This window comes from Amphiura filiformis, chromosome 13 (assembly GCF_039555335.1).
Source record: "Amphiura filiformis chromosome 13, Afil_fr2py, whole genome shotgun sequence".
In the NCBI taxonomy this organism is placed as follows: Eukaryota; Metazoa; Echinodermata; class Ophiuroidea; order Amphilepidida; family Amphiuridae; genus Amphiura; species Amphiura filiformis.
Window position 1 is genome coordinate 36156772 of NC_092640.1, and position 55000 is coordinate 36211771.

Below are 55000 nucleotides of genomic sequence, written 5' to 3' on the forward strand. Positions count from 1 at the left end.
GTATGTTCATACCTAAATAAACCTCACTACCAGTCTCCCCTCCTTTTCGGTGAAATTGAAAAAGACATCGTATCCGGCATATCCTACATTTAGTCCAAATTCGAGAAATCTGAAACGGACTTTTCAAAAAATTCATTTGAATTTTTCCAAAAGGTTTATTCTTTTTTTTATATCTATCAAGAGATGGATATAAAGGTATATTTATACCACAGTAAACCTGAATACCTACCCCCCCTCTTTTTCTGAGAAATTGAAAAAGACTTCTCCATTGGCTCATTTTTTTCCTAGTCCAACTTCGAGAAATTGAAAATGGACCTTTCCCTTTTATAGGGATTTTTTTCATCTCTTTTTCTGAGAAATTGAAAAGATAACTCAATAGGCCTTCCCATCATTTTGTCCAAATTCGAGAAATCGGAAATGGAATTTTCCCTTTTATAGGAACTTTATTCATCTTGTTGAAAATGAACTTCTTTTCATTCTTTGTAAGGGAAACTCTCTTTACATTTCCTAAGACAGAATAAAGTTTTAAAATGTTTTTATTCCAGGACGGAATAAAATGGATTCCACTGTGGAATAAAGTTGGTACTAAAGGTGGAGTGTACCCTATCTATTTTTCCTACACCAGAATATATTTCACGGAATAAATGCATTTTTATTCCCCAAAAGAAAAAGCATTTTGTATAAAGGCAGCCGATAGGCCTACCTTTAAACCCCCCTAGAAGGTATGAAAATACCAAAAAGACTTTTCCCTCTGGATCTTTTAGCAGGTTCTGTTCATTCCCGTCCTTTCTTTTCAAAAAATATCATAGAGTTTAGGTGTAAATGGCAATAAGGAGTGACCATGGAAACGATGATTTGTTAATATTGTTAATATTTCGCAAAACTCCCAAAAGAATATGGCATCCGTGTACGCAATATTCGTTTTAATAAATTTAATTAAAACTTAAATAAATTGCACGAACCGTCTTCTTGTCATTGACTCCAAAGTGATATTATCATGTATATGTGTGTATTTTAATAATATTGGTAAGATAATTGAGGGTCCATTGGCAAGATTCAGGAATTTGAGAAAAGATAATTTCTTGCCACCCCGCTTCTGAAAGGCTTGCGGGACGCAGGGGTGTATAAAGGGGTATGCCCTCTGATAATTTTGGGAAACAACATCAAGGTACAATTACGGGATACTCTCCGCACTGAGAACCATAAGGGTGTGATACCTCAGTGTAACTAAGATATGAATCGTTCACACGGGGTACGTTATGTAGGCTATAATGTAATCATCCCAAAATCAAAGATAAAGGCCCATTTAAAACCATTTCTTGCTCAAACAAAAAGTGCACGGGTAACCAAAATATAAGCCCAATCGGTCACTTCTTTATCCATACGCAGGGAGTGTCTAAGAGGGCCTGTCTTACTTTGACTATGGCTGATGGCCATTTCGTCTTTCACGAAAACCAAAGAATAAATCACATTTCTGTCCAAATTCATGTTAATAAATAATTTTTATACTTAAAGATGATGATGTTTGAGTTATCGGACATATAAAATTAAAGAAAACAAACAAACAATTAAACCAATGTTGATATCGAGAACGTTTTTGTACATTACACGTATAGAATGTTGAAAAGTTGTTGAAAAACTTTTTCTGAAAGCATCGTTTTTGGAAAATGTGATTATTTTTGACCAAAAAAAAATACTTTGAGAAAAGATATCTTTGAAATGATTAGACAAATGCTTCCTCTAATGCTTTCAAATCAACAAATGTATGTCAAGTTATACGAAGGAATGTTTTTTAATTTTAGGGGTAAGTTACTTTTTGGAACCCTTTATAATCTCAAAGGACTGGCATCTAAATATTGTACCTTAGTCATGTAAATATAGTGTGTTTATTTAAGATGGGGTAACCGGGAAAGGTTTTCAAAACGGGCCTTTTTTGGTGAATGGAGTGGATCTGGATTACGGTGTTCTTTTAAAGTTGACTAAAAAGACTTTGGAAGCAAAAATATTATGCGACAGTTTATCAGAAATCATTTCATGGTATTATGGTTGTTGATAAACAAAGTAATTGAAGTAACAGAGTACATTGTTTTACATTATTTTCGATCAAAATGCGCGTCACAAAACCTCGAAAGGAATAGTATGTATAAAGCACTATTCAATACATTATGCATCAGTATTTGAAACGTCTTCATAATAAATAATGCCCAGTTGTTGCTTACACGTTGAGAAATGACAACATCCACGCTTAATGTGAATTTGGTAAATATAATAATAATTGAAAATTCATTCCCCCATAAATAATGGTATCATTTGAAAAATACGATATTTATTATCTACTCACCTAATTTGGAATCACACGACGGCTATTTTCATCTCAAGTTAGTAGATACGGCATCAACTGGAATAATGGCGGATAACACCCATGCGCTGCTTCTTCAATAGCATATCATGACATTCAGTATTGCCAACGTCACGACTTAGCCACCGAATTAGACTACTTCTAACGATCTCTGCCACGCACCGTCAGATTGTGTATCTATTGGTAGCCAATGGGTGAGGTTCAAATGTAAATACTGCATCATCATCCATCATATCAAATGCTGCTATTTCTTGATTTATACCACATCAATAATTATTGTGAACAGTGGAGAGAACATTCATCAAAAAATTGTCAGTTTGTTAGTGTGCTGTTAACTCATCAGTACTGTCACTCCTTCCTCCTTCTATTCGCTATGGAAGTAGTTACGTAACAGGAGTAATTAGCATAACAATGGGGTTAAAATGTCTTTCAATATATCGCCCTGCACTTGTGTATATGTACAATGATATATTGACTACGATACCGCTCTTTTCAAAGACACTAAACTTACAGGTGCGGGCGATCAGCATGATGTCAAAATTCTATAGAATTATGATCCAGGTTTTTATCAGTGTACGGCGTCGTCTAGCGCAGAGCAATACCTTCAAAAGTAGTGAAAACCCAGCGATTATCATGCCGCTGATGAATTCCCGTATTTTTATCTGCATGAGGAACAAAACCAGTCTCGCTATTTTATCTTTTAGCCAATGGTCAATGAGGGCTCAAATCTCAATATTGTCCGATTCATGCAAAATGGTTGGTTTCATATTATGGTTCTTGAATTAAAACTGGATAGTTTGGTATACAATCAGACTTGTATATAGTAGTGGGACCCGTAATAAGTACGGCTACGGGTACGGCTATGGGTATGGGTCCCAAGCCATGAGTATAATAGTACGGGTCCAAGGCCATGAGTCACGGTGATGGGTACTGATCAGAAATAGGTCACAAGTACGGGTATGGTTACGGGTCCCTGGCCCTTTGTACGTGAACACGAACAGGCACGTGATTCACGCCATAAGTACGGGTACGGGTCCCGTGAGTTAAGGGTACACAAGGTGTATCATGCACTGGTACTCTTCTCCCTTGCTTCACATGTAGGAACAGGAATGTGAAAAATATCGTTCGAATTGGTTAGTATCCGGCCAGATGTACTGTTTTTTTTAACATTTATGTGCGGTGGCTTCTCTGGGTGATTAAAATGCGTTCATCCTAGCAACCCATAGAATTAAGTATGATAATTTTTAAAATTCTGGCTTTGGACAAAAGTACAGGGCACAACAATTATTTTACCAGAACACCCTGAAATACGTCACATTCCAACGTCGACGCTATTATAAGTTACATTTCGAGTTCTTGGCAATGCTTTATGAAATGGGAATACGATATTAAACATGATCAATTTCAACTTTTTTGAACATAAATTCTCTGATTGTCCCTTTAAGTATGGATATTCAAGATATTATCAACTCATCTTGCTGAAGACCTCAATACATGAACACACAATCAACACTTCGTTTTGTACTGCAATTTACTAGATTTATTGTGATACTTTGCTACAACACAATGTCATTCTGATGGTGTCTGAACCTTAAAACCATTAAAGATTTCTGACAGTAAACCCCCCTCAATTTAATTTTGTTTTTGAAATCAAATATTATACAAATATTGACTGCTACGGAGGGAAATGGTGCAAAATACCTACCCGAAGGGACTGGGGACAGTGGACCTACAATCGTCCCGAGAACAAAGGGAAAATAGTAGGCTCGTGGTTTCCAGTCAACGAGAATAGGTGTTCATGGTATTTTGCATCTTTTCACGACTAAAGAGCAGCTGGTATTTGTTTTATACAACACATGAAATATTTCGTTTCCTTACAGTCTAGGCTAGGCCACAACCGATCGTGTCCAAGAATAATGCTTTTAAAAAACGTTGCACTTTTCAACATCTAATACATGTAAACGTTCTCAATATCAATATAATTCTTTCATTAGGTTTCACTGCCTGGACAGAATTGATCATGTTCTCCTTTTTCAACCAAATCGGCGGTAATCTTATAGTGATTGATCAACATTTAACAACAAATTGCCTCAGGCAATCAGGCAAAACTCACTTCCTGGGAACTAAATACGACACAAGGTCATATTATGTAACTCATTGACCCATTTGTGTTATATACTGCTTTTAGCTACATGTATAATGACAGCCTGGTGATTTGGTCAAATCATTACCAGATACCACCCACAGGAGGGAATTCAATTTTTGATCAATTCTCTTCAGGTAGTGAAACCTAATGTTTTCCTTCATCTTTCTGTCTCGGATTCCTCAGTCACCCATGGAAACAGAATTTAATGAAAAACAATGATTTGTTGAACTAAATTTTGACGTAAATGAGGGTTTCTTTGAAGTTTTTAATCAGCAGTTGATTCAAAATGATAAACACTAGTGAGTAGAAATGAGTTATCCACGCATACATTTGACCAAAGTGGGTGAACATCTATCGGTATAATGGTAAGGTTGATTTAAGCATCTTGCATATTAATCTAAATTTCTATTCCTATAGTGATTTTGCCATTTAGGAAACACCAGCTGAATAACAACTTCAAAGAAAACTTTTAAAGGGGAGGGGGTATTTTAACAGAGGAGGGGATATTTTAACAGTTTATTTCAATTAAATATTTACATACGTGTATTTTTAAGGTCATTGAAGTATGTTGATTGACATATGGGCTGTAATCAGCTATTATAGTCAGGCAACATTTGTATTCTACTTCACAAATTTTGCCTAATTTGATTATTCACTTTTATATGTTCAGTGACATCACAATGAACAACTTTCAACATGATGTCAAATTTTCAATGACCCTTTTTTTCAAAATGGTCGCCAAAATCATTTAAAAGTTGTGCATTTATCATTATATGACACCATTCAAAGCGAAAACATGCTTTTAATGAATTGGAAGTCCTTTTATAAAACAGGAATCCTATAATGTTCATAACTGTATATACCAGGAACATACACATTGATTGTTTAGGCTTTAAAGTCTTGGAAGGGATCATAATTATTCCTTTATTTGAATGTGTTATGTAAAGTTAAAATAGTTAGTTAAACACATGAAAAGGCAAGGAATATAATAAAGTCTGCACAAAAAGAAATTCAGCTGTTATAAACACGCCTATAGCTTCAGAACTAATAATTGTTTTCACATTATTTCAACATAAAAAGAAGGATGGTTTATTTACGCGCATTTTGATACCCAATTTGTCCAATTTTGTTCAATATTAACAATACAGCAGTGTTTTGGAAGAAAAATAGCCGAATTTAAAAGTTGCAGCTATTTGTATTGATTTGAAGCAAGCGTGAAGATAATGGCGGGCTTTACGTGCTACCCTGCTGGCATAATAACCATTGATCGCTGTAAACTGCAACTTTTAAATTCGGGTATTTTTCTTTAAAAACACTACTGTGTTGTTAATATTGAACAACATTTGACAAATGTGGTATCAAAATGCGTGTAAATAATTAATCCTTCCCTCTATGTTGAAATATTGTGAAAACAATTATTAGTTCTGAAGCTATAGTCGTGTTTATAACAGCTGAGTTTCTTTTTGTGCAGACTTTAGTTTGTGATCTTAGTACACTTCTTTCACATCATTTTCTCACCATTAGCATCTAGCAATATAGGATAATCCTTTGCAAAAAAAGAGTCCTAAACTAGCAACTCGTATGCAGGATGTGGAAGAATATTATTCTTAATTGTTACACCTACAACTCATTGACAAGCATTGGATCTGATCACCGTGTTATTACGGTAATAATAAAAATACGTCTCAGCTTAGAATCGAACGACGGTAAGACACCCCACGGAAAATCAGGTACAACTGAAAGGTTTTGGCACAGGACACGCAAGGCATTTATGCAGCTAAAGTACGGAATAGATTCAGTGCCCTACAGCATACGACGTACAAGTGAATACGACGAAGATGCTACATCCACTGTGACATACAGAAGAGGTAATACCAAGACAACCCAGACGTCACAAGGGGATAATCTGGAGTGATTCCAGAATTTAGAGTGCCCGGAACTAAGTGCATGAAGCATAAGTGAGGGATATCCACAAATGCACTAATGTATCAAGATAAGAACTGCAAACAAGGAAGAATCGCCTCAATGTGACACATGAAAATTTAAGTAAATCAAGAAATTCTGGAACAAAAGATGGGACATGCTTAACGAGATCAGTGGAAGGAAAACTGTCATGAAAGGCCAGATCAAAAGGCAGCAGCTACCTGAGAATCCACCAGTCATCACCAATGAGGATATGTTGATACAGCAGGTGCAAAGGTGAAAGTTAACAATGGAGGAAAAAAGAGCAGGTGACGATGAAATTCTCAAAATATGCAACAATGATGATATTATACTCCATTTTTGTAACGAGGCTTTGCTTCATGGTAGGAAGCCCGAGCAGTTGTTAATTCTCAATCTCATCTCAATCACAAAAAGCGATGACGTCAGAGATAGGGAGTATCTATAGAGACATCTGCTAGACTTCTACACAGCAGTCTGTCTCTGGATTATGTATTAAGAATGAACCAAACTAGCTTCCGCCCTGGTAGGTCAACAGTGTCACAAATAATGACCTTGAGTGGAGTTTTTGAAGAGATAAACAACAACAATCTGCAAGCAGCCCGTTCGTCATCAATTTTAAAAAAGACAATGACACCATCCATCAGTGGAAATGCTGGAGCATATGGAGAACCAGAGGAATTCGTGGCGGCTATTTGAAGTACTTATGAGAACACTGTTACCCAGTTACCATACCAAAAACTATACCATACCGGATGAGCAGAAACATCGCTGAAGTTCCAAGAAAAGTACATAATTTCGGTATTAATCGTCCATCTGCTGGTTTCCAGGAGTACCCTGTGGGTGCTGCAATATGGAGACATCATGTATTGCTATATGCTAATGATTATCGATGTGTAAGAAGTATGAACATAATAGGATTCTTATTTGACTTACAAAAACAAATTGAAAAATTGGCCACCATTTTGTAAAACAGCGCCCTAAATGATAACATGCATTATTATTCATATGTTGTGAGACCTCCAATCCTGTTAAAACATGATTTTGACTGACATTTTGAAAAAGTGACCTCTAGAGGTGAAAATCGTAACTAAGAATTTGAAACCAAGTTGAAAGTTGATAAACAAGTTGAAAGTTGTTTCTTGTGATGTCATACATGAAAGTAAAAAAAAAATCAAATTTGGCCAAATTTCTGAAGTGCTGCCTGACTATTATCACTTAAATCTAAGATGACGATTTAAGACAGGAAAAGCTAAGCTAAAACCACCATTAAATATTACAATGAGAAATATTGCAGTTACTTTTTTCTTCACAATACACATGCAACAAGATGGGTATACAGGGTGTCTCAAACTTAGTATAGAAATTACTTATAACAACTATGGGCATCACAATATCAGTTAGATTTTGAATGATTGTATTATTTTTTTCTGGTTTACAGTGAAAGTGTATTTCAAACCGTTCTGATTAAATTATTTAACAGATATTTATTTTTGCCTAAATCATTTCCATCAATGGTTAGTTCAAAAACAATGGAAATTGTCTAACGGCTCACTGATAGGAACTAATTACATTCGGACACCCTGTAAACACATTTATTTTAAATTTACTACAATGACTAAATATTAGAACTAAATAACACCATACTAGAAATTGTTATAATTGTCTTCCATTTGCACTGATAATACCTATCATGATAATTAGGCAGACGAGTATCAATTAGCTCGGGCCATTGGCACTTCTTAAAGGAGGATTTCGTGATCCTAGCATCCTCTTTTTATGACATTTTCAGTAGATATCCACGAAAAAAGCTTACTCCCAAAATTTCAGTTGATTCCGATTTTGAGTTTGTGAGTTGAGTTATGCAGGATTATGTGTATTACACTGCCCCATATGCCACTGTTGTAATTTCGTTATGGTATACCATAACGAAGTTCAAATTTGGCGATATTTTTGCTAAATGAATTAATTTGCAAGAGATATTTGGTATACACATTATACAGCCAGAGGAATCTAGTGGTTTAAAAATCTCAACTTTTTTTGAGAAAAGTGGGGTGGATCACGAAATGCCCTTTTAAGCAATGTATGGCACATTGTTTATATTATGTGTTAGTATGTGACCGTTATCAACAAATGGGCAGTTATGTCGGCCTTTTTACTTTTGAGATATTAAAATAAGATCCGCAATAAATAATTGTATGTACCTACCTGCTGTTTGTTTGCAAGGTAGTTAAAAATCAGTATATGTAAAGATGTTGTGAAATCCTTTGTTTTCTATTGTTTTTGAAAAGTTTAATGGACCATATCTGAAAACAAGTGCTGCCGATATTACAGGTCATTAGTGGTGGATGGTCAAATATCTATTTTCAATATGAATACAATAAATACCAACAATATTTGCAAAGTCACAACCTTTTATGTTTCATGTAAAAATTATTAACACTTGAGTGCATAAATAACGGTTTCTTCATAGAGATCCATGCTAATTGTTAAATTAGAAATCACACTTTTTTCTATAGAGTTGAACTTGTTACCCCTACGGCCAAAGTTACCCCTTCATGCCAAAAGTGGCCGCTTTTACTCATCTTGATTTGTAGTCACCTAAAATCTTTTGAATCTAAGATGACGGTCATATACACGAAACTAAGCTAAAACCACCATTGGATAGTGTAATGAGTAATGTTACAGTTTTTTTCACAATACACATGCAACAATATTGGTATACAGGGTGTCCCAAACTGACCGGAATTACTTATAACAACCACTGACATCACAAACCTTCAATAAGTCTATGATCGATTCGTTTTTGTTTACAGCAAATGTAGACTGTGCTGATAAAATTAGTGAAGATATATTATTACCTTCACTTCAGCAGTGGTCAGATGAATTCCAAAATTATTGGAAATTGTCTGACGGCTTAGGAATTGGAATCAACTCTTCTTGGACACCATGTAGTCATATTTACTTACATTTACTAAAACTACTAATACAGGGTGAGTCAAAAAAACTGCAATAGAGCAAAGAATCGATATTTATGAAAGAACCAAATCGAACTTTCACAATATTGAAAGATTCTATAAATGCTACACTCAATGGCCACCTTCTGTGAAAATTTGAAGTGAATCGCAACTACCGTTTAATTTTGATGAGTCCTTTTGTTGCGATACCCAATTTCGTTATTTGTCCACGAGGTACCATGAATTTTGAATGAGAGCACACAGTGCGCGGTAAAGGCACCATATCTAAAACTGACTTTAACCTAAATAAGGTTGATTTTTGCGTTAATTTAATTTCTTTTTTTCTGTTCAAACAAACTTTCTAATATTACTTTAAGTCCTTCATACCTCACTCGACTCCAACTCCAGTTTTTTAATCCCAATATGTCCAACTTACTGGATATTTTGTAATTCACTCCATTTCAATTTGCTATTTGAAAAACCCGCCTGCAAATTTGTATGTTTTTGATAGAGAATAAACATCTTTAAAGTAAAGGTAAAATGAAAATAACAACAAATAATGTTTCTTCTCCTTAAACAAGACCAAGGGCAATATCACTCTGGATGCTCCATTTTATTTTAATGCCAATGAGGTTAAGAAAATGGCAGTTGTTCCAAATCTACCTTACACAGAGTGGGCTGACATTCAAATTTTAGATGTCTCTTGGACAAACATTAAAATTGGGTAGCGCTATAAAATGTGTCATAAAAACAAAACGGTAAATGCTAATTCCTTAATTTTTTTCACACAAGGTCACTGATGAATATACCATATATAAAATGTTTTCAAACCTAAAAAGTTCAACTCGGTTCTTAAGTAAAAATGGACTGTTTTCTCTATTGCACTTTTTTTGACTCACCCTGTATTAGAACCCAATCACATCGTTACTTTTAATTGTTCAAAGTGGCTCCTATTTTCCCTGACATATTAACGATCACAATTATTAGGCGCAAGAGTATCAATTACCCACTTGCATTCTGTAAGCAATGTATGACAAATAAATGTTGGCGAATCAAATTTACCCATTTATGCCAAAAGTGACCGCTTTTACTAATCTATATTTCAACTAACACTGCATAAATGTATCTGAGCTCACTGACGTATTTGCTGAAGTCACAAAAATCACTAGAATCTAAGATGACGGTTATAAACGAAACTAAGCTAAAACCACTTTTAGATATTATAATGAGAAATGTTACAGTTATTTTTTTTTCACAATACACATGCAACAAGATTGGTATACAGGGTGTTCCGAACTGAGCGGAATTACTTATAACAACCACTGATATCACAAACCTTCAATAATAATTGCAAGATCGATTCGGGTTTTTTTTTCACAAGAAAGGTATATCTTAAACTGTGCTGATAAAATTAGTGAAAAGATATTATTACCTTCACTTCAGCAGTGGTCGGATGAATTCCAAAATTATTGGAAATTGTCTGACGGCTAACGAATTGGAATCAACCCTTCTTGGACACCCTGTAGTCATACATACTTACATTTACTAAAACTACTAATATTAGAACCCAATCACATCGTTACTTGTAATTGTTCAAAGTGGCTCCTATTTCCACTGACATATTAACGATCACCATTATTAGGCGCAAGAATATCAATTATCCACTGGCATTTATTTTGTAAGCGATGTATGGCAAATTTTGGTGAATCAAAGTTACCCATTCATGCCAAAAGTCCCCGCTTTTACTCATCTATATTTCAACTAACACTCCATAAATGTATCTGAGCTCACTGAAGTATTTGCTGAAGTCACAAAAATCACTAGAATCTAAGATGACGGTCAATAACACGAAACTAAGCTACAACAACCATTAAATATTACAATGAGAAATATTGCAGTTACTTTTTCTCAATACACATGTAACAAGATTGGTATACAGGGTGTCGCAAACTGACCGGAATTACTTATAAGAACCATTGCATCACAAACCTTCAATAATTTATGATCGGTTCGTTTTTGTGTACAGCAAGCTAGCTCAAACTGTGCTGTTGAAATTACAAGAGATATTATTACCTCAACCATTTTCAGCAATGGTCGGATGAATTCCAAAATTAATGGAAATTGTCTGACGGCTCACGAATTGGAATCAACTCTTCTTGGACACCCTGTAGTCATATTTACGTACATTTACTAAAACTGCTAAAACTACTAATATTAGAATCCTTACTTGCAATTGTTCAAAGTGGCTCCTATTTCCACCAGCCTATTCTCATATTAGTACATGTTAACCAATGGATACGAGAAAAAGATAGTATGCATTGCCCATTGGGGTAAAATATATTGTCGTCTCACATGATATTTTAGTAATTGATGAACAAGGAATACTAGCATATTTTTACACTGTACCATGTTTGTAGCGGTTCCACACACGTTAGGGAGCGTTTCGATGAATATTGGGAGCCACCGAAAATCAAAACATCATGTGACTGCACTGCTGGTGCTGTATATGATGCGATGATATGATAGGAGCTATAATTTCATGATTTAGTCATGACATTTCATGATTTTATGAAAAGGTAAGAGTCAATGTAAACCCCGGCCAAGATGTGTCGGGTTTTTTTCTTTTGGCGTACTCCATATAATACGCTATAATTGTATGGAAACAGAATGTTTCGTCGATCATTATTCGTGGTCATCATGCCAGTCAGTGCAGGCAGTAGTCATGTGGTAGTAGTACGTACGTGGGTCAAAATTCGGAACCATTTTCATCGTTATGTTTCCGAATTTTGTCCCACAAAACGCTACAGTATAACATTTTGACCCATAAGTATAAGTAGAAAATGTGTTTAAGATTGCAAAAAATGAGAAAGTTGCAAAATGTAATTATAAACATGAAAATCATAATCACCAAAATACGTTCATCATATGTTCATAGCCATAGCATAGATTATAGTCCTAAAAACATCTGCATTACCATGTATGTCCATGCAGCGTAGTTTCATGTTATTGCGTAGTATAGTATAGTAGTACAGGGATCTATACGATGATTCTTTTTTTGGGTGGATCACCGTATAGGCATTTTACACGTAAATTACATGTAACCTGTGCATGTGTGCACCATGCAATTGAAAAGCAGACCGGTACTGCACAGTGCCGCTGGTTACTTTGTTCTCGTCTGAAGTTAATTTTTATTACTTCCGTGGTCCGGTATGCGCTGGTGAATTGTGATCGCATAGACGTGACAAGGTCGCCTACTACGCACCGCGCCGACGACTAATGGTTCAACCGGCTTGTTGTCAAGTCGCGCGCAATCAGCGTGATTGTTTATTTCTTTTGTGTGTACGCTCGTCTACGCTTGGCGCACAGCTTGGACCACGGAATTGAAGTGTTGGATATGAGCGGGATGGATAAACAACATCTATACCCGGCTTTCCGGCTTTCCGAGTTTTTTTAAAACTCATGTTTTTTACTAAAATGTTTTTGATCAAAAAGATTCTGAAGACATAATAATGATAAAATTTGATGGGTACTTTCGCATGATACCTGAATTTATTGATCTCGCTATTGACGTATTATTGGCGTATTATGCAAAATATAATAATACCTTTAAGAAGAGTAAAACTACATGCAAGCATATTTTTAAAGTTAAGTGGTATCAGTATTACACATACGTACCACTGTTTATGAAAGCTCAACGTCCTTACAAATGTGGTAGTATTTAGCTATAGTATACAGCTTAAAAATGTAAAAACTATAGCCAGGGGCAGATTTAGAGGGGGGCGTGCCCCCTCTATTTTTTGCAGATTGGCGCCTGACTCTGTGTATTTTTGCAGAGCAGCGCCTGACTTTGTGTGGGTGCCAAGCTCGGCGCCCCCTCTATTGAAAATGTCTGGATCCGCCCCTGATAACCTTCTAATATGAGAATTGTCCTCTCTAGGCGAGATTGAAAAAAATAGGGCGGACTCGCCCAGGTCTCCAGATATACGATTTTTACCCCTAGCTCATGGTGGAAGCATTGAGGCTGACACTTTGTGTCGAGAACCGCACACCCCAAGAACTGCAAAATGAAGTTTAAGCTGTGAATTTACAATATTATTTTATTTCAATTCAAAGCATATATATTCCATACATATGATAGTGGGCAGTTATTGAATTGAAGCCGTATAATAATAAAGATGATATCATCACTGCTCTTCTCCACCCGACTCAATAGCTCAGTTGGTAGGGCATCGGTCCGGTGATTCAACGGTTCCAGGTTCAGTTATGTATGAGGGGCGGTCAAGTTTGTAGAACAAGGTATGCTACTTTGTCGCACAGTAATGAATTGGCCTCATTTGAAAGCTTGTTCCTTCAAACCATTATTGCAGCAGTATTCGATGTTTGCATCGATGTATATATATGGTTAATAGGACACGGTACCCTGCAGAAGAAGCCTATCTCCTTGAATTCTACCAAAAGGGTCATCATATAATTTGCTCCCTACGGAGGTGAAAATGCAAATGAAATTCAATTTAATGTGCAGTTGCTGTAAATGCTGAAGAAGTCGGTGGTATTCAACACTATAGGCCTTCGAGCTCAAGGATGGCATGAGCGTCCTTGAAGATCATCCAAGGTCCAAAAGATTTCACACCACCAAATAGTAATATATGGTTGTGCGCCTTGAATTTCAATTATCAGAAAAACCCATGCATTAATTCCCAATTTAAGCATTAAAATGAGCAGAAATTTCCATACTGTTAGCCAAATTTGGATTGATCATGATTAATTATTAATTCCTGCTAGTATATACCACAGATGGGAGAGATGAAGTATAAAATGATTATAAGCAGCCTTTTCTTTACAGAAACCCTGGCACGATTTTGCCTGTAAATTAGGTAATTCCCAGACATAGGCTTCGAGGTCCAGTCATAAAAAATAATGACGGTCAACCTATATTTTTACCCACCCAGAGGGATCAGGCTGGCTAATTTCAACTATCATAGCTGTCGCTAAGAACCGAGTCGCTCCTGCAAAGAATAAATGAGGTTTTAAAAGGCAAATTTAGTACATATCTCTATATGGGGATTTATTTGGTGGTGTGAAATCTGCATTGGCCTGTGTGTATGAGTCTAGCTGGAGCAAACTTTGATTGAGCCCTGTGCTGAATAAAGCATTCATTGTGAGACACTTTTGATTATGATTTATGTAGTTTACTAGCTAAAATTGCAGAAAAGGCACCATTTACTGGTAATGTACCAATGGTAAGGTGAGTTCTGACCCATGGGAGATTGTGTGCATGTTTAATGTGTGCATGTTTTGTTTACAATTATAATGTATGCATGATATGGATATCAATGCAATGCGCAGAAAGCATCATGAACTTATCGTGAACTTGTGCGCTGGAGATCATGAAATGAACGCCAAGATCAGGTAAGCTTACCTTGTACATGTACAAGGTAGGTTAAGCTTTAATTAAGATTTCACCTAAAAAATTGCCCCATGTAATTCAACATTTATAACTCATGGTCATGTTTTCATGTATGCTTCTGCGTGTCTGCAAATTCATGAAAGCCTAAGAAGCTTTTAATTTCATGTTTGTTTTTATGTTTGTTTGTTTGCATGCATTACATGCATGACTATAGACCTTGGATTGATGATGAACCTCGACAATTTGCAGTGGCGAGTGCATGGAGCAGAGGTAGAGAAACACACAAGAGGATCATCCAGAATGTCATTGTGGTTGTTGGGAGTGGACTGCTGCACCAATGTGCATGAGGTATGGTGCCATGGTAAGGCCGTGTAAAATTAATATTTTGGTTCTCGCCCCTCCCTCCTCAATTTCTGGGATTTGTCAGATTTTTTTTTTTTTTTAGATTTTTCAATTTTTTAGACTTTGGAATGATTTATGAAATCTTCATACATATAAATAAGTTTATTAGAGAACAAGCATCACTTCCAAGTCTTTTGTGGTACTCTAGGGGTTTATCCTCAGAATCTCACATTTGAAAAAAAAAAAAAAAGGCCTCATCGCTTCCTCGAGCACTGTTGGAGAAGACCGAAAACTACTGACAATGCTAATTTTACATTGAAAAAAAAAAAAAAAAAAAAAAAACACCTCCTCCTCATCAATTCATGAAAATCCTCTGGACGAGAACCAAAACATTAATTTTATACGGCCTAATCATAATTGTCTGTCCGCACTAGTCCTGTCAGTCTCCGTTTGCACCCCGTCCTTGTCTGTTGTCTGTAGGCGTCTTTTGTTTCTGCACTGAGGGCAATCATGTCTTACTGAGCTTTGCTCTTGTGATTGTCCTACCATCCTTTTCTTGATATTTTGTTATTGTTATATAATATGATGGTGAAATAAACTTGAACTTGATAATGCTATCTTCAGTAGATAGCATATCAGGTACACAATTCTGCTTGAAAATAGATTTTAACCAGCTTTCTTGCTCAAGTTATATGCTAAATATATTAAGTTAATTTACAGATAGTCTGAAATAGGAAACAAGACACATGGTCATGTTTTTTGAGGTGGGACCCAATTAAGCGTCACATCTTGCAATTTGTCAAAAATCAACTCCTTTTTTGTATTTCTGATTATATTTCTAAAAGTTTTCACCAAAACTATGTAAAAGTATATATTTTTATAAAGCATACATTGTCAGGAATGCAAATCTGTAAAGTTTGAGTGGATATACAGGGTGTGCCAAAAAATATACAGGGTGATTCCACTCAAAAATAGGTAAAAAATTAAATTTCTTTACCACTCCAATATTTCTACATAGTATATTAAATTGGAAAATGAACTTGATATTTGGAATGTACACAATTAGTCCTTTCATAAAATATATAGTTTGCACTATATTTGTTAAGCCCATTGTGTTATACAGGATGTGAAAAAAGTTGTATTTTAATTTGCTTAATTTAATGTAAAATTTCCCTAAGTGCCATTAATTGAAAGCAAATACACTTTAAATTTGGAAAATGTATTCAAAATAGTTTAAAGAATTGTTATAATATCACATTTAAATATCTAATTCCCATAGGGTGTTCCAAAAATCAATATACATTGAATAATTTGTCACAATGGTACATGTAGGCCTACATGTAGGCATATATACATGCATGCACAATAAACCTACATCAATAAACTAACATTAACTAGAGATCAATATGTCATCAGATTAAATCCTTTGACTGTAATAATCTCCTTTGAGAAGATTTAAAACAATTTAAAACCAAAAGGTCTATTTATGACAGATGAAATTTATTTTCATTCCTTTTTTCATGAATGCAAAATTTAAAGCTCATTGTATTGCATGACACACATTCCACTGCATTAATTGAACTTTAGCTCATTAAATCCTTAATTATTAAATGGATTAAGATTACCTAGGCAATTATAATTATAGAAAGTTAAAAAGTCAGATTAACATTATGCAAATGCAGTTTTACTTCTACTAGGCAACAAAGTGAACAAATTTTATTAATGAACACCAATTTCCCATTGGAATTACACAGAGCTCCTCCTCTACCGGCTCCTCCTCTACCGGCTCCTCCTCTACCGGCTCCACCCCTGACTAATTAACTTAATTAAGCAGTTCTAATTAATCAATACATTTGTTCAACTTTATTTGTTATTTTTTCATTAAATTAATAATTTATCTTCAAAATAAGACCAAAACCATCTCTTCATGATGGATTTTAGCAAAAATATAGGAATAAGAAAAGAAAAAAATTTGGAAAATGTGACAGCTCCACCTTTTTTGGGTGCCCACCTCAAAAAAACATGACCACATGCTACTGCCTTCAGATTTCACACCACCAAATAGTACCTTATATGTTGAAATTGGTTGAGAACTAGAGAAACGATACTCCAAAACCTAAAATAAAAAGTTGCACTTTTGTGTTATATTAATAATGAAAGCACAATGCTAGATTTTTGTGCTAATCAATGAAAGCACAGAGCTAGTTATCTTATTTCAAACGATTTATGGCATGCAATGTGGCAAACTGCAACTTTTAAATTTGCATCTTCCTTGGGTTTTTGGATCTTTGTGTCTTTATTTCTTGAACAATTAATGCCAATATGACATGCCTGCCTTTATTTAGGATAATTATAGAGGGATGAACGTAACTGGTACCTTAATTTTTTTTTTTTTGTGTAATGGTTGTGCACCCTTCAGAAAAACCCATGCACTCCCAATTTAAGCATTAAAATGAGCAGAAATTTGCATAATTTTAGCCAACTTTGGATTGATCATGATCAGTAACAGGGCTGTCAACTTTTTGGAATTGCTTGGCGTGAGACAGGGGAGTACCGGGATTTACCGACTACAATGTTCATTTTGACCCCATGATTTTATATTTGAGCTACGGTGCCCGAGAATCTGAAAAGTGCGGGGGACAACAAATTATTTTGACGATGTGTGAGATTTTACTCATTTTCCAGCTTTTTGCGTGAGATTTACTACCTTGACATGAGACCGTGAGAAAGTGACCTAATGTGTGAGACTCACGGCCAATGCATGAGAGTTGACAGCCCTGTTAGTAATATTAATTCCTGCAAGTATACCACAGATGGAAGAGATCAAGTATGTTTTAATGATTTTAAGGGGGTACTAACTACACCCCTGCACTGGAAATTTTATTTCAGCACAGACAACAGTTGTGGAGTTACAGTCAAAAATGAGGGAAACCAATAATTATTTGATCAATAAATCAATAACTACTTGCTATGAGTTGCTGTAGTAGTTGTAGTCCTTGCCCCTATAATGTACATATCTTACTTGTCACCAATGTGTTATAATATTTGAGAAAGTGCAAAAATAGGCACAAAATTGGCCAGGGGTGTAGTACTTTAAGCAGCATTTCTATACAGAAACACTGGCACGATTTTGCCTGTAAATTAGGTAATTCCTAGACATCATAGACTTTGAGGTCCAGTCGTAAAAAATAATGATGGTTTGGTCAACATAATTTTACCCACCCAGAGGGATCAGGCTAGGGCTAATTTCAACCATCATAGCTGTCGCGCCTGCAAAGAATAAATGATGTTTTCTGATTTAAGCAAATTTAGTACATATCTCTATGGGTGTTTATTTGGTGGTGTGAAATCAATTAAAGGCTTGCTGATGTCACCATGCAGTTATATGATATACATTCTGGTACAGGGGCATTGAAAGATGAGATAACTCTGATGAAAGTGTTTTCAAAATAAATCTAGATGTGGGTCCCAAAATCTTCATGCAAAAAATGTATACCAGTTGTCCTAATCAGGTGCACCCTCCTATACACTTAGAATGAAGAAGTTGCATCTAAATGTAACAAAAGGTGATAAGACGTACGATCACTGGAATTATGGGCCAGATTTTGTAATTATGCACATATTAAGAAATGAAAGCTGATGAGACTATTATACCTGATATATCCGGTATAACATATTCATTCCAATAAGCACCCAGGGCGCTTAACAAAGTCATTTTAGGTGGTTTACCTAGTTTACCTAATTTTTTTCGTAAGGGTGTTGAATGGAGACAAATTTACGTATGTTTTAAAAAGGTCCTGAGACGTTCTAGTAGCTAGCATTTCAGATGTAGAAAATGTATTGCAAGTTTACACAGGACTTGTAGTCCTCCAGCTATTTCACTGTATCGACATCTTTTTGTCACTTCAACATACATGGTATTCTTTAGCAAATTGGAAATTTCCTGGGTGGGCGCTTATTAGGGCATGGGTGCTTATTGGAACGAATACGGTAATAGTCCCTGATAAAAAGGCATGAGTTTTCATTGCTCTAGTTCATTTAACCGAAATGTGGCATATATTAAATGTAGTACTTAAAATAAAAAACAATACCACCAATAGCAAAGCTGTTCATACCTAAGAAAATTCACTTTCCGGTATAGACCATTCATCAGGGACACCTGATTATTAGGCCCTGATTCATGTTTTATAATCAGTATTAGGCTTGGATATAAGAAGACATGAGGAGGATCTTACTTGTTATGAAGATTTTACTAAGCTTTCAAAATGTTTTGTATTTCAGAAACAACAAGCTATTTTTGATCTGGCATTTACCTGTATGGTCATAGGGTGATCTAGTCAGCAATTTTCTGTGAAATCCCACTGACTCTTGCTTTCTCTGCACTGGCTGCCACCAGCTGATCTTCAAGTTGCAGGAAGTGTAAGTTTCAAAGGGCTAAGAAGCTCTCAGGTCAAGAAAGAAGGATCCTTTCAAAGACGTATGTTTTCAGGATTAATCAGGGATTCCTGATTTGCCAAATTTCCATATATTGTCAGCCAATTTTAAGACTTTTAAAGCCAAATTCATGTCTTCTTTCCTGATTTTTGTGTGGATTTTTAGGGTTTATTCTTCAGGTCTATTTACTTTAATACATCAGTTAGTCATCAGGGAAGCATTTATTGGTGCATTTTTATTGCAATTTTCAAACTGCCTCAAATGCTTCAAGTTTACTTTTATGTCTAGCATATCAATTTTGTGGTGTTTTCTTGCCTGTTTAGCGTATAAACATGGTGATTTAATTGTGACTATTGGAGACTTTATTGATAAACAATTCATACGTTTCCATGCATGAAACCATTTAAAATCTATGATGAAACACATCACATCTCCAGTGACTGCCCTGCCCAGAGAAAAATGGATAGCTGAGCTGTTTAATCAGCTGAGTTTTCCATGGTCAGGTCAGAGAGATTAAGGGAATGATAAATTAAACTGGTCTACTACAGAGTGTAAATTGGGGAATGAAGTTGGGTCATTTGGTGGCCAAATGACATAACTGATGTAGTGACATTGCAACAAGCATAGACGCATTATGCCATGCAAGGCTTCACAATTTCCTTTTCGAAAATTGGAGAAAATCACTGATATCCACCGATGGTCTGAGCATGCATGGAAGAAAGTGACTGCGGTGTGATTTGCTATAATTTTCAAGTTGTCACCGAATGAAAATTAGTTGATAAACTTAAAATTGCACCATTTTTGGTAATTAAGCTTATACAGGGTGTAACAATAAAATTGGTACAATTTTGAAAATAGAATGACACGCATACAAGTATGCCGCTTAGTTTTTGGTTTAATATTTATATGTCTATCAAGATAATTTCTTTAGCCATCAGATAAGCTTTGTTCTAATAAAACCGATAGAATACAAGTGAAGATATGGCCAATTATGTAACCTAGTCTAAAACCGCTTGGGCCACTTTTGTCTAAGTGTTACAAAAGTGACTGAATATATTTGAACCATGGACCAGTTGGACGGCGCTCAATTGTGATTTGTTTTAAACAATGGGGTATTCAAAGTGGTAGAAATGATTACATAATAGAATATCTCGTTGATATTTTGAAAGTCGCATCTAAGCACTGACATTTATACAACCTAATTTACTAATTCCCAATTCATGTTGGAAGAGCATATTTTTATGGTAATGACATTCGGTAGCACATGGAGTCAACGGCCAGCAACCATACGATTGTTCATAGCTCAACTCACTCCTTCCATCAAGGCATACAATTACATATAACTATGAGAAGTATGTAGAATAAATGCATAAATGTTGGCAATAGTGGTTACCTAGAACAGCTCGAATCTCAGCTGAACTAAGTTTTATTGTTTTGTACTTGTGGATGCAAAAAAATGTTCTCAGGGTTATGAGAAATTGTAATTTTTATAAGATTAATTGAAAGAAATTTCATTTACAGACTTCATTTACAGATTTTAAAGAAATATCATAATTACTTATTAAGTTCATGTTAAATATAAGAAGAAACACCACTTATAATTATTTCGTGCCAGTTATTTGATTTTTAATGCACGATAAACATATATATGCAGCTCAACAACTTTCTCCTCCTCACTTATAAATGTATTAATGGTCTTGCACCTGTCTATCTTCAAGAACTCATACAGCATAACACGCCTCCATGTAGTCTTCGATCGTCAAGACAATTTCGTCTAACTAGCTCCTCATCTTCTACTCAGTATGGTCATCGCTCATTTTCTATTGCTGCCTCTGAACTTTGGAACAGTTTACCATTACATGTGAAAACCCCAAATTTTGATCGCCCACCACGCTTGAAAACTATAAGGGCTAGGAAACTAAAACTTGCAGGTTTTTCTAATGGCTATAGGTATAACATTTGAGTGAAATTTAAAGAAATTCTGAGAGGGTAGTGCGGGAGCCATCTGTTGAATTGACATGGACTGACCCTATAACATTTGTGCCATAACTCTTTTTAGATTTTTTCTGAGAAGTCAAAATGCAATTGTACAAATTTTATTGTTACACCCTGTATATTGTTGCCATGTAGTAAAAAAAGCGCAGTGATTTGCAGTGCCCTACGCACAGGCACAATGCCTAGACCTTGATCCACAAGCCTCAGCACACTTCACAGGTTGTTGCTGACCACTACGGTTCCCCATCATTCCATAAACCATTAAACAGCAAATCAGGGACTTCACTGCTTCAAGAGCACATACCCTAGACATTCCACAATTCACCTTCGCAACCATGCAGGATCAGCTCCCGAGTTTCAGTACAGGTTTAATATACAACAAGACAAATTAGCAGTAAGTTCCTGTCCAGGGAATTTCAAGCTTACTCAATTTTTCCATGTGAGCGTACTAGACACCGCCAGGGTTCGAACCCGCAGCCTCTCGCACCATAGTCGCACGCCTTATCGATTGAGCTAACTTGACTGAGATGAGTAATCCATGCCCTCTGATACTGTCTATAACCCTGACCCTGCTCATAATCCTCACCCTGCCCATAAACCTAACCGTGACCCTACCCATATCCCTAGCCCTAACTGAATCATAAGCCTAATTTTCATCAGTGCTAACCATAATTTTCACCAATAACCCTATGCAAGGCTCATAACCCTAATATTCATCATCAGAGCTTGTAACCCAAATTGTCATTGTTACCTCTCTAGGCTAGGCTTCATTCTGTTATTTTTGTGATAACCCAAGGCCAATATCTTTAGCTGTTTACTCATAATTGCAGTCATGTTTGCAACACTAAAGTTGTCTTCTTGTGCTTATGCAATTTGTTTGTATTTCTGTTATTTGTATGTAGATTATTAAAATGGCTGGGGAAAATTCCACCAATCTTGATTAACATCAGCATGTGGGTGAGTGCACAATTTTCAATCATTCAGTACAATTTGTCATTGCTATCAGGAAAAAATTATACCATATTCATTAGCTTGTTTGCATCTAGCCAAAACAACTTAATGGAAAAATTATGTTTTGAAAAATGGAAAAGTATGTGGCATGTTACTTTAGAAATACATTAGGAAAGGCTTAAAAACAAAACAATTAGATCCTGTTTCATGTTCAGTCCTCATGTAGGGGCCTTGGTTTAAAAGATTTTCTATGAAAAAATAACTGGATCCAACTTTTTACTGAGCGTCAATCTGTAATATTTCAGAAACACCAATCTATATGGCCTAATCTACAGTTTTTGGTAGAAAAGAATGGCAGTTGGTGACATGTTCAGAGCGTGCACAGCATTAACATGGAAGTGGGGTTCTGATTGGCTGATTAAATCATCTGACAATCATAACAACAGACCGATAATCTGATTGGCCAATTACGTGTCAAAGTGTTGGCCTGTGCACACAAAGCTCTGCCTATGTCGCTCATTAACAGGGTGCTCGCGTCAATCATGGGACTGCCGTTCTTCTCTGAAATCGAGTGTATAGAACTCTGTGTATGTTTTCTTTGCACATGTTGTCCAAGAAAGAGTTCTTACCATAGCAATGTGTAATATTTTGGATATTTTAAATTTAGATCGAGTAAAAATATAAGTATAAGTTTCAGATATACTTTTCAGACATTTTAAAGATATTTTGATTTTCCCTGTGCTAAAATGTATGTCTCTGCACTGCTGGATGCAGTTAAGTTTGTTTTATTTTCTTGTTCCTTTTCAGTTCAATGTTGCAGTTTGTCATCAGATTGTGTCTGATGTTTGCTCACTCCCCACATGTAATTCTTTACATGTTAACATTTGTCCTAAATGCATTTGCCTGCACCAATCTGGGATGATGGATTGAAAGGTAAAAACCTTTGGGTAAAAGGTAGGTATACTATTCATTAGGGTGATTCACAAAAAATGAAATTGGTATTTTTCAACGGGACACCCCCTCATTTTGTTCATTTTGATAATAAAATTATACCTGCAAAATATGAAAAAAATTCAAAAAAGTTTAGGGGGTGCTACCGGTCAATGAACTTTACATACACAAAGTCAATGGGATTTTTTGTCAAAAATTTCAAACGCTTATTTCAGGGCCTAAAAAGTCTACCAGGCTTGCAAAACTGAAGTAAATGTTCAATGATATACCTAACTTTGTGAAAACATGGGTTTTTACCAAATTAAAGTTCATAGTTGACTGTAATAATAAAAAATGTTTCAAAAGTGACAGAGGGAGTGTAGCTCAAGAAAAGAATACCCTGGGATATCCCCTGGAATCCCACCAGGCACCCCAAATGTATACCTTATTCAGTATCGAAGTTACGTAATGTTACTATGTCAACGGGATCACGCTATAGAGTAATGAACCGATCGAAATGATCACCACATAAAGTATATGGCACTGAAGGCATACCAAAGTAGCGTGATCCGGTAACCAAGAGAATTACGTAACCACTTGATGCTGAATTGAACTGAACTGTTGATAAAAAAAAGATTAAAATTCTTCACATATTAGTTTACCCCAATGGTGATACCAGCTTTTGAAATCTTATGTAATAGTAACTATCAAAATCCATACATCTGTATCAGGGGTGGTCATTATGGCCATACCTGATGAAGATTTATATTGTTTGAATTGAATGACCACAGGAAGGATTAGATTCACCATGGTTGAAAAGAAATGTATATAAATTGGGGTCACAACATTGGATAGTGGCCAGTTCAAAACTACACCTTGTGCAAGGTACTTGTGACAAGAGCTAGAGTGGCTAAGACACATTTACTACTGGATTACACATTAAACATTTCACTACACTTACATAAAATTACAAAAACAAAACATAACAGAACAAAAACAAAACAAAACAACACATAATCATGATCAAGTAAAAACAAAACAAAGCAAAAACAAAGAAAAAAAAAAAAAAAAAGATTAAAAAAAAAAGAAAGAACTAGAGCCCCATAAACACAACTTTATATTAGCCAAGTACCATAATATTTTGGCTGTTCCAGCAACTGCCTTGCCCCAAATGTAACAGTTTTCACAAAAATGCAATTTTCTGGAAAGCAGGTTAACATTTTTACAATTTTCTTTAGCATTTATTTTAAGGACATTACTCACACTATGATCAAATATTTTTGGCACAATCAGGGAAAATTAACATGGCTTTTTTGTGTTGTAAAGAAAATGGCTCATAAATCCCATTGACTTTGTGTACAAAAGTTCATTGATCGGTAGCACCCCCTAAATTTTTTTTGAATTTTTTCATATTTTGCAGGTATGATTTTATTACCAAAATGAACAAAATGAGGGGGTGTCCCGTGAAAAATACCAATTTCATTTTTTGTGAATCACCCTACTATTCATTGTATGACTGTATATCAGTAGAAAATTGATTTCCGTGTACAACTTTGAAGAAAAATATAGGGATAGCAATAGTCAATATTCAGTCTTAGTGATTATGTCATACCTTACAGTAGTTACTGATCACGTCTGGTTTGCACACCTGTTAGCAACCCATTGACTTTGTCTTGTGATCATTTTGATTGTGGTTCCGAACACAGTCAGCGTGAACCAGTTGACCTGTCAACAATCAATTTTGATGTCACAATAAGATGGCAAATACTGCAACACTGCATCTCAAAACATCCAATTAAATGAACACTGTTGGAATTAATTGATTATTTTGTTGAAAAAACTTGTCACATTTTATTCATAGAGTTGAAAATGCATATATATTGGGAGCTTAATTCCCCAAATGATGTCACAACATAGAGGTGCCGTGCTGTAAGATTGATGTGATTTATATCGTTCCCGATTTACCACTGAGAATAATCTTTGCAGCTAACTACCACAAAATTGCTATTTATAAATACATGAAGTAAATTAGTAAGGGTGCCATAATTTCTGAATTATTCATGCACTACATGTAAATACAGAAGTGTACATTTTGGAAAGGCAAAGAGTCAACAAATCTATATAATCACAGATTTGGTGTAAGAACAACAATTGTGGACATATTTGGTGTAAGAACAACAATTGTGGATAAAATCACAAAAACATTGCAGAGTCACTGCAATCGGCGTATCGTACAGAGACGCCGGCATTATTAAAGGTCAAAGATGATATTATGACATCTCTTCATCATTGACAAGGGGTCTTTCTTGTGTTATTAGACTTATTAAGTGCCGCTTTCAGTCAACCATAACATCCTTTTTCAGCGAATGCATCAAGAACTTGGTATCAGTGGCACAGCCCTTCAGTGGATGAAATCATACTTCAGTGGACGAACCACCAGTGTCTCTGTAAATGGTTGCCATGCAGAAAAGTGTGCACTCGACAACGGTCTGCCTCAGGGGTCAATTGTTGGTCCTGTATCTTTCAGAATCTACACCATCCCAATTGGAAGAATCATATGCGAACACCGTCTTTCTTACCATCTTTATGCAGATGACGTGCAACTGTATACCAAATTTGACCCGGCATGTCAGTCGTCCATTGATCGTGCACTCGCCTCTCTTACATCATGCATTGGTGACATTCAATCATGGATGACGTGCAATATATTTCATCTCAATCGACAGAATACTGAATTCTTCATCGCCGCTCATCTCATGTTAAGAACAAGATGCCTGCTGTCACACTCCAAATTGGAAGTGAGGCCATTTGAACCATTGGAAACAGTCCGAAATCTTGGAGTTGTCTTCGATAACAGCATGACCATGCATGCGTAACAAATTTCGTCACTCACACACAGTGTTTCATTCCACGCTTGGAATATCTCCCGCATCAGACAATTCTTGGACTTTGATACTAGTAATGACATTATTCGCTCACTTATCTTATCCAGACTTTATTATGGCAATGTTCTCCTCATGGGTGCCAATTGTTATGGCTCACCTTCAGACTCTTCAAAACTGGGCTGCAAAAATCATCTTTTGTGCAAAGAAAAGGGACAATGTATCGCCACTTTTATATCAGCTCCACTGGTTGTCTGTAGAGGATAGAATAACTTCAAAGCCATGCTGTATATTTTTAAATGTCTTGCCGGCATTGGACCAGAATACCTGACATCTTGTCTGGAACTTAAGAATCATCGCGAGGGCCAGAGATCCGCCTCAGATCGCACACGTTTGAATGTGCCGATCATACGCAGTTGGACTTTCAAATCCGCTGCCGACAAGGCATTTACATACAATGCTCCTTTGATCTGGAACAATTTACCGTCCTGAGCTGTACGTGCGAAAGTGCTCAAACAGTCTCTGCTTTTAAAACAGGCCTTAAATTCACCTGTTTCCACAAATATTTGTTTTTCAATTGTTTCTTGTATATATTTTGCATATATGTTTTGGTTTTTCACGCTGTGATCTTTTGAAATGGTGTGTTACAAAAGCTCTCATGTATGTATGTATGTATGTATGTATGTATGCATCATGTGACGCTTTCCACTTGCACAATTTTTTTTTGAGATGGGCTGTTTTCTACCATAGTTCTACCGATAAATATTTCAAATTCTGCTGTAAAATTAAATACATACGTCAATGATGGAGCTATTTTGTTCACAAAATGTAATTTCCACTCAGTAATGAACATTGGAAAATCAATGAAATCACATTTTGCACTTTGATCAAAGCTCGCTATAGAATGCTACAACTCTCATTCTTTTTGCTGTTAATTGCGTTTACTTCCGGTAAATCCACAACTCCTCCCACAGTTTGATAAAAAAGTATCAAAGACAACAGACAACAACCATAGGAGCATGATACACTCTATCAGGCTAATTAAGTACTCACACAGTTAATATTTTTAAGGTCTTGCTCGATCATTTCTTTCAATGCTTGCAGGACAGAGTGGGGAGTCTGAGGGGATATGTCTCCCACCCCACAAGTTGGATTTTTTTTCAAAGAGAAGTCTCATTGAAGCCATTTGACACACATTTTTACCCCCATATTGAATAACACACCTCAAAATGTGGGTCTAACTTACATGATGCATGGGTTTATGAGGGAGGATGAGCCCCCTCCAAAGTTGAGGGGGATGTGCCCCTTCAGAAATTAGCCCTCAAAAATCATTTAATTATTCTTGGTTAAAGTAGCACAGACCTCAAAATGTTTTCTGAAGCTTTCAAATAAAGACTATAGTTGTGTTTAACTTAATTATATAAGTTGCCAAATTATGGGTCAGGGGTATGTGATATTATTCTCTCCCTACCCCAGAGTAAAACACATTTTAACTGAATTTTTGCCCACCAGGGTAGCACTGAATACTTGTTGTGTGTATATGGCACATTTTAAGAAACGGTGTGTTTTGAAATTTGTTGACAAAATTATTATCCATTCACATGGTTATATTTTTCAGATGCAGATTGTTGTCTAACCCAGCAGTTTTGTCAAATTTGGATCCAGAAGGTAAACTCCTGCTTGATTGTAGTGCTCATTGTTTTGGATTGATCATTATCAGCATCATCATCTTCTTCCATCATATTATCATCATCATAAATTTCATCAACAGCAGCTATAATAACATCATCATATATCTGCTGTCATGATCTTCATCATCAACATTGTCATCAGCATCATCATCATCATCATATCTTCTTTGCCGTCATATCATTATCATAATACCATCATCATCAAGTGGTGTGCGTTAATTACAGGAATAACTCGTCTGGCATGTTATTTTGTCCATTTTGTGGTTTTGTATTCACATTTATTAACATACTTGTTTGGTCTGTGATATTGTAAGCTTTTTAAAATTTCAAAATCATCCTGTTCAATACCACGGCCGACAAGGGAAAATTTGTGATTTTATTAAATTTGTATAGCGCACAAGCACCTGATCATCAACAATTTCATCATTGTCATTATCTTCATCATTAACATCATCATCATATCATATTCATCATCATCATTATCAAAATATTAACTTGATCATGTAATACTTGAGCAAAATGTGAACAGTAATAGACATGGAATACAGCCGAGTGTTTTTCTAACTGGGTGTGAAAAAGTTGGGGAGATTGTTACTGCGCACAGAAGTATCTGTACACTCAAAACAAAAGCAATACCTTAAAGACACTAAGTAACCTAAATTACCAAATAAAGTATTCAATATAGATGGAAGATTTTGTTCTGTGTATTTTGATACCTCATTTGGCATGATACGACTTTATTTTTTCAACTTACACCAATTTGAATGAAAAATAGCATTTTAAAAGTGGCAACCGTATAGGCTTTTCTCTAGAAACATGCTAACTATGAGCACAGCGAGTAAGAGGTGAAAAGCCTGTGGGAATTGCCTTAAAGAAAGAAATAGCCAAAATTTGTCACTTCTGAAATGCTCTCTTTTTCCATTCAAATTGGTATAACTTGAGGGGGAAAATGTCACATAAAAATTACGAATGAGGTGTCAAAATAATGCTGAACGAAATTATCCATCTATTAAAGCCATAATGTACGATCTTATAATATGAAATTGGTTAATTTTTTTCAAACCTGATTTTTTTGCATATTTGTAATGTTTACCCATGTCCCAACTTGCACCTAATTGGAATCGGCCAAAGTTGTTGTCTTTGTAGGTCAATAGAGCAAAATTAGACATATTATCATAAGTTAAAATTATGATAATATGTCCTCCCATAGAAATGTTAAATGGCCAAAATAACCAGTGGGATTTCTTTCACTTTACTTTGTTATTTCAACCTAAAATGGACAGCAACCCTTCCCGTACAGTTATTAATAATATTATTTCCACATTTTGAATAAAGAATAATAAAATCAAAATTTGACGGAAATCATACATTAAGGCTTTAACTGATTACATTATTTGGTCATTTATGTTTAGTGTCTTTAAGATGATGCCGTTCCCTTTGCACAGACACTTTTTGTTCACAGTATTGATCAGTACAAGAGTGAAAATAAGAGCTCTTTTACCAGGACTCAATTTGGGAGAAAAGTGAGTCCTGGTTCAATTTACCCAGGATCAGGACCCAATTTACTCTAAAACAGAACTCGTTTTTATAACAACAATCTATTAATTGAGTACATTAGTTGGTAATTTATGTCTAGTGCCTTGTACAGACACTTTTTGTTCACAGTACTGATCAGTACAAGAGTGAAAATAAGAGCTCTTTTACCAGGACTCAATTTGGGAGAAAAGTGCACGAGTCCTGGTTCAATTTACTCTGTCAGGACTCACTTTACTCTAAAACAGAACTCGTTTTTATAAGCAACAGTCAGTATTTAAGCCAAAGGTCATATATCCAGTGGCATAGTTCAATAGCCTACATTCAACAATAATACTCAAATTCTGATCTCAAAATTGCAGAGAACACCCATATTTGGTTCACCATTTCTATTTTATGCATGGCATGATAGGCTAAAATTCAGACAAAAAGTGTGGCCTAGTAGGCCCTATCATGATTTTCATTCTCAAAAGGGCTTTAGTGGGCAAGTAACAGGTCTGCCAAATGAGGCCCCTAGCCTGTTGCTAATCAATATCTATGAGATGTACAATCAGCATCCAGTTGCCGAAATTGGGTAACTTGTGTTAGGCAGCTGGTCGTCGGTCGCATTACATACAGTTCTATTCGACGCAACATGCTTTTTGAGAAAATCTCAATTGAAAATTCTGTTGTTGGATTTGGCTTCATACTTAATTATAATTATATTTCTTGATAGAATTTCCATGACAGCTAGGGTATTCTTTATAAAGAAGAGACTTGAAAGTTTCATTTTGGTGAAATTAACATGTCCATCTTTCAGGTAACATTGTTTGAGACCTTGTATGATGTTAAACTCACAGCTATGTATGTGAAACAACTTTGTTTACTCTGTGACTATATTATGCTGCAGTCTCACTATGCTTTTCTTTTATGTATTACCATGGGATTCGTGTATTGCTTAAGAGCAATTAAGCTGTGAATAGATCTGTATGTGACACATCATTCACCATATAAATCTGTATGTATATATACATACTAATGAATGGATAAAAGTAGCTTACGTCGTTAAATAGCGCTGTATGTGAAACACAAAAGCTTAAAAACAGCAAATAGACGAAAATCAAAGTTTTATAATCTCATTAGTTAGAAAGAATTGAGGTCCAAAACATTGCTACACACCAGTGTTTCTCAAAAAGTCAAAAATCTCAAATAGAACAGTATATGATGTGACTGACGAGGTGTGAAATATACCTGACTGGGCACTTTAATAACGCATCATCATCAGTCGGCTACGGAGCAGGTGACTACAGGTTTTCTCCAACTATTGTGATCTTGGGCAAGCAAAACCATTTTGTTTGGCTGCAGCATCGATCAGTATCTCACAGGAGGTGCTGGACATACTCTAAGTACAGTGTGCGTGGCCATCCCGGTTTCCTCCTCCCATGTGTTGGAATATAAAGGGCATTTGTTTGTTTTCATTTTCTTTCTCTCAATTTTTTTCTTCATTTCTTCCTCTTCTTTCTCCTTCCAGCCTCCTCTCACTCTCCATCTCCTCTCCTCCTCCTCTCCCTCACTCTCTACCTTCTTTCTGCCTTTCTTTCTGGCTGCTTAACTTTCTATGCAGTGGTGTAGCCAGGACTTTGCCAGGGGGCAAGGGAAGGCAACTTTCAAGGGGCAAAATTTGACTAAAGTAGCCATTTTGGGGTCAAAAATGAGATACAATGTAGATGGCAAACAAGGTCAAAGGCTGTATAGGGGTTCATAGGCTACTGTTGAACTTGACTTCCATTGCTCATTCAATAATTTAGAAGGCAAATTCTATACCATTTTTTTTTATTCTTATGTCATGAAGAGCAATTTGACATCTAATTAAATTTGTACCCATGTACGACCAAAAATGTGACATTTTACCCCAAAATGCGGTTTTTGTACAATAACTCCATAATAGATGGCACGGTAGATAGCACAATACATTGTTTTAATCCTTTTAATCAGATGAGTAATTTGGTATGTCTTTCAACAAGATAGGAGCATTTTTAATTAGTGACCCATGTATGACTTCTAGCTAGTCATGCTAGTGGTCACCAGGAGTTACATGTAAATCAAAAAAGGCTCCACATCTTAAAATCAACATTTTATTTTCATTTTCTATTATAATTGTTAAGAACCACAAAAGTGTCCTAGAGGGGTATTTATGGGTTTGCTTCCCTCAATTCAAGCCCCAGGCTCCAGCATTGTTGTTTAAGAACAACCTTTTCAGCGGGTACATATTAACACACCAATTCAATTAAGCTAATCTACTGGCTTGCATTGGAATCTCTGTACAGCTCTGTACGCACATGCACTTCAAAACAAAGTGACAGAAATTTGTTTTTGAATGTGTACATGTGTGAAATAATCCCAAAGCAAATCTGTTGGTGGATACTCATCAAAATTGTTAATATTATTTCATGCAAAATTTTGAAATTTGAATTGTTCAATCCTCAGAGTAAAAAGATAAAGATAATTGAAATTACACCCTCAGAAAAATCACCATTTCTGCACTCTACAAAAATGCATGGGTGTAGGGGTGTGGGTGTGTGTGGGGGGGGGTTGTCTGTTTGGGGCATTTGTAATCACCTCCGAACCTCATGTGGAACCGGGACCATCCCAGCTTTGCAAATAACAAAAATACAAATTCTGAAGTGTGTCTCCTATCAGTGATCAAAAATATGTTTTGGATTGATATGTTAACGGGTAAATGTCGTAAAAATTGTGTATTTGTTTAATGACCCCAGTTAACCAGGGAAAGTCAGGAAGTAATGTCCCTGTTTGCATAGTCCTAATTAAACAGGGCCCAGTTTGGGGATGCTTTCACATATAGTTTGATCAGCTCGTAATTGGTGGGCCTAATAACATAGTGGATCTATTTTATTTCAAGAATAGTCCTGTGAAATCTTGTCAGAAGTATCATAAATTATTCATTTAAGTTTATTCTACTTTATTCAACACACAATATAGACTAGACAGGCCAACAATGTCATCTTACTTTGGGTCTGCTTGTCAGCATAGTGGTAAATTCCTGCCGATTAGGAGCTGAGCAAACTATAGACCTGTGTTTGTGTGTGGGAGGGGGTATATAGATGAGCATGTGTTTGCTACCAAACGAGACAGTATTTGTCGTGAACGCACCTCCAACCGTGTGCAGGCACCTAAACATGGACTGTCCATGGTCTGGCGATAGGCACAGATTGACGGAAATGATGTAAAAATGCTATTTAGAGCATGTCATTGCTTGGCGGTTAACCCCTTATAGTAGGGATGACCAATGAACCATCAACTTGATTAGAACACTCCCATAGACATGCAGGGAGCTCAACTGTGCACTGCTTGCACAGACATTTCTAAATTGAGCTCATTCTTTTATTTTTCATAATTTTTCTGTAAAAATTGGAGATGTTAATGCCAATTATGTTTTGTAACTATCCTGCAAATTACAGCATCATAACTTATTTGGTTTTTCTGTAAGTGTGAGTCAAAATTGGTCCATCGCCACAGTGCGCTTAATTGCCAGTGGCCCAGTGCAGCACTGCTCAGAATGGCACAAAATATTCAGATGAATAAGATCAGGTGAACACCTTGACCTACTGAGCTGTAATTTGGCAGAGTTGTTGTTATTACCTCTATCATACCCTCTGTAAAAAGGAAAAAAAACGGACAAGTAGATCTCGGGTTAAAAATTAAATCACCAGCTTCCCTTTGGAATTTCCAAACACCTTTCGAATCATGTTAAATAGACACCTTTCTGAACATAAATGTGAAGTTTCATGCTCATTTGTTGTATTATTCACCTGATCTCAACCCTAAACATTTTCTTATATTTATACCATCTGCACTGACTTGCTGCTACTTGCTGCTATACACGCACAGGAGCTGTACTTTTAAAACGCGCCCTAATCAATAATGAGTCTTTCACTCCATTGTTAAAGTACTGTGCTCCCTGTAGCATATGGAGTGACCAGTCCCTGGAGTGTGATGGTTTTGTAGCACATGACAGTATTCATTCAAGCCTATCAAGATCAAGGTCAGTTACTAGCCACTTGCTGAATGGCTGGGCATTATCAGCTATCAAAGAGATACCTTATGCTGCTGCCAATCACAATAGAGGTTAAACATTTTGTTAAAACCCCAGAAGTGATATCAGGACAAAGCTGTGCATGTTGGTACTTGATTGTTTGGATTCCTATGTTGAAAATCCCTTGTAGTACATTAGTATTTTTCTTATGTGTACAAATGTAGTGTATATTGTTGTGGAAAAAAAGTTCACCTGGACTTTTGATTTTGTGCCACTTTGGCCATTATGGATGATTTTTGGCAAATGTTTTCTAAAAGCATGATTTCAGTGCCTCGGTTTGAAGAAATACTTAATGCTATTGACTAGTAAGTGCCATTTCATAAGAAACCCTTTGATACTTTCACAATATGCTTGTTTCATGTTTGCATATATATTAAAATAAAGAAATATAAAAGGTAAATATATGCTTATACCAATTTTGCTCACATTGCTATATTTAGACTTTGTCAATTTATTTCGTTCAATGACCGGTCAAAATGGGAAACTTTGAAAATTCATAATTGAAAAGTTTTTGACCGATTTTGACCATTTAACCACCAAAATACTTCTATTGATGAGTTCTTTCCAGAAAACAATCTTTTGTAGCAAAAGGGCAACATGAAATTATGATGGTCATCCCTACTTATAGTGCCATCTCATAGTGTGTATGAGTATGTCCATGGTATGTCGATTCACTGCAGGCATGTGTGTCCTCGATTGGAGCGCTTACAGGCAGGGGTGGGCATATAGTATCGATGTAAGTGTAATGCTTTCTGGGGTGTGTGGTGTGTACATTGTGAATTGAAGTTTTTTATTTTCATTTTTAACATGCTGCATGTATCTTTGTTGTTTTCAGGGGACAATCCTGTAGATGTGGCTGGAGATCCAACTTTTCTCTATCCAAAGGTGTAGCTTTTCAGGTTGCAGCAACATGCTGAAGATGGTCTAATAGCAACCAGGAGTCAATTCAACTGTATAGCATTGGAGAGTTCTTGGCAAGACACACATTTGATGGCATATGAACATGGCCTGCATTTCCTCTGCACCAGCTAGCTTAGTGGCTTGTGGCATCAGATCAGAAAGAAACTAGTACACCAACCACAATACACATGGGACACAAAAAGTATCCCTTACAAATTTTGTATTGTGATGTTAGTTTAAGTGTAGAAGGTCAGCATTTATCTCTGAGCATTCCGATGGCTCAATATCTCCTGCATCTTGCATTTTTCTCGATATCTCCTGCATCTTTCATTTTTAAGACCCAGTTTGCAGATAAATTAGTATAGTGTAGGCTCATCACTTGTTACGTCTGCAGTGATTATTGTATAGTAAACTATTGAGTTCGCAACATTTAGGAATCATCTTCATCATCATACAAGTGTTTATTGTAGTTCTACTTTGAATTTACTCACCATGGGCATTATGCGAATCAGTTGATGTAATCTGGCAAAGATGTACATTGAAGGTCATATGATATCATTCAAGATGGGCTAATCAACTTCTTACTTTAACTTTCAAATGCCTTGAAGAAATTACACATGTAAACATTCCCTTTAGTTTCACTTTAACTCATTCAAATCATGCCCTAGCACTACTAGGAGTCATTTTATTTAAATACCCTATTTGTTCCAACTTTGAATATTACTGCTGGCAAATGCAATTTCCATTATAGAAGCCGCAGCACAAGTGTTATAACTTATACTATTTTCTGTATTTAACAATTTTATCTGTATTTTTCATTTAAACTTGTTTATTATCTGCTAACAATTAGGATGTGATGATCACACACGTGGCTTGCTATCCCATGGCTTGCTATGTGGTGAAAAAAAGCTTTATTTCAAACTCGAATGGTGACCCGCAGGTCAAAATGCTAGAATTGTACATTAACCACACCTAAAAAAACACAATGCAATTTGTAGGCAGCAGCTTAATCAGCGCCAATATTGCAACATTGAAACAAACAACTTCACAAACATCCAACTCCATCCCATCCCCCCTTAGACAGTGATGATAAAGTGCCTTGCCCAAGGTCACAGCACGTTGACACAAGGGGCCTCAATTCATAACCAATAGATTATGAGTAGGTACCTTTTCTCTCGGCCACACATGCTCCCCATGTGTGGTGGTTGGCACTAATGTTAATTCAATGCATTGAAATCGAATTGAATTGAAATGAATTTTGGGCGATTTTCATTTCAATGCATTGGAATTGAATTGGAATTGAAATGAGTGGACTTGGGCATGAATTGAATTGGATTGGAATTGAAATCATCGTGAGCAATGAAGAATTGAATTGGATTGGAATTGAAATCATGTTGAGTGATGAAGAATGAAGTGGAATTGAAATGAAATTCAGCTTTGATTTCAATTCAGCATTTCAATTCACAAGCAGATTCCAGATCATTCCACCTGTAAAAAGTGCCCTTCCTCGTTCTGAATTCTGATACACTTCCAGGTCTAATCACACAATAGACACACATTAAAAAATGTTGGCACTAATCACAAAGCCCCTATTTTTCTCAAACTCCTAATTTGTATGCTCAAAAGTCATTGTACATTTGAACAAATTGTGAGAAAACCATTTAAGAAAATGCTTATATCTTTGACAGCTTTTTTCACACTTTTTCAAAAGTACAAGGATTTTGGGTGAAAATCTTAGGAGGAGCAGGAGACAAGTAGCGGCTATCTAATAGTATCAAAACCTTGATTTTGGGCATCTTTGAGGTCATTGTGGGGACAGGGTCCCATTATCGATCGTACCACACACCTTAAAAGGGCATTTCGTGATCCACAGCCTCATCCCACCACTTTTTTCAAAATAAGTTGAGATTTTTATACCACTGGAAACTCTGTTTAATGTTTATGTACCAAAAATTTCTTGCAGATTAATTCGTTTAGCAAAAATATCATCAAATTTGAATTTCGTTCTGGTATACCAGATCGTAATACAACAGTGGCCTATATGGAGCAGTGTAATACATATAAACATGAATAACTCGCAAACGCAAAAATCGGAATCAACTCAAATTTTGGGAATAAACTTTTTTCGTGGATATCCACTGAAAAATGTCATAAAATGAGGATGCTAGGATCACAAAATCCTCCTTTAAGTTTAGAAAATAATGTGCATGGTGGACAAGAAGTTAAGACAAATATTAGGAAGTGAGTCACCTAAGAACTAAAAAGTTCCAAAGTTTCATAAAATTGGACCCAGAGGTCAAGGATATCACTCACATTGTTTTAATGTGAAAAGTGAGTTAACATAACAATAAAGCATCTTCTGTTGAAATGCTTTTGTGACAAGTAGTGTACTTGATTTTGACTTTGTGGTGTGACAAGTGTTATAAAATTGGTAGTAAAATTTAAAACATGTACTGCAAAAACAGTGTCTAGATATTAAACACCATTCTAGACACCATCTTGTCCTCGATTTGTAAACATGTCTAAATGCTAAACATGTTTAGTAATTTGATGCCTTGTGTTTAAATATTAAACACTTGGTATTAAGTTTAACATTTGTGTTTAGATATTACATGTGTTTACAAATCGAGGACAAAAAGTGTTCAATATATTAATCTCTAGACACAGTTTTTGCAGTGTGGTTTGGTCAATTAACACAAACTGCAACTGTATTGGAATTTGAATTGAATTGGAATTGAAATGAATGCTCAGAATTGAATTGAAATTGATTAGCTGTTAATTTCACTGCATTGAATTGGAATTGAAATGAAATGATTTTGAAATTGAAAAATTGAATTGGAATCGAATTGAATTAATTGTAAAGCAAGGTGGATTGAATTGGAATCGAATAGCAACACTCCAGGTGTAGAAAGAATTGAATTTGAATAGAATTGAAATCAATTTTCTGGAGTGAAATAACAATAGTTGGCACCCAAGGGCGCTGTGGTATAAAACAGGGATGGGAAACACAACTTCTCTCTTTGTCTTCTTTCTTCCTCCCTTCCCTCCACTTAGGCAAAAAGCCACTTGAACTTTAAGATTAAGAACCATTGGTGGTTACATGTAGCCCTTTCCTAAATCTTATGCTACTAGACCATACAGACCATACACAAACCACAACCTCAGCCCACAAAGCCACTGCAAGACCATGCATCCCACCTTATCCGATTGCTTAATCCTGCTAAACTAATGCACAAAACTGTCGGCTGGGCAACGGTCACATGCGTGGCTTGCTACCCCTAGTCGGGTGGTTGGCATCCGAGGGGTTGGTGAGTTTGGTGGTTTCAAAACTGGGTTGGGGAAAACATTTTTTTTTTTTTTTTCCTACTTCTTCCCTTCCTTCCATCCACTTGGGCAAAAAGCAGTTGGGTTAAAAAAAGATATACCACTGGCTATACATGCGTCTTCAAACAAAGAACACCAATGCAGCAGTCAGGTCTCAAAATTCACAACTTGCAACTTCATTTATGTTAATAACCAGAAAAGGTGTGGAAATAATGTGGTTAAGTGGTCTATGGATCTCTGAATGTTCATTTAAATCTAGTAATGGTGCCATTATTTAAGCCAATGCAGGAGTTCTGATTATCATATATTTATGCTGAAATTGCAGCTATAAAGGTGTGGTCCATTGTGTGACTGATATGAGGACAGTAACTGTTAAATGTTAAGAATGTGCATTTTGGTGGAGTTCAAGATATTAGTCCTCAGAAGTGCTGAAGATTTTTCATGTCTCACATCAGACAAAGATGATCTATAGACAGTACTTGTAAACAGAAATATGAACTATGCATCAAGCGTTTAATGTAAAAGTAGACAGCATGTGTACCAATACACAAACAACAGATTTACCAAATATTCATGCATGGATTACTGTCATGACAAATTAACTTTTTATGGAAACAATCTGAAGTAGGTATTTTCTTGTAGTTCACATGATACCACATGCTTCTCTTTTATATGTATTGTATTGTACATGTGGATCAGGAAGTGACCTAAAAAGCCTAGCATTTGCAGCTCTGGTGCATAATGTTTAATTTAAACAATCAAACTTAAAAGCCACAGTTAGTACAGGGTGCTATTGGAATTTTTCGAGTTGGCATCTAGTTTTCCTACATAATAGTGAAACCAATGTTTTTTAACATCCTTACACCTTTAAAAGGATAAAATTCGAATTGATTCCATTTTTTCTATGCCCCTATACTTCCCACGGGGGTCGAGGGACATAATGGGGCGAAAAGTATATGTCCTATCATGCTGCAATATACCTCAAATTGTTCCTCTCATTGCTACTGAATAAAAAAAAGTCAATTGTCATTTGTCATAATGCACTAGGGTGCTTAGTTAAGGATTTTTAGAATAAGGTCAAATGTCAAAATATCTCATGCACAGAAGTCAAATGTTCAAAATGCACCGATTCAATCGAAATTTGCCTTAAATTACTCTTCTCGGCAAATAGGAAAATAATTTATTTGAGAAATTTATAACCTCAGAATCAGATGAAATTATGGGTCAAATGTTATGCTTGTATATATTTCTATTGGACTTTGGCTGCATGAACTCTGAAAGGGGACATGATGACCAGGGTTGTAGCTAGGACATTTTGAGTGCTGGGTGGCATTTTATGAAAATCTTGCATACATGGTAATCTGTTGTCAAAATTGATCAAAATCTTGACTAATTCAACAAAAGTTTGCAATTTTGGACTATGAGTGGTAGGTTCCAATGGCAAAATTGCTGCTTTGTGATGGGCTCCAAAACTGAGTGGTGGGCTCTACCACCCACTGTAGCTACAACCCTGATGATGAAAAAAAAAAAATGCACTTAAAGTGAAATTTGAGATCTGACCAATTTTTTAAATTTTAACCTAGTGTATGTAATTTTGGACATTTGAACCATTTGACCTTAACTCCTGAACTAAGCATCGTGAAAATTATGACAATTTACTTTTTATATTCCCGGTGATGAGAGGAATAATTTGAGATACATTACAACATAATGGGACTATTTTGGACGTTTGCCCCCACTATGACTATGAAAAAAAAAAAAAAATAGAAACAATCAAATTCTTATCATTTCAGGTTTAAGTATGCCAAAAACATTGGTTCCACTAATATTTAATATTAAATTCCAAACTCATAGTGCCCTGTACAAAATGTACAATTTCTATCTCATTTTAATTTTGATATTCTCTACTCAAAAGCTGAAATATTAGAAATAACTGTCCATTTTAAGCCAAAATAACAAGGTAATGTGAAAGAAACTCCACATGCTATTTTGGCCATTTTAGGTGGAATTCTATGGTGGACTTAATGTCTGAATATGACATGTCAAAATTACTCTGTTGATCTGAAACACACAATGAATTTGGCTGAATCCAATTGGATTTAAGTTGGACATGTGTAAACATTACAAATATGGCAAAAATTCAGGTTTGAAAAAAATTGAAACTCATTTTAAAAGATAGTGCATTATGGCTGTATGAAATGTATGAAAGGTAATAAATCTTTTGCAGTCTCAGCACTTATTGATAATAGAATCATACTTTTCATGGTCTTCTGGTATAAGAAGTATTTGTATACCTCCATATCAAATGATGCACTTGTCAGCTGCTACATGCATCTACTTTCACATGATAGCTATGAATAAATACCAGAATCATCTCAAGTGGAGGTCACTTCAAATCATCCCCAATTAAGAACAGTGTTAAAGAATGTTCTCCATGTTACTTGGGATGATTTGAAGTGACCTCCACTTTGGAGGTGAGTGTGGTATTTATTCCTAGCTATTATGTGAAATGAGACACATGCAGCAGCCGACAAGTGCATCATTTTGATATGGATGTACACATTTTCACTATTATTAACATACTCAATATGTGGGAAACCAACCATTATTACTTCAAGTAAACTTTGGGTTGATGGAATTAACAACTTTCAATCTGAATTAAGATTATTTTAAAGAAGACTTACCATCTAGAAAATAATTTTTAATGACAATTATTGGTAGAGCTTCTCTTTGTAAACCAGTGCTCATACGTCGATGATTGCAAAATGTTGTTATTTATCCTGAAGATAGGATTTGTCAGGTGTGTGATATGGGTGAAGTTGAGGATGAGTTTCACTTATTATGGAGGTTTTTAAGTGTTGGGGAAATTTCTGATCAATATTGTAACATAATCTGATATCTTTGTTAGCGATACTGTTACATTTCTAGTCATTACTTGTGTGCTTTGCTCCACAGCAACACCCTCAATTTTTTTCAAATTTCTACTTTTTGCACCATTGTAATGTGCCATTGGTGTACATAAAGATTAAGCCTGAAGTGCTTTGGTTACAGTAAAATTTAACATTGATGGTAAAACCGGGTATCCCCAGGTTTATTCTGAGCTCACCGATCGAGTGCTGAATAAATACATCGCCTGCGTGTATATATTGAATTATTGAAATAGGCCAAAAAAAAAAATTGTTTGCTTGTCCATATATAGATCACTTTCAGATGTTGGGTCGGTGGCTCGGTCAGGAAAACATTTTTTTCTTTTTATATCTTTTTTTCATGTACCAAAAGTATAATGTAATGAAGTACTATGTAAAACACTCACTGACAACAGAATTTCAACCAAAGATTCAAGGTAAAAATTCAAGGTAAACCCTACTTTATTCGACACGTACGTGTCTGGCAGACTTAAAATACTGCATTTTTAAGTTCAAAAGTGTTTTTTATACTTGTAGACGCTGAGAATCATAATGCGAAATATTGAAACCCTCAGCCAGGTACGACTGGACAGGAGAAACATGCAGGAAATGTTTTTACAACATTTCTTTTCAATCTTTTTCAAAAAGTTCATGACATTTTTGAGAAAATTGGTTTAAAAAAAAACTTTTTCAAAACAAAAAGTTCTACGGTCGGGATTGCCGAGACAGTCGATCGGACGAGGACAAGCAAACAACTTTTTTTTTTGCCTAAGTGACGTACCGTATAAACTGTATGCATATATCGCTATTCATTGTATGTCTTGTCTGAACATCCCATCAGCTGCGTGTAGCTCCGCCAATAATCATGATAAATAATACACGCATTGTAGGCGCTGTACATCAACTTGACACGTAAACTTTGTGTATATTGCTATTAGTCTTTACGTCTTGTTTGAATTCCATCAGCTGTGTGGAGCTCCCAATAATCATGGTAATTGTAATTGGCGAGCTAGATACACGCATTGTAGGCACTGGAATGAAATACCAATTGTTGTTTTTTTTTTATCAGTAGCTATCAGTGAAAACTAACATTTAAATAGGAATCTATTTTTATGCAAATCACACATTATTGCTTTAATCTTTTGTAAATTACACCTATAATAATTTGTTGAGAACTTTTGATGTTGTGTGAAATATATTTACATGTATTAACTGTACCGTTTTAAGTGGTGAAAGTTTTATAAATTATTGAGGGATTGATTATCATTCATAACCTCATATACACAACAAGTGTGATATCGATCCAATCACAGATAATAACTTTTAAATATGCAGACGCAAATGCACTAGGTCAATGAAAAAGTATAATGACCGCGTCTCGTGACGTAGCTAAAAGTACGCTCTACAATGACAATGTTACGTGGCGTGTTAGGCTTTCGAACAATTTATGCAGCCGTATTTGGAAATCGCATCATTGCGTGCTAGTGTGATTGGTCGCTAGCGGTATTTCCTTAATGGGCTATTCGATTTTTTACAGGGAAAACGACAGATAAAGTTAAAATTGGATGTGTTCTGTTTTCAAATTAAAATGACTTTGCATCAGTTATTTTTCGGGTAGTGTGAAATACCTAAACATTGTGCTTTGGACCTCGGAATATCCCTCGGGGCTGGGCTCCTCCGTATATTCCTCGGTTTTCCAAAGCACAATGTTTAGATATTTCACAATACCCTCAAAACAACTAATGCACAGTCATTAACCTCTTATTAACATGTATACATGTGCTTATACATAATGCATTTGAAAGATGGGTACATGTATTCAAATTAGTCCCATGAACATGGCAGATGCTAAAATGCTGTGTGGATATAGCTGTTGAAAATAGTATCATCTGTTCGTAAAGTTTGTTTTTAAAAGTAAAAACCAACAGACCCATCCCACCACTAGGCTCTCGGCAGATCCTCTTATCTTTTCAGAGGTGTAAGACTGAATCCCACAAACAATCATACTTCAACCGCATTGTTCCTTGTGGAACCAGCTGCCTCCGAAACCAGATTATCCAATTCCATTTCTTCTTTCAAATATCAAGCTCTGGATTTTTGAAGTCTCAATTTTATTCCAAATCTGTTCCTTCTGATACCTTTACTTGGTTTTGTACTTGCCGATGCCCTAACTGTAGGCCCATTTAAGGTCTTGCCCTGGCATTCCATTCTTTTTCCAAATTATTTAGGTCTTTCTTAGGTGGGATGGTTCTAGAGGTGAATTTACACCTGTTTATTCCAGCCTATTCACTGGTCTTTTAACATGTTTTTTTTTTTTTTAAAAAGCTTTTATATTTATATTTTTCTAAATTTTGATGTGCAATAATTTTATATGTACCAGTGATGAAGTCTAATAAATAAATAAATAAATACTAAGTAGAGTATTCACAATTAAAAACGAATGATATGTTTAGTTTATCTATTCAGAATACACCAATTATGGTTAAAACAGCATGAAATGAATGTGCTGATCCTTTTTATAAATGTATTACTGTTTATGAAACATTTATATATTATGTGTATATGAACTATGAATAATAAAAGATAAGAAAGACTCATTTATACCAGTGTTCCTGAATTTAGTGTTTTTTATACAGAGTACAAAGATCATTCACAAAAATCATCCTTAGTGCAGAAATAAGGATTGGCCATACATTATATGTTCTGGAATGAGGACAATGTCAGTAGCTGCTCTTTGAGAGTGTAAACTGTGACTATTTATGTGGCAAAATGTACCTATGGTTCGTGCGGAGGAGCATCTCCCTCATCTTTGGCTGAAAGGTCATTTAGGTGGCAATGTCCAAATCTAGGTGTGATTGGGCTCAAATTTGGTGCATATAAAGCCAAAGGAGGGAAACATGTTAAAGGCAGAGTTAACTTGAGGTCAAAGTTCGTGTAGAGGTTTATTTCTAAATTCCTTTGATTAGACTCCATATTAATTAAATTGTGAATGCTAAATTCAGTCATGACTTCAGCAGCATAGCTGCTATTGTTTAAGATATTGACCATTAATAGCATCCAAATGAACTTTGAAAATTCACACACTGATTTGCACAAAGATGTACAAAATCGGAAATAGACCAAAAATGAGAAAATGCTTTTAGGAGCCGGCCTTGCTCTCTATAATTGCCTACCTGTTGGATGCTGCATTTATTGAATTATTATTTAGCTAAATCGTCATTTCACCAAGGAAATGAACATGGAAATAATTGCCATTGATGTTAGTGGTCAATTCCTGCACTTTCATAAAAGGAAAATGGGAAATTCTTTGTTTTCTCACATTACATGAACATTGGGTAAATCTAAATACATTCATAACCTCATGAATAGAGTGATGCATGAGGCCCAATCAAACTTATTTTGTAACCTCAGTGTATGCGAAACGAACCATCCACATGCAAGCAACTATCGTGTCCGTACATTGCATGATTAAGCACTGTTGACTATTGAATTTTTAAAAGGAAAATGAAAGGAGGTGAAGTTGAATTTTATTTTGTTTTTCAGAAAGAATAATAATATTATACAGATTGTAAAAACAATTTGAAAAGTGACCACTATATGCGTTTGGACAGTATTTATTGTGGGACATTAGAGCACATCAGACATATCGAATTGCATTCTGAATACGAAGAATGTCCTGATGATATCAAATAATTTAGATTTTTTGAAATTAGCGATGTAATACACATTAATGGCATATGATTAAAATCCATATCTTCAATATGAAAGGTCACAATTTTTAATTGATTGTCGTCGGCTTTTCCTCCCAGCTACATACACTTTAAGAATATATCATTAGATTTATAACATTTACTTGAGGACTGTTATATGTCAAAAATGTGAAAAATATCAAATTTTAATAACTTGTCATAAAATTTGTATGAAATCATGAATTTCAAAAAATGAAAAATTATTTGATATCAGAAAGACATTCTTCGTATTCAGAATGCAATTCGATATGTCTGATGTGCTCTGATGATGATGTCCCACAAAATACTGTCAAAACGTTCTCAGCAGCACTCTCTTATTATGTTCACTGTGTGGTAAAGGTCTACAACATCTCTGAAATACATGTACTAAATCCAGGTATATTTCATGATGCCTTTACCTTGGATTTCTTGTATCTATAACATATGTATACCGATGCAGGACTACAAGTTCGTATATAACAGTACAGTATGATTAAAAGTTCCATTCGGTGATCCCAGCGCAAATGTAAAAAAAATTAAAATTAATTGCTTAAAATAGATGGATAAGGCATTAAAAAATTGTCGCTCGGTATTTTTGGAATGAAAAAATTGCCAAAAACAAAGAAAACACAATGTTTAGAATGAATATTTTAAACAGTTCTCTCAACAAAAGAAAACAGCAGTGTACATTTATATTGACGGGGTTGAAGCCCTATTCAAATAGCCAATTTATATAGACCACTTGACATCACTGTTTATCAACAAAGGCGAGGTACTCGTCTGTCGATATGCTTGACCGAGCCGCCACACTGTTCAATGACTTTCTTGTACTATATGAAATGTGGCGGGCGATTTAAAATGCATGTATGCCCTACCCCTTAGCAAACTACGATGGGTACGCACACTGTAGAGCAAAGAAGAATGGAAATTGCCATAATCGCGCAAGATACTGCCCGGCAATGACGTCACATGCCAAGTGGTCTATACTGTCCGTAATAAAGATTCCTGTTAATGCCTTATTTTGTCTTGAACCACTAGCAGGCTATATAGATGTTAGCACATCACAGTGTCATCGCCTGATATCTTCATGGCAGAAATCGCCATGGTAGGTTGAATCCACCGCCATATGAATGGCCATTTTGTATCGACCTGTTAATAGTTAAATTGAGTCGCATAATGGGCGAAGGACATCTGACTAAGGCTTCTGACAATAGCCCGATTTGGCGGTGACTGTATAGACTTCTCCGTAGTCCACTTGCCAATTGTGCACTACTCTGGCTATTACATTTAAGCTTAAAACTCTGATTTAATTAATGAGTGCACAATTGATAGATTTTCACAACTGATCTTTTCAGTCACCGTACGCCCTCTGTTTGTTAGCTTCCCAAGTGGACTACTGACTTTGCCTTGAGAGTTAGGCCAATTTCTGGCCTAACTAAAATTGGTGATGATGTAATGCATCTTTAAAAATGAATCTGGCTTGTGATTGGTCGCCCAGATCTCGTTATTGTTTAAATCCTCCCGACGCGTACTGGTACCATTATAACTATACATGGTACACAACTATCTAGGGAATGCGGCGCTTTTGTGCTGGTCGATGAACGTATGCATCTAGCGCGTATTGTACCAGCATGCTTAGTCTTGTGGTTAGATTTTATTGATAAACAAGTATGATTGACAGTGTGTGAGTCCCGGGTAAAGTTCTGCTTAAAAGTGAAAGTCCATAGTCGGTTTTTCGGATAATAAACTGGCAGATTCTAAAATTAGAATTGTTCAGTATTGAAGTGTCATTATAATTATGCCATTATGATATGTTGCATTCAATAATATAAGCCTACCATGCCTACGTAGGGCATATACTTTACTTTTACTGTCACAAATATAATTATATAGCCTAAACTTTTTCATAACCATTTTATACTAGTATTTTGATGTACTAAATATCAGTATAATTTCGAGTTCAACTGAATGCGTTCATCATGATTAATAACATTTTTATTTATCAAAAATCGACTATGGCATAGTCTAGTGACTGTACTGCAACAATATCGTGGCCACAATATGGAGTCTGCATCAGGATTTAAGTCATTCTGCCTACCTTGATTTTCCAGTAGCCAAAGGCCAATTCCACCGTTACGGACGTTACAGATACATGCATCTTGCAACTTTTAAGTGAATAGCACACATGTTTGCTGTTAGGATAACACTTTATTTCTTAGTATGCTACTAGTACACACTCTAATGTTCAATATAATAAAGCAGTTTTGTTTTGGCTTTCTTAGTTAATTAGCTACAGAAATTAGAAACGAGCGTTACGGACGTTACGCGAAAGTGCCTGCCTTTTTGACAGATGGTACATATCCTTAAATCTCCATACAGTTCTGTGTTTTATTTTTCCTGTTAACAATATTGAGCAAGCCCTGTGTCTCCATTCCATGTAAACATGAAAAGCAAGTTTGAAATTAATACTCCTGTATCGTCCTACACTGCTGATTTAGCGTTACGGACGTTACATTTTATCTAAAATGTAACGTCCGTAACGTTTTACAAACTGAAAAAAAAACTGTCAAGGTGCTTCCTCAGATTTTTTTCTTTACTATCTTGGAGTAGGTCTGACATCAATCTATGGAGGCATGATTAGCAAGTTTGAAATAAATGCTCCTGTTTTGAGCAATAATGTTCCAAAATTTTGTTACGGACGTTACAAAAGGCACTTTTGGCATGGAATTGGCCCAAACAAAATTGTGCACGATATCACAAAAGAGCGAAGTTGAACAAAATTTAACTCTTGATATTAAATCCCAGATGAAAATTCCAGCACCTGATGAAAATTTTCACTGCAGAGCTCGTGGTAGTGATGTGGAGTCTGAATTGAACATATACGCAAAAGATTCAGTACTTGACTGGGTTTTCTTGACTCATGGCAAAATAAATTTAGGGGCTATCATTTTCTTTGGAAGGGGGTCCCAAATTTAAAAAAGTCGACGTCGATAAAAATGCGACCACCCCCCCCTATTTCGGCAACAAAATTTTATGACCCCCCCCACCACCGATACACCCTACCCCCTAAACAGGCTAAAATTGTATTAAAAGCAGTCATTAAATAAATAAATAAACACACTATCTGTGTACCCCCTATTTTCTTTCCAAAATTAAATAATTTATGAAATTCGAAGCTATATACACAGTTCGGGAAACGACCTCGTACAGAAGCTTACAGAATTTGGGTGCAAAGTAAACGTGGAATTACAGGAAATATTTATCACTGATAATGAATCCGAATTCATCTGAAGAATATTTTAGGTCAAACAATTACCATTGTCTCAAAACTGTAGTTGTTTTTGCAATATTAACACCTTTTTGCAGCATTTTCATCTCATCGTGACCATTGTTTACATGTTTGTCCAGGAGCAGCCATTTCTAAAACCACCAAGAGCATTAGCCTCTTGGCCAGTCGTTCAAAGTTATTTTGGGTCAGGGAACAAACCAAAAGATCGAAGAAGTCCGGGTTTCGTTAGGCAGAGACGAGGTTAAAAAATGTTAATTACGTTTCTCCAACACTCTAATAAAATATCGATGTTATTTTCACGCAATTACTGCTTTACAGGCAGGGAGAGATCGAGAGGAAGTCCGTCCGCTGTCAAGAAATACTACTAAAACTAATAGGCTTATCGATCTTTTGGTTTGTTCCCTTAATGTTGATAAGTTTTATTTAAAACAGAGGGCGGTGTTGCACAATTCGGGTATGTCCATGAATATTGTTTCCCCTGGAATATCATCTCTTTAAGCTTCTTTAATATGTTTTTTTATTTAATTTGTTAATTCGTCATCATTGGTGGTACAATATTTGGGGAGGGAGAGGGACGGGGGTGTTCAAAGCAGGCATAAATGTCTGGTGAACATAATTTCACAATCATTTTCCCATTTATTTTTTTATCAGTGCATTCTCTTTGGTGTTATTTTGCAGCACTAGTCAATTATAATAATTGTACATGTTACAGGCTGTCTCTCTAATAAGCAGGACTTAATGCCCAGAAAAGATCGATTTCTGTTTCTGTAAAATATTCTCATTTTGTGGCACTCATTGACTATAATATTGTACAGGTTTCACTCTGTCTCTCTTATAATCAGGTTTTGATGCCCAGAAAAAGTTCCATTTCCGTAAAATATTCTCATTTTGTGGTACTCTTTGACTATATAATATTGTATAGGTTTCATTCTGTCTCTCTTATAATCAGGTTTTGATGCCCAAAAAAAAATAATTTCTGTTTCCCAAAATATTCTCATTTTGTGGCACTCTTTGACTATAATATTGTATAGGCTTCACTCAGTCTCTCTTATAATCAGGTTTTGATGCCCAGAAAATGTTCGATTTCTGTTTCTGTAAAATATTCTCCATTTTGTGGCACTCTTTGACTATAATATTGTAAATGTTTCACTCTGTCTCTCTTATAATCAGGTTTTGATGCCCAGAAAAAGGTCAATTTCTGTTTCTGTAAAATATTTTCATTTTGTGGCACTCTTTGACTATAATATTGTAAAGGTTTCATTCTGTCTCTCTTATAATCAGGTTTTGATGCCCAGAAAAGGTCGATTTCTGTTTCCATAAAATATTTTCATTTTGTGGCACTCTTTGACTATAATATTGTATAGGCTTCATCAGTCTCTCTTATAATCAGGTTTTGATGCCCAGAAAAAGTTCTATTTCTGTTTCTGCTCATTTTGTGGCACTCTTTGACTAATGTCTCTCTCTATATAATCAGGTTTTGATGCCCAGAAAAAGGTCAATTTCTGTTTCTGTAAAATATTCTCATTTTGTGGCACTCTTTGACCATAATATTGTAAAGGTTTCATTCTGTGTCTCTTATAATCAGGTTTTGATGCCCAGAAAAAGTTCGATTTCTGTTTCCGTAAAATATTCTCATTTTGTGGCACTCTTTGACTATAATATTGTATAGGTTTCATTCTGTCTCTCTTATAATCAGGTTTTGATGCCCAGAAAAAGGTCGATTTCTGTTTCCATAAAATATTTTCATTTTGTGGCACTCTTTGACTATAATATTGTATAGGCTTCACTCAGTCTCTCTCTATAATCAGGTTTTGATGCCCAGAAAAAGTTCTATTTCTGTTTCTGTAAAATATTCTCATTTTGTGGCACTCTTTGACCATAATATTGTAAAGGTTTCATTCTGTGTCTCTTATAATCAGGTTTTGATGCCCAGAAAAAGTTCGATCTCTGTTTCCGTAAAATATTCTCATTTTGTGGCACTCTTTGACTATAATATTGTAAAGGTTTCATTCTGTCTCTCTTATAATCAGGTTTTGATGCCCAAAAAAAGGTCGATTTCTGTTTCCATAAAATATTTTCATTTTGTGGCACTCTTTGACTATAATATTGTATAGGCTTCACTCAGTCTCTCTTATAATCAGGTTTTGATGCCCAGAAAATGTTCGATTTCTGTTTCTGTAAAATATTCTCATTTTGTGGCACTCTTTGACTATAATATTGTAATGGTTTCACTCTGTCTCTATTATAATCAGGTTTTGATGCCCAGATTTTTCGTATATTTTCAGATAAATGTCGCATCCCCCGCATATTGAAAGAAAAAGCTTCACGTCCCTCTCGAATAGCTTCGAATCCTCCATTCCTTGTGTATAATTTCATGTCCCCCTCCAATATCAAGGTCAAAATTCCATGTCCCCCCCTCAAGCCAATCAAAAAAAGTTGCCATCCCCTGTAAATCCTCCGTTCCCCCTGGGGTAAGTGATTGCTCTCTTATAATCAGGTTTTGGTACCCAGAAAAGATCGGTTTCTGTTTCTGTAAAAATTCTCATTTTGTGGCACTTTTTGACTGTAATATTGTACAGGTTTATATGCCCTGTCTCTCTCAGTGGCTTAGCCAGTGGGGGGGGCAAAGGCAAAGGGGAAAGTGGAAAGTCTTATTGTGTAATTTCATTACCATGAAGAAAAATATCAATGAATGCCAAGGCTCAAAACCATTTCCTCAATGATCAGGTAATCATGGATTTGTGTATTGGTTGGAATTTGCCTAACTTCATGATACAGGACCTGAATTTGCCTAACTTCATGATAACATAATGGTGGGATTTTAATAATTATTTTAAAGAGTTTTCTGAAGCTGCACCTCTCATGCTTTCAGCTTAACACATGATCTCAGTGAATAGAATAAAATATCTCACAAGTTTTTATGGTAGGCAAGGCCTTTTGTAATGGTGCAAGTATCAAAATCTGAGTCAAGTTTCCTTCTTTACATACATGTAGCATTACATGTGTAAATTCTCATGGGGGGGGTGGTCACTCTCACACAAAAGTGCCACGCACCCGCGTCCGACCACCTCTGAAATGCACCCTTAATGGCAAATTTTCACATTAACCAAATTGCACCCCTTAAGGGTGAAACACATGCATAATCCTACCCTAAATGGCGTAGCACATGCAAACACCAACCCTAAATGGTGTCAACTGAGAAATATCTACCCTGAGAAGTGGCGTAAACAGGAAAATGAGCTAAGTTGATACCTAATGTGTCTTTTTTTGATGTTGCAGACCTATAAATACTAAGAGAAAACATGCACAGAGGTAACAAGAATCAATTAGAAAGTGGTGATTTTTGACAAATTAGTGCAAACTCACTCAAATAATAATATTACTAACCCTAAACGTCTAAAGATTTGGCTGAAAAGGGACCCCTAAATGGTGACGCCTTCTGAAAAAGTACACCATTTTAAAAGAGACGTGAGACAATGCTGTGTGGTGAAAAGCATACCCTTTTAGATGTTTTTTCTTGGGCGCGGATGCGTCAAGTAGTTAGTGACCCCCCCCCTCCGGTTTTCATATCGCATTAAGATCTATTTTGGTACATTTTCCACACCCGACTTCAGTGTAGTGTGCTTAAAAGTGGAAAAGTCATACCAAAATACAAAATATCTCTAAACTTGAGATTATGGATCTGTTCCTCCTGATTTATGATGATGATTCAGGGCTTGCGTTTTAAAAAATCCAGGTGAAAGATAAATCACTTTCCTGAATGGTAAGGATCCTGACATTGCAGTCGAAAGTATTTTGTTTTGTCATGTTGTAATATAACTCAAATTACTTCTCTCATTGCTAGGAATAAAAAAACCAACTGTCATATTGCACTAGGGTGCTCAGTTCAGGAGATATAAAGACAGTCCAAGTTTCAAATATCTCATGCACAGAAGCCAAATTTAAAATACACCGATATAATTAAAATTTGTCTTAATTTACAACTCTCAGCAATCCATATAGGAAAATAATTTATTTGAGAAATATATCCTCGGAATCAGATGAAATCATGGGTCAAATGTTATGCTTGTACATTTTTGTTGGATGGGTTGCATGAACACTAAAGGAGGGACAAGACAATAAAAAAATGCACTAGAATAGGGAATTAAGTATATGTTTGAGATTTCTTATGTTTAAGGGAGTATTTTGAGACCAGTTTTGATGACATCGGACAATTTTTTAAAAATTTGGACCTCTATCTATGACATTTTTGACATTGACCTATTCAACCTTATAACTCCTGAACCTGAGTACCATAGAAAAACATGACAATTGATTTTTTTCCTGTGATGAGAGGAACAATTTGCACATTACAACACTGAATTATTTTCAGGTTTTTTGTTCTCACTATGAATGGAAACAATCAAATTTGTATCATTTCAGGTCTAAGGATGCCCAAAAACATTGGTTCCACTAATGTGGGAAATTTAAAATCCCAAACCCAGAGTGCCACATACTAATATTTCACATACAAATAGACATATTATATGCATGTGCACCTCAAAACTCAATCCCTGATGACGATGATAATGATTATTAGCGATTTTTGTCGTGATTATTATTATTATTTATGGTAGAATTGGACTGGCGCCAACTGCAATTGTAATAACAATGCTACACAACTTCAAGTAAACACACTCCACCCAATTCTATTACTGTGTACATAACACTTTTTTTATTGATCAACATAATACTTTACAGGAACCAAAGGTCCCCAGTTTGAATTCTTTGAAGAAAGCCTCTTTTGAGTGGTCATAACGTGGAGCACAATTACTGTATGAATGTATGGAGAATGTTAGCTGCAGTATGACACTTGTATAAAGACGAATCATAATGATTGAGAAATTAAAGAATAAGCGTAACTTGATGTAATTTTAAAAGTTGCACATTCAAACAATTACGCTGTGTAAAATTATATAGCCTAATATGTTCCACTCACATGAAGTGAGTGTCCTCACATGAAGTGAGTGTCTATCAGTGTCATCGATCAAATAACAACCCACCTTGAATGCAGTGTTTTCAATTTGGAGAGCATTATGCGGCATGGTTGACACCATTCCAACATGCTTTTACACAGTAAATTTGGATGCAACTTTCGAATCACATTTACGCAAGTGTGGTACCATACTGAAGTTAACAATTTACACAATTCTCCAAACGATCATATACATTAATACTGCTTTTACTTAATTGTGCTCAAAGTCACGCCCCTGTGCATGCCACTCAAACTAGTGCAGACTTCCTTTTTGATGTGTTTCTTATAACATAATACTTCAAAAACACTCCTAGTAAAATGAGTGTTTTGAGTGAATCCCGGATCCCTGTCTTGCTTTTCAAAACCACCCGAAATCTGTGTTTTTTCTTTCACGCACATGCTTACAACTTTCATACATGAGTGACCACCTGGATAACAACAGTGGTTTTCTTCATCCCTGTCACTTCTGAGACACTAAGTAAGGCATAGGAACATTGCATGATCCAGCAAATGTTGCTAAAAATAGAGTTCCCGTTTACAAAGTATGATTCACAATAGTGAAACAACCTGGTCCATGGAGGCCAAAGGCGGCAAATTCAGAAACTGAGATAGAGGCAAAAATATGGAGTGAAAAAAAAAAAAAAAATACAAGAAAATAGATATCACAAAACTTCATACCTTTAGAACTAGGTATGCTAGACCTTTAAGCGTTTTCAATAAATGATAGCTTAAGGTAATGATTATAAATTACAATCTTTGATTGGAAATGTTAAAGTGCAAATTCATTTTCATTGACTCCATTGTTTTCATACCTTGTGATCTTTCTCTGCAGCTCAGTCAGTATAATGTCAGACTGCATGGTTCGTTTTTGCCCGGCAAAAATCCTGTTTTTACCGGCAAAGTGGCAAAAACCAGCAAAAATGGTAAAAACTGGCAAAAAACTCATTTGTAGTTAGTCAAATATTAAAAAGTAACACTAATTATAACAATAGCACACAACTTTTGATCAATCATTCAACATTCTAGTTGTCTCGCTTATTCCTTAAAATGAAAATGTTTTTGAATTTGATATGCCACATTGCAGTTAAATCCACTAGTGAGCAATGAAAATCATGCCGTTAATTTTTTCTTAAAGGGGCATTTCGTGATCCACAGCCTCATCCCCACTTTTTCAAAAAAAGTTGAGATTTTATACCACTGGAAACCTCTGGCTACATAATGTTTATGTACCAAAAATTTCTTGCAGATTAATTAGTTTAGCAAAATATCATCACATTTGAATTTCGTTCTGGTGCACCAGAGCGAAATTACAACACATTGTCTATGGAGCAGTGTAATACACATAATCATGCATAACTCGCAAACGAAAAATCGGAATCAACTGAAATTTTGGAAATAAGCTTTTTTTCGTGAATATCTACTGAAAAATGTCATAAAAGAGGATGATAGGATCACGAAATCCTCCTTCAAGGGATCTAGAAATGAGCGTTTATGGCGTTTCGACAGTATTTTTTGTAGGACATGAGAGCACCTCAGGCGTATCAAATTGCATTCTGAATACGAAGCATGTCTTTCTGATATCAAATAATTTTCATTTTTGACATTCACGATATAATACAAATTTTATGACAAATTATTAAAATTTGATATTTTTCAAATTTTTGATATATACCAGTCCTCGAAATAAATTTCATAAATCTAATGATATATTCTTAAAGTGTATGTAGCTGGAGAAAAAGCCGACGATCAATTGAAAATTTTGACCTTATACTACTGAAGATATAGATTTTTTTACCTATTTTTCTGTGTGTGTTTTGGGGAAAAAATCCATATCTTCAATACGAAAAGGTCAAAATTTTCAATTGATACGTCAGCTTACTTCATCCTGCACCTACATACAATTTTAAGTATAAATCATCAGATTTATAAAGTTTACTTCAAGTACTGTTAAATATCAAAAATATCAATTTTAATGATTTGCTATAAAATGTGTATTAAATTGCGAATTTCAAAAAAATCAAAATTATTTGATATCAGAAGGACATTCTTCATATTCAGAATGCAATTCGGTATGTCTGATGTGCTCTAATGTCCCACAATAAATACTGTCCAAATGTTCATACCCTTCCTTAATATGTTACTTATAATTACCAAATCTGGCCTTGTTACACTCAGGAA

General features: G+C 35.6%; 1 long non-coding RNA gene across 2 annotated transcripts; it reads left to right on the top strand.

The window, feature by feature from the left end:
* The first annotated feature begins 11667 nt into the window (after nucleotides 1-11667).
* Nucleotides 11668-34957, top strand: LOC140168277 (uncharacterized). 2 transcript variants are annotated; one of them, XR_011861189.1, is made up of 7 exons: nucleotides 11668-11979; nucleotides 15025-15171; nucleotides 19434-19571; nucleotides 22484-22538; nucleotides 23340-23486; nucleotides 27963-28012; nucleotides 34497-34957. It is a non-coding gene; the product is annotated as an uncharacterized lncRNA (long non-coding RNA). The 2 variants fall into 2 exon arrangements; XR_011861188.1 differs by having other exon boundaries at nucleotides 15025-15158.
* Nucleotides 34958-55000: the final 20043 nt, after the last annotated feature.